The sequence below is a fragment of the Dasypus novemcinctus genome, chromosome 15, assembly GCF_030445035.2.
Source record: "Dasypus novemcinctus isolate mDasNov1 chromosome 15, mDasNov1.1.hap2, whole genome shotgun sequence".
In the NCBI taxonomy this organism is placed as follows: domain Eukaryota; kingdom Metazoa; phylum Chordata; class Mammalia; order Cingulata; family Dasypodidae; genus Dasypus; species Dasypus novemcinctus.
Window position 1 is genome coordinate 52,311,081 of NC_080687.1, and position 72,089 is coordinate 52,383,169.

Sequence of the window (72,089 nt, forward strand, 5' to 3'; positions counted from 1 at the left end):
TTCTTTGTTGCTGTTTTATTTCTTTTTTGTTGTTTCCCCTTTCTTTGTTTCTTTTTTCTTTTACTTATTCTTTCAACCTAATTTATTTCTCTTCTATCCTTCATTTCTCTGTCTTCTGACTTCTGTTGCTTTTCTTCCATTTCACCACTTTTAGATTGGTCTTCATTTTTTTCTTTTTCTCTCTCTCCTTTTTAACTTTTTCTTTCTATTCTCATCTGTCTGGCCTTTTAATTCATTTTATTATTTTCTCTCTATTTTGTTTCTTGTTTTATTTTTTTCTACTCATCCGTCCACCCTTTTCATTCATTCTATATTTTTCCTTTTTATTTTGTTTCTTGTTTTATTTTTTCTTTTCCATCTCTTTATTCTTATTCTTTCATGTATTTTATGATTTTTTATAAGTATTTCTTAGTTTCCTAGCGATTGCATGATTTTCTTCTACCTTTTCTGCATTATTATTACTATTATCCTTTTTCTTTCCTTATATCTTTCCTTTTCTCTGGTCCTAATATTTTTTCAAGAGAACACAGACAACTGCAAAGATATAGATAACAGAACAAAGTATCACAAATTAACCTTACCACACACAAAGAAAAAACAAAATAAAACCCTTGAGTAGAAAGAGAAGCTAACCAACAGAATAAGCCCATCAAGATATGCAAATGCTCAGATACCAACAAAAAATTACATGGCATACCATGAAAACAAATTGAAAGAAAAGGAGGACTTGAAGAATGTAGAACAACTTATCAATGATGTCCAAACAAATATCATGAATCAACTTAATGCAATGAGGAAGAGATAAAGGATATTAAGGAGACACTGGGGGAACACACTAAAGAAATTGTAAGCATACATAAAAAGATAACAGAACTAATGGTAATGATTGGTACAATGCAAGGAATCAAAAGTACACTAGAAGCACATAGCAGCACATTTGAAAAAACAGAGGAAAAAATCAGTGATGTGGAACACTGTACAGCTGAAATCAGATAGAATAGATACATAAAATGAAAGAAAAAATCCTGCAGGGAATTAAGAATTTGAATGGCAACATGAAATGCACCAACATATGCATTATACATATCCCAGAAAGAGAAGAGAAAGGAAGGGGGACAGAAGGAGTGTTGAAGACTTGTACAAGGATGTACATGTCCAGGATGTGTAGCACACCAAAAACAGTATAAATCCTAACAGGCCTACTCCAATACATATGCTTGTAACATTGCCCAATGCTCAAGACAAAGAGAGAATACTAAAGCATCAAGAGAAAAGAGACTGATCACATACAAGGGAAACTTGATAATATTAAATGCTGATTTCTCATCTGATACCATGGAGGCAAGAGGACAGAGGTATGACATACTTAAGGTGCAAAGAGGAAAAAAATGCAGCCAAGAATTCTGTATCCAGCAAAGTTGGCATTCAAAAATGAGGGAGAGTTCACAATATTCACATATACACAGAAATTAAAAGAGTGTGTCAGTAAGAAGCCCAACTTTCAAGAAATACTAAAGGGAGTTCTGCATGTTGAAAGGAAAAAAAAAAAAAAACGAGAGAGAGAGAGGGAGGGAGAGAGTTGGAGGAGAGTGTAAGAATAGCTAAAAAGATAAAGAGAAATAAAAACAATATATGGCACACATAAACCTAAAGAAACTATTGCTAATGTAAGTAATTCCTAAACAGTAATAACATTGAATGTTAATGGATTAAACTCACCAATTGAGAGACACAGATTAGAAGAATGGATAAGGAAGTATGACCTAGCCATATGCTGTCTACAAGAAACTGACCTTAGACCCAGGTATGCAAGGATGCTGAAAATGAATGGTTGGAAAACAATTTTATAAGCAAACAGTAATCAGAAAAGGGCATAAGTGGCTATAGTAATATTAGACAAAATAGATTTTAAGTGCAAAACTATTTTAAGAGACAAAGAAGGGCACTATATATAAATAAAAGTGGAAATATATCAAAAAGAAAGAATAATCATAAACATAAATGTACATATTCAGGGTGCCCCAAAATACATAAGGCAAACATTGGAAAAAGTAAGTGGATGCCTCTAAAATTATAATGATGGACTCCAAATACCATTATCATCATTAGACCAAATATCTCAACAGAGGATCACTAAAGAAACAGAAATTTTGAATTATGCATTAGAAGATCTGGACCTAATAACCACATAAAGAACAATACACACAAATAGTGCAGGGTATACATTCTTCTCAAGCACACATGGATCATTCTCCAGGATAGACCACAATGCTAGGCCACACTCAATAAATTAAAAAAGATGGAATTCATACGAAGTAATTTCTCTGACCACAGTGGAATGAAGCTGGAAATCAGTAAGGGCTAAAGAAGTAGATTAGGCACAAAAATATGGAAGTTAAACAACACACAGACAATGGGTGGATCAAGGAGGAAATAGAAAAAAAAAAGTGACTACCTTGAAATGACCAAAAATGACAACACAATTTATCAAAATCTGTGGAATATGACAAAAGCAGTGATGAGAGGGAAATTCAAAGCCATAAATTCCTACATTAAAAAGAAAGAGCTAAAATCAAATACCTAACTGCACGCCTGGAGGAATTACAAAAAGAACAGCAAACTAACCCCAAAACAAGTAGAAAGAAGGAAATAACAAAAATTAGAGCAGAATTAAATGAAATTGAAACTAAGAAAGCATTAGAAAAAAATAAAACAAAAGCTAGTTCTTTGAGAAGATTAATAAAATTTACAAACCATTAGCTAGTATAAGAAAGAGAGTAACAGAGAAGATACAAATACATAAAGTAAGAAACAAGAAAAGGGGATATCACCACTGACCCAACAGAAATAAAGTGTATCATAAGAAGATACTTTGAAAAATTGTATGCCAACAAGATGGATAATTTAGAGGAAATGGACAAATTCCTAGAAACACACAAGCAGCCTACATTGACAAAGGAAATTGATGAGCTCAACAGATGAATCACAAATAATGAGATAGACTTTGTCATCAAAAGCCTCCCAACTTAGAAAAGCCTAAGACCAGATGGCTTAACAGATGAATTCTACCATACATTCTGGAAAGAACTAACACCAATTCTGCTTAAACTCCCAAAAAAATAGAAGTGGAGGGAGCATTACCTAGCTCATTCTATGATCCCCAAATCACCTTAAGACCAAAGCCAAGCAAAGATGCCACAAGAATGAAAAGCTCTAGACAAACCCCTCTAATGAAACTAAATTCTAAAATCCTCAACAAGATACTTGCTAATAATATTCAATACATAAAATGAATCATACACCATGACCAAGTGGGTTTCATTCCTGTTATGTAAGGATGGTTCAAAATAAGAAAATAAGTCAATGTAATACACCACATAGATCAAAAGAAAAAAAAATGATCATTTCTATAGATGCAGAAAAAGCATTCAACAAAATACAGCACACTTTCCTAAAAACACTTCAAAAAATAGGAATAGAAGGAAACTTCCTCAACATGATAAAGGGTATATATGAAAAACCCACAAATAATTTCATATTAAATGGTGAAATCCTAAAAACTTTCCCTCTAAGATTTGGAACAAGACTAGGATGCCCACTTTCACTGCTCTTATTTAGCATTGTGTTAGAAGTACTTTCTTGAGCACTTAGACAAGAAAAAGATACAAAAAGCATCCAAATTAGAAAGGAAGAAGTAAAATTTCATTATTTGCAGATGACATTGTCCTACACTTAGAAAGACCAATATCTACATCAAAGCTTCTGGAGTTCATAAATGAGTTCAGGTATGTGGAAGGTTTTAAGATAAATATATATAAATCAGTAACATTTCTGTACACCAATAATAAGCAATCTGAGGAATAAATCAAGAAAAAAAAAATCCCGTTTATAATAGTGACCAAAAGAATCAAATACCTAAGAATAAGTTTTATCTAAAGATGTGTATTAGTCAACCAAAGTGGTGCTGATAAAAATACAAGAAGTCAGTATGTTTTTATAAAGGGTATTTATTTGGGATAGAAGCTTAAAATTACCAGGACATAAAGCATAAGCTACTTCCCTCACCAATGTCTATTGCCTCGTGCTGGGGCAAGAAGGCCGCTGTCATCTGCCAAGAGTAAGACTTCTTGGGTTCCTTTCTTCCCAGGGCTCTGTTTCTCTCCAGGCTAAGCTGCTGTGCTCTTCTCCACAAGGCCAGCTATAGACTATCAGGCAAATGGCTCTGTCACTCTCCCCATAGCCTCTGTCATGTCTAAAGACCTGTCTTAATTCCTCTGTGCTCTTCTGTGTGTTCAATTCCCAGACTCCAACTCAAAGCTCCAGCATCAAAATACTAATATCAAAACTACAACTCTGTCCTTTGCCATGTTTTGTATCTGTGAGTTCCCACCCAGCAGGGGGTGGGGACTAAACACCTTACTGAGGTGGCCCAATCAAAGCACTAATCATAATTTAATCACACCAAGTACAGATCGGTTTACAAACATAATCCAATATTATTTTTGGAATTCATTAACCATATCAAACAGCTGCACTCTGCCCTCTGAATTCCAAAAAGATATTTGGAATTTAAATTTAAAACAATATTTAAAAACAAAAACAAAAACAAAAAACCCAAATCAGTAGCAATGATAAGTATTGAATCACCTCACAATCAGTTTAAAAAAATACAGTTTGTCTTGGGGCAAAATCCCTTCTTCTATAGACCTCTGAAACTTACAAAATAATATATCTGTTCCAATACACAAATGGACAGACAAAGGATAAACATTTTTATTACAATAAGGAGAAATTGGTAAGGAAATATGAGTTATGGGTCCAGAACAGTTCAATAAACCAGCAGGACCTACTCCATTCGATTTCAAAGTCTGAGAGCATTTCTTAAGATGATAGTTTCTTAACTACATGGGGATGCACACTTAGCTACATGGGGATGCACACTTTCCACAGGCTTGCCCAATGGCCATTTTCTTGGTTCCACACTCATCAAGCATCTGAGTGGTGTCCAACTCTAGACCTCACCCTCCAAGAGCATTGAGCTGATTGCCACAAATTACACAGTCTTTGGGTTAGGGTCTTAACCCCCCCTAGTACATTGAAGTGAAGAAAACATCCTCCCTAACATTGGCATACAGGGTCAACCCTCTCAGTACAATGAGTTGACTGCCTGGCCTTCCCTAATCCATGGGGTACAGGTCCACCCCTCTCAGAACTATGGGGTCCTGGCCTTAACTGTCCTAATCCTTGAGGAATGTGCTTCACCCTCTCTGTTCCCTGGGGCAGCAAAACTCTCCCCAAACATTAGGTGGAAACACCCACCCTCTTCAACTGCTGGGACAAACTCACCCTCTCCATACACATGGGTGGGGCTCCTCTCTTGGCTCAAGGTGATGTCTTAATTCCAGATCTCAGCCTGCATGGTTTTCCTCTTAAAGTTGTTTCTAGTTCATTATCTCCTTACCATATCCCTTTAGTTCAAGCAGACAGTGGTTCTGTTCATACAACTCTTTCAAAAAACATGTTGGTTTAGCATGCAAGAAGCAGGGGTCCAAGCCAACAGGCAGTAAAACTTTCCATAAGTTTTTCTGAGAAAACTGCATCTTTAATCCTGATTTAAAGTTCCAAGTTTAATTAAGTACTGAAATGGGACACTATCATCTGGGAGCTTGAATTCTAGAGGCCTGGAATTTCCAGATTCAGTTTCTGTTTTATTGTGCCCAATAGTTCAGTCCACAGATTATCTCTCTCATCTATCATTTTGCTGTAACAGAGTTTGAGCCATCTCTATTCCTCTGTGTTCTCCTGTGTGTTCAATTCCTGGGCTCCAGCTCCTAACCCCAGCATCAAATCCAAACTCTGTCGTTTGCCATGTCTTTTATCTGTGAGTTCCCACCCACCCAAAGGGTGGGGACTCAACAACCTAATTATATAGTGCAATCAAAGTCCTAATCATAATTTAATCATACCAGGTACAGACCAGTTTACAAAGATAATCCAATATCTATTTTTGGAATTCATTAACCATATCAATTTGCCACAAGATATAAACAACTTTTATTCAGAAAACTATACAACACTTGTAAAGGAAATCAAAGAAGACCTAAATAAATAGAATAATATTCCCTATTCATGGATAGGAAGACTAAGCATCATTAAGATGTCTAACCTATCTGAACTAATTTACAGATTTAATGCAATTGCAATGAGAATTACCACAACATTTTCTTATTGAACTGGAAAAACTAAATATGAAATTTATTTGGAATGGAAAGAGGCCCCAAATAGCCAAAGACATATTGAAAAAGGAAAACAAAATCAGAGAAATCACACTACTTAACTTTAAAATATACTACAAAGTTACAATTGTCAAAAGTGTATGGTATTGGCACAAGGATATAGATACTAGCCAAAGGAACTGAATTGAGATTTCTGATATGGATCTTTGCATATGCAGTTAACTAATATTCTACAAGGCCACTAAACCCATTCAACTGGGAAAGAATGGTCTCTTCAAAAAATGATGGCTGCTGAACTGGATAGACATATCCAAAAAAATGATAGAGAAACATCATTTCACACATTAAACATGAATTAACTCAAGATGGTTCAAAGATATTAATATAAGACCCAAGACCATAAAGATCTTGGGACATAATGCAGGGAAGCTTCTATAGGATCTTGTATTAGGAAATGGTTTCATGAACTTTACATCCAAAGAAAACATGAGAAACAAAAGAAAAAAATGTAGATAAACAGAACCTCCTTAAAATTAAAAGCTTTTGCACCTCAGAGCAGTTTGTCATGAAAGTAAAAAGGCATTCAATGCAATGGGAGAAAATATTTGGTAACCATATAGCCAATAGGGGCCTAATACATAAAGAAATCCTACACATTGAAAATAAAAAGACATTTGAAAAATGGGCAAGTGATTTGAATACAAACTTCCCCAACAAAGAAATACAAATGGCTAAATAAAGCACATGAAAAGATGCTCAACATCGCTAGCTATTAGGGAAATGCAAATCAAAACTTATGAGACATCATCTTATACTCATTAGACTGGTGCTTATTTAAAAAACAGAGGAGTCTAAGTATCGGAGCGGATGTGGAGAAATGGGAACACTTATCCACTGCTGGTGGGAATGTAAAATGTTGCAGCCTTTGTGGAAGACAGTTTGGCTGTTCCTCAGGAAGCTAATTATAGAATTGATATATGATCCAGCAATCCCACTGCTGGGTATATACTCAGAAAGATTGAAAGCAGGACACAAACAGATACATGTACACAATGTTCATAGTTGCATTATTCATTATTGCCAAAAGTTAGAAACCCAAATGTCCATCAATAAATGAATGGATACGTAAATTGTGGTACATATATACAATGGAATATTTCTTAGTTATAAGAAGGATTGCAGTATTAATACACAGATCACATGGATGAATCTTGAAGACCTTTTGTTGACTGAAACAAGTCAGGCACTGAAGGACAAATATTACATAACATCACTGATATGAATTAAGAAAACTGAGCAGATTCACAGAGCTAGAGTCTGAAAGATAGATTTATAGGACATAGAAATGGAGAAGGTTGTGAGCCAATGCCCATATGGGCAAAATCTATGATAAAGTGAAAATTTATAGTTGTGCAGTGGATGGGTATGACAGTGGTGCAGTTATACTCTTGGGTTGGGCAGTGCTGGTTTGTGAGGGGGGTAGGGTAGGGAGGGTATGTTTGGCTGCCCATGGAAATGGGGAAAGGGTTCATGAAGGGGGCAGGTGAATTCTGGGGGTTTGTGGGTATGTGGTTGAAACTACAACGTTGGTAATGTTCTTTTGTTAAATATGGCAGGGGAGAGTTACTGATTTACTGTGTTGGATGTGGTGGCATGCGGGACAGGGTGTACCTGGGCCAGGTCTTTAGGGAGTGTGTGAGTGTTCATCTTGTCATAGTGAGTTGTATGTATTGGAGACCCACATATGAAGTGGGAAGGTGTTGAAATCCCATCCTGGGGAGTCCTGCTATGTTTTCAAATAGAGGGGCAGTAGTCTTTCTACAGCATAGGCCATGCCTAAAGGGGAGGGAAAGTATGTCAAGCCCTCAGTGCTGTTGCAAATAACTATTTTATTCTCCAAGGAGTGAAGCTTAGTGGTTGCTGAGGGTCCTGAGGGAAGGGGTATGGATGAATAGAAGAGATGGAACATGAGGCACTTTGGAGGCAATGGAATTGTTCTACATGGTATTGCAATGATGGGTACAGACCATGTTAAACTTTATCAAAATCTGTGAAAAGTGTGTATGGTCCAAAATGTAAACCATAATGTAAATCATTGACTATGGTTAGTAGCAATGTCTCAATATTTGTACATCAATTGTAACAAATGTACCTTCCACACATAAAATATTTTTAATAGGGGAGAGGGGAAAAGGGGAGGAAGTTGGGTATATGGGAATCCCTTATATTCTATATGTCACTTTTCTGTAAACTAAAGCTTCTTTGAAGAAAAATTGGAAAAAAAAAATAAGACTCTGGGGGAATAAACAGAAGAAAATGGCACTGTATGTACAAGACAATAGATATTACAGTGATGGAAGACATGAAGTCAAGATTTTTAAAAAATATTTTTCTCATTTTTTATTATTCCAAATGTTTTTTAACTTTTTATATTGTATTTCTTATTTTTAAAACTATCATTATTATTTCATTTTCTTATTAATTGTACTTGGCTATTTTGTTGGCTTCATTTCGGATTACACAAGGGTTACAACTGTGACAGGGAGGATCGGTGGTATGAAATGTCAGTGATGGGGCATGCATGGGAGGAGGTTCACCTGGGGCATATGTGTAAGGCATATAAACATGTTCAAGCGTTCATGGGGCATTGACACAGTGGGTGGAGAGTCGCATAATAATTGAATGAATATTGAATTCCCATCCTGGGAAGCTCTGTCACATTCTCTAATTGAATAACAAGAATCTCCCAAGTACAGGGACAGTTTCTAGTGAAGGATGGTTCATTAATGGGACTTTGATATCAATGACTGTGCTTATGAATCTTTACTTTTGAAATTGAAACTTATCCTACTATTGTAGGATGCCTAAGAGTTAGTTACTTCTTGAGAGCATCCATGTTGCTCAAATGCGACCTCTTTCTAAGCCAAACTCAGCATATAAATGCATTATCTTCTCCCAGCATGAGACATGATTCCCAGGGATGAGCCTCACTGGCACTGATGGATTACTACCAACCAACAACTATCAATGCAACTGTGAAGAGACCTTGACCAAAAGGGAGAAAAAGTAAAGACAAATGTGTTTATATGACTACGAGACTTCAAAATGAGGTTACAATTATGCACATCTCAGCAAGATCTCATTGACTGCCAAAGTAAACATTGCCTCAAATAGAGAGCCTCCTGAGGGCTCTGAGACATCTAGACACTATAGGCAGGGCAGACAGCTCAGGATTTTGATGCCTTGTCAGTAGGCCCTACTTGGGAATTTATGCTCCTCAGGGTGTTATAGTTGGACTTAGTTGTGGTTTCCCTACACGTCTCTTCTGCCGTTTCTATTTGAACATATAGTTAGTGCTAGAGTTGATATATGTCCAAGAAACTTAAATCTGTGGGCTGTTCATGTTCTAGCTGCACCCTGAATCTGACTTGAGTTGCAACACCTACCCTGCAGTTCACTGGACTCACCCAGGACAACTAACAAGGAGATGATGCTGTACAATGACTATCCGGAGGAACAGAGAGAGGCTGCAACTACAAACAAGAGAGTCTCTTCCAACTGTCCAATGGGATCTAAACCCCCTCTCAATCCTCAGGAATGCGGAATGAAGAAAGAACTAGAGTAGACTTACTGGTATTCTACAATAGACTTTTGGGAAGTGGACTTGGCCCAGTGGTTAGGGCGTCCATCTAGGGGATGCATAGGGGAGCACCACGCACAAAGATTGCACCCCATAAGGAGAGCCACCTACCATGAAAGAAAGTGCAGCCTGCCCAGGAATGGTGCCACACACACGGAGAGCTGACACAACAAGATGACGCAACCAAAAGAAACACAGATTCCCGTGCCGCTGACAACAACAGAAGCGGACAAAGATGCAGCAAATAGACACAGAGACCAGACAACTGGGGTGGGGGGGAGGGGAGAAAAATAAATAAATAAATCTTTAAACAAAAAAAAAGAAAGAAAGACAGATTCCCATGCCGCTGACAAAAACAGGAGCGGACATAGAAGACGCAGCAAATAGACACAGAGAACAGACAACCGGGGTGGAGGGGAAGGGGAGAGAAATCAATCAATCAATCAATAAATCTTTTTTAAAAAATAGACTTTTTATTGTGATTCTAGCAATGGAAGAACTTTTACCATTGATGTGGAAGCAGTCGCCACTGGAGGCTCTGAACGGAGGCATAGGAAAAAACAGGTGTATTAATGGGGCATTTTTGGAACTTGGAATTTGTCCTGAATAACATTGCAATGACAGATACTGGTCATTATATGTGTGGGAAAGAGTGTAAACTGCAATGTACACTATAATCCGTGCTTAGTGGCAATGCTCCAAAATGTGTTCATCAATTGTAACAAATGTACCACACTAAGGAAGGATATTGTTAACGTGGGAAAATGGGAGGGGTAGGGAGCAGGCATATGGGAATCCCCTGTATTTTTTTATGCAATATTTATGTAATCTAAGTATCTTTTTAAAAATTAAAAAATACATATATAAATATATAAAAGAGATGAAGGCCATTTTATATTAATAAAAGGGGCAATTCACCAAGAAGAAATAACTATAATAAATATTTATGCATCTAACCTGGGTGGCCAAGATACATGAGGCACACATTGTCAAAACTGAAGGAAGAAATAGAGGTCTCTACAATAGTTGGAGAATTTAATACAGCACTCTTAGCATTGAATAAAACATTTGGATAGAGGATAAATAGGAAATAGACAGCTTGAGTAATATGACAAAAGAACTAGACATAAAAAACATTTATAGAACATTAAACCCTAAAACATCAGGATATACATTATTTTAAAGTACTCAAAGAACCTTCTCCAGGATAGAGCGTATGTTGTGTCAAAAAATAGGTCTCAATAAATTAAAAAAAAAAATTGAAACTGTACAAAGCACTTCCTCTGAACTTAAAGGAATAAAGCTGGAAATAAATAATGGATGGGAAAAGAGAAAGTTCACAAATTATGGAGATTAAACAACAACCTCTTAAATAATCAGTGGGTCAAAACAGAAATTGCAAGAAAAATCAGTAAATATCTCAAGACAAATGAAAAGGAGAACACAATATATCAATACCTATTGGATACAGCAAAGGCAGTGCTGAGAAGGAAATTTATGGCCCTCAATGTTTACATTAAAAAAAAGAAGTGTGCTAAAATCCATTACTAACTGCACACCTGGAAGATCTAAAAAAGAATATTAAACTAATCCCAAACCAAGCAAAAGGAAAGTAATGATAAAGATCAGTGGAGAAATAAATGAAATTGAAAACAAAAAATAGAATCAATAGAACCAAATGCTGGTTCTTTGAGAAGATCAACAAAATCAACAAACCCTTAGTAGAATGACAAAGAAAAAAGAGAGAAGATGCAAATAAATTTAAATGAGAGGTGGAACATTACCACAGACCCCACACAAATAAAAGAGATCATAAAAGGATACTATGAACAACTAAGCCAACCAACTGGAAAATGTAGATGAAATGAACAAATTCCTAGAAACACACAAACAATACACACTGACCCTAGAAGAAACAGAAGACCTCAACAAAGCAAATCACAGGTAAAGAAATTGAAACAATCATCAAAACCTCCCCAAAATGAAAAGGATTGCCTGATCAGGTCAGGCTCACCCAGCATTTTTCCCTTTTTTGCCATATACTGGAACATGATCATGGCAAAAATATTTGCACAGATTAAACATGCTTAATAAAGGAGATTATCTTTGTGGGGCCAGCTTAAAATTCTTCCAAAATGGTGCTAGAGAGATCTTAGAATTGGGATTTTCTATAGCATGAAGCCAAGGGTAAGGAAGCTCTAAGAGAATGGAGTGAAGGGGGATTTTAAGGAAGGGGGATATGACCAATAAGAAGGGTAAATCAACTAAAGATATATGTATTTGTTGCAAATATTGAAATTTCAGGTATGTAGTCAGGAATCAGAAATCCAAAAAATTTACAGTGAGAATGAAGAATAAGCAGGTAACTTAGAAATCTATAGCAAATGCTTGAGAGATTGAATTTACTTTTGAATTTTGGGGAGAAATAATATGCTTAACCAAATTGCACATGCTCTTTTGTTGCTTGTTCTTGCAATATGTCAATGCTTAAACAAACAACTAAGCTTGTTACCTAATAGTAAAGATAACACACTTATTCATGCCTAGGACTCATAAGGCTAAAATTTTTAACTTAGTTCATTACTGTGGGGATCTTGGATGGCATATTTTAGGGTCATGCCTTGGTGAACCCTGGTGTTTCTTATCTCATGGGTAACATATATAATACCCCACTTTACAGGTATGTAGATGGGTACCTATTAGATTTTTATGTATAATTTCAAAATATTATGTTCAGGGTGTTTAAGTTGCCAATCAATAGTAAGCAGGAAATTTGAGGTGGGAAGGAGGATGATTTTTAATTGATTATTTAAGGCAAGAAAGTATCCCAATATTCTGCATGTGAAGTACTAAATAAATACTGATTTATAATACATACAGAAAAATAGAGAAAAGTACTATTATAAAGAAATAATCAACAAATACTTAACATTATCACTGTGGGATAAAATAAGGAAAGGAGGAGGTAGAAGAGTAAGGGGGCAGAAAAGAGAGGAGACACTGGTTAATAATGGAGTCATGATATCATCATTTGGTCACTGGTCTGGATTGCATTTTTCCTAATTCTTTTCTGCCAGTCTTCCCCTTTTCTTCCTTCTCATTAGTGTGGAGATTTCTCATTCTAAACTGTTACAATACTCAGAAAGTATTTGAGAGGGTGTTAAGGCATGTTCTCAAAGTTCCATTGGGTACAGTTTTTATCAGGGCATTAGAGCAAAGTGTGCCCATTCTAATATTTTTGGGAAAATGCTATTCACCTATTTTTGTAACTCCTGAAATGACTCTTGTTTGTTTTCTTGGGAATTTAACTTTCTGCCTTATTCAAGTGCTCTCTTTTCTGTGCCTAATTATTTTTATGTATGTTTTTGGAGTTATTTGGCATAAAAATAAAATTTAACTTATATTGTAATGAGAACAGTCAGTTTTTGATTTTCATCTAAGTTGAAAAATGATACCTCGTCAGAAAGCACCACATCATCTTTCTATATCACCACTAAGCATCTATTCCCCTTTGAGTTTAGGAGCCCAGACACTGTAACTGTATAGTCATTTCATGCTCAGATTCATGTTATTTTGCACCTTAACAGATAAAATTTAAAATAATGAAAATGGTATATTTTTGGCAGTTATGTAAACTAGAAACAAATATTTTTTCTCTGCCATTTACTAACTTGATAACCTTCGAAAATTAGTTTGAATGTTCTATATCTAATGTTCCTAATTATTAAATAGGTTTAATGCCTTGGAGTGATGTTCATTTGATTAATGAGATGATTACATACACACACACACATACATACACACGATGTCAACCATAGAGAAGGCATTATATAAATATTATACTTTCTTCTATAAAATAACCAATGTATGATGTCTATGGAAAGGCAAAATAAAAAAAAATTCTCTTACCACAGATTGTTAAGTATACTTTATTAAAGGTTAAAAACATTTTTTTAAGCAACTGATTCAGCTCTCTTAAGAGTATATTAACAAAGAAAAGAACATCCTATGGGTTATCAGTTGTTTTTCCAAAGTCAATGGTTTGATGAGAAAATACCACATGGTCACAAGGGAAGCATAGAAATTTGGCTTGGTAACATCTGAAATATATCAAGGGTTACATCAGTTTATGACTGCAAAACAATATCAAGTTAAAGGGCGATAGCTTCAAAATCTAAGAGTTTAGCAAGCTTCAACTGAACTTGACATAACATTCAGAAAAAGAACTATGAAGAGAAATGTGTCTTAGAAATCTGTTGTCAGGTGCAGGAAAACAACTTACTGAAAGTGGGAGACTATGTCCTTGGGCAAATGAACTTGACATAGAAAATTTCAAAAGCATTACACACAACATGAACATTTTTCATTTCCTTTAGTTGCTTCAAATCAACCTGAGCTCACCAAGGAGGACTGAAAAAAAAAAAAACAAAAAAACAATTGACCACCATGTCTAAAGTCATAGATTAGCAACCTATAAAAACAAAAGCCAAATGAACAGTAGCAACAAAAAGGGAAAATCTTGAGGGAAAAATATAATAGTTTTTCTTTCTCTTTTTATGTAGTGATATCTAAAGAAGAGGGAAATTGTGAAAATATTATTCTCACTGGGGTTCTACTGAAAATTTTTATGTGAAAAATATATATTTTCCTATAATTCTTTATGTGAGTTAATAACAAGACTTCATTATAATACATTACAAAATGTTCTTTAAATATTGTCAAATTATTTCACTTATCATGAACAAATATCCAGAATATTTAAGAAATCTTGAAATATAAAGTAGAACATCTTAAATATATAAGGAATTGGTATTATCAAAATCAAGTGATAATAATAAATCATAACCTTATTGGTAATAAATGAAAATCATATTTAATTATTTGTGGGAATGAAAAAATTTGCAACTGAAAATTTGCAGTTGTAGACTTGACAATGCTAGAGTTAGTAAATTGGAAATATTAAAGTTCCTTTAAATGATACCCAATTTCTTCAAATTTCATTCACCTCTTTAAAAAATGTTGCAATGGAAATTGAAGATAAATGACTTGATTTATTAAGTCAATACAAACACTGGCTACTGTATTTTGTACGGTTTGGTTAAGAAAAGAAATAGTGGGAAAAGGAAAGGAGTTTTGGACAATTCCACATCCCAGCATAAAGCAAAGCAAGTACAGCAAAGTCTGTGGATGACTTTATTTTATTTTATTTTTCAAATCAAAAGCAGTGAATTTCAAAAGTAACAAAATGTGAACTAGTTTAAGTACTTACTTTGGAGAAGACATTAAACAACCAAAATAAGCAGCAATGATTCCATTTAAAGCTCAAATTAGAGTTATTTCCTAGCTTTTTAGGCAGCATGGGAATATTACCTCCAGCCCTTGTTCAACCTTTTAAAAACCATCTGCAAAATGAAGTTTCATAAAAGTATTTCCAGTTCTCTCTTTTGAAGCTTTACCTTTTCCAGAAGTTATGGTGGACCCCACTGCTTTTATATCAATTAGTCTGTGGCCACAGAAAAATAGAAACTACCAAAAAAACCACTGACCTAAGTTGTTTTTTTTTAATTTATTTAAAGTTGTCTTGTAACTTACTTCAACATTCTGTATGCACATCGGGTTTTCTATCTCACTGTCTTGGGTATTTTTTTTTCCAGGTCTTTAATTAGGGGATTATTCGTTATACTCTCCCTTCCTCATTCTATAATATTTTTTCACCCACATGGTATAGAAAGCATTTTGGAGCTAAACAGGGACTTGAGTGAAATTGAAATGACTTCTGTACTCAGTACTGCTTTCGAAGTCAGCCGAATAATTCACGTTGTAAATTTTCTCCATTTGTGCCTCTTGGGTTCTTGCAATCTTGTCAAGTATGTCAGGCTAAGTGCTTGTTTTAAAACAAAAGCTCTGTGTTTCTCCTCAATTCCCTTCTGAACCATAGATATTTGGAAAAGGAGCTTTTCAGGGGAAGAAATTCACAGAAACTAGAAGTCTGGTCTGTTTCTCTCTGATCCTGTAAAGAGGCAGTTTCCAGAAAGATGTGACTGACTCAAGGCTGTAGTTTCTGCTTGAGCTTGGGTGTGTCTCTCCTAGTAACACTATTTTTTTTAAAGTAATTTTAAATTAATGTATTCCCTAGACTAGTAGGAAGTTGCTCTTACTTTTTTTTTTGCTTTTCTAAAAAGCAAAAGATGCAGGATTTTTTGAGAAAAAAAGTGAAACTTACTGTCTTTGCCAGGTCTGTTGTGACAAATACCACAGATAGCTTAAACAGTAGGAATTTATTTTCTCAACATCAAGGTGTTGCTGGGTCATGTTTCTCCTGGAGTCTCTGGTGTTCTGACGCTGGTTTGCTGGCAAATCTTGGGGTTCCTTGGCTTGTACATACCCCTCTGCCTCCATCACTTGGTTATCTTTCTTCCTCTCTGGCTCCTTCTAAATGATTGCATCTGAATTTCCTCTTCTTATAAGGACTTCAACCAAACTGATTAAGGCCCATCCTCCTCTCATCCAAATAGAATCGTTAAAGGTCATATTTACAAGTGAGTTCACATCCACCAGACCTGGAATTAGGGTTAGAGCATGTCTTCGTGGGGCATGATTCAATCTATCGCACTCACCACTGGATTGAAGTCATTTAAAATCAAGATGTTCAAAGGGTTTCATGATTTAAAATGCTTGATATGTTGCAGATTATAATTGCTATAAGCTAAAATTTCAAACTGCTAAGCATGTAAATGTGGATGTTTAGGAGGCTAGGAAAATATTCCAGGCTTGAAAAGAGTATCTTCACCCTTTGTAAACCTCCAAGAATTAGAGTGTGTCAACATCAAAATATGTAATGAGGGCTGTTTAGTGAAAATACTGGACTATTCAGTTATAAAAACAATGATTATTTCTATGTAAATTTAGCCATGTTCTTCCATATGTAACCTTAGGATAAAGGTTCATTTTTATGGGCCCAAGTTTATCCTTTTGTAAAATAGGACACATTTTAATTATTCTGCCAATAATAAGTCTTGTGGGAAAGACAAAATAAAGTGATTTCATATCCACACATTTTGGAACGGACTGTCCTAAATTAAAAATATGAAATAGGAACTATCCTCCCACCTTCCCTTCCTTCCTTCCTTTAATTTATTTGTTCCTATTAATGTCGATGCAGCATAGAGCTACATATTGTGGACTATTATATAAGAAAATGCAAACTGGCACTTAGGCGTTAAGGAAGTAAAAGAACGGAATTTTTCCTGATGATCCATTTGAAAACAGAGTTCTTATAATAGGTAGCAATATTCAAATTTTGTTTATAATAAAAACCCTGCACTGTTATCTAAGGAGCCTAAATTTAAAAGTGGTTCCAGTCCATAAAGAAAATAATTCAGTAACTTAGATTAAACAGAGAGCATTTGGCACCAAATTAAAACTTTGAATTCTGCCTGATCATTAATGCACTAATGGGATAGATTCCCAAAGTTATAGCAAATCTCCAAAAAAGAATATCATGTAAGGTTACCTATAACAAAGTTTCCTATAAAGTAAGCTTAGATTTCAGTCTCTGGGCAGGGAGTCATTTGAAAATCCATATCAAAGATCCAAGTTTGCTGTTCGGGGAAACTAAAAATGATTCTTTAGGATTCTTTTGTGAACTGCAGTTTTGGTTTTTCATATTATTTTATGAAAATAAATTTGCCATAAATTTATCACAGCAACCGAAAAAGAAACCAGGGACATTTATTCAATTATGAGTAGTATGTATGAATATGTAACTTTCATTACTTAAGCTCAGATTTTAAACTACATCTTTCAACTAACCTAACCTTTTTTAGGACCATCGCCTAATTTGGGGTTGGGTTATGGAGAGAAGAAGCATTTTTCTCCTGATTATGAAAATGATAAAATCATTGGTTAAATATGGCAGATAAGTACATTATTTTGCTCTGCTCCCTCCTGAAATCCCAATAAAGTAACAGAAGAAAAGATTATTGAAAAGACAAATTTTCCTAGGGTCAGAGACAAGAGAAAAAGCAACATCAACAAAAATTTAGAAGCCATTATAAATGCACAAGTGATGACTGATTTATCTGATAGACAAAAGCTGAGAAGTAAGCTGACCATGAGAAGGCCCAGAAACAAATACATATGCATGGCAATATTTCAGAAATACAGAGGAATGTATGGTACTAACAGTCTCTGAATGTGTGGACATATGGAAGGCTTACACTTCCACATTTGATTCATCTGGGCTGGAGTTTTACCATCTGGAGAGTTTGAACAATGGACATCATGGATTTGGAGACACTAAACATAACTGATACCAATAACACATACTGAAAATTGAAAGTTGAGAGAGAACACTATCTTTTTCCTTGCTCCTCCTAAGAGCTTTCAGCAGTCAAGCTTGAATACTCCATCACCACCCACAAGAGGAATACTAGAGTATGTCCTTTTAGGAAATTGATTAGAGGGAAGGAATTACATATCCTTTCAGTTAGGAGACACCTAGTGAATCCACCCATCCTGGTCAGTCTATAGAAATGCCCCATCTGCACACCCTGACACAGAGCTTCCATCTTGTTTTTTAGTTCATCACTCTCAAACATGAACATAGAAATAGGAATCACCTATTCCTGAGGAAAACACTAAGGAACACATGATGGGACCCTGTGGAAAGAGATAATATAAGAAATGTAAGGGGAAAGAGCAGAAACAGCAGAAAACAATGCTTGACAAAATATGTTTAATACCCTCAAATAAAAGAGGGATAGTAGTGCATTATTACAAAGCCTATACAGAAAAACACTTAGAGACAGTTTTAAGAATAGAAAGTGGATAAAGTAATAAAAAAATATATTCAAGAGAACCGTCGGGACAAAAATTTGAGAAAATATTCCAGATTAACATTAATACAAAAAAATTGAGAATCTATGTTTCTTTTTGTTGCGTCGTCTTGTTGTGTCAGCTCTCCGTGTATGCGGCGCCATTCTTGGGCAGGCTGCACTTGCTTTCACGCTGGGTGGATAAGGATAGAAGCGGTCACAGAAGAACACACAGTGAATGGACACAGAAAGCAGACAACTGGGGAGGGAGGGGAGAGAAATAAATAAAAAAATAAATCTTAAATAAAAAAAGAAATCAATAATAAGAAAGAAAAAACCAACTGCATGAGTTTTAACACATCCCTAATAAGATGTCCAGTAAAGAGAAATAGAAGAAATGACAGAGAAGATATTTTCGATTTTAATTTTTTGTTTTAATTGAAGACATCTGTTTCTTGATTTAAATTGCAAACTACTAAGCTTCAAGCAAACAGATACAGAAATACCCACACACACCAATGCAAAATATTAGAACAAATAGAAAGACCTAAATTCCTCAGAAAATAGGTAAAAACAGCTTACTTCTTCACATCAATACATGTTAGATAACAAAGCAGTTTCCTCAAACTTTTGAAGGACATGTATATATAGAAATCCAAATTTGTATATACAATCATAATTCCACCATTAAAAAGGATTCATTAGTTACATTTGAACAATTTTAAAATTTTCTCCACTTAATACTTTCGTAAGTATTTGAATATCTGCAGTTGCTTTTGACTTTTATGAATATATTATTCATTCCTGAAGTAAATTTATTCCTATGATAATTTTTGGTTACTCAAACTGAGCAGGCTGTGACTACCTTACCCATCTTTCTAATCCTGTTCCTAATCTAATACTATATACACATAAGGTATCTTGTACTATTTCTCTTAGTAAAATGTTTTCTTTTTTTCTGTCTTTTCAAGAGGATTTTCCTAGTTTGTTGAGATCATATTATATTTAGAGACATGTACTTTTAAGATCTGTAGTAATGGATAAAAAGGAAAAAAAACTACTCTAATCCATGAATTAAGGATATTTCCTAATTATTTGGTGATTTTATCAATGTGGCAGGAAAAAAAAAAGAAGGCACTGTAATAACACCACTGTACACAACACAGGGAAAGTACATTATTGAGCTGCCATGTTTTAAAATATGTTCCAGATAATAAAATTTAAAAGTTTATTGAAGCATACATGTATACACTCATTAGCTCTTCACCTAGACATTTTCCAGTATGCTTACCATAATGTTTGTGTATGTTTTTTTGGAGACTGTTATATAACTAAAATCTATTACATATTTATTTTGTATATATTTTCACTTAAATTTATGTTATATGTAATTTCCTGTCCATTAAGTGTTAATCAATACTCATGCATGCTTAATGAAACATGATAGTATTATCTTATCATAAGGAAGAATTATGAATTTGTTAAAGATTCACTTTGCTATAAATGTTTAGTTAGAATTTTTGATATTATGAATAATATTATAAAGAAAACACATAAGTTTTTAACTGTGTCAACATACGTGGTCTTCTAGAATTCTAAATAAAATGGTTAAATTTATTTTTAAAAGATTGTAGTTATTTATACTACCTCATGAAATGTATGGGAACACTGACTTCATAGTATCCTGGCTATCCTGGAATGTTTTCGTTATAAAAGAGGCCAATTTGATGATTTTAATGTTTTCATTTTTCTTTTAATATAGCGCCTGCGTCCAGTTAATATTATCTTTGAGCATTGTCCATATACTTGACATGTGGTTTCTTCTGTTTGTATTTTTCTTGAAGGATTAGAGTTTCTTTCATAAATTTGTGTAACATCTTCATTAGCAGGGTATTAATGCTTAATTTAAAATATCTATTGCCCACATTTTCCCCTGTTTATTGTTTAGCGAATTTAAGTTAGAATAGGAGAAAAACCTATCTAATGGGCACAGCCTAAATAGAATATGGATTTATGAATCATCCATGAGGATTGTGATCAGTTTAAAAACATTAGGTTCCTGGTTAAAATATGTTAAAATTAGCATATTAACATGATTTGCTAAATGGCACTTCTATATTTGCAATATCTGAAGGCAATGCCAGGAAAAATAAATGTACACCCACAAACACATTCAGACAGATGATGGCTATAGAGATAGGTAGGTAGGTAGATGAATAGATAGATAGACAGATAGGCATAGCATACACACACAAATGACATGACATCTTCTACTGAAGTTTAAGTAATTTTACAAAGATAATTTGAAGAATTGTTCAACCACTTCCAAATTCACGTAGATGTTTTGTCTTAGTTTGTCAAATCTATTATAACAAATACCACACATTTGTTGGCTTAACAACAGAAAATGATTGTTTTATGGTTTTGGAGGTTAGAAGTGCAACATCAAGTTATTAGCCGGGCTTACTTTCTCTAAAGTATAGCATCCTAGTATAGGCAGTCCTCCTTCATAAGGAGATGTCCTCCATCTCCTGTGATTTTCTCTGACTTCTGGCTCCTACTAAATGGCTGTTTCTGAATTTCCTCTTTCTTATAACAATTCTAGTTTTATGGTCTAAGCCACCTGCTTCCATTTGGCCACATCTTAAATAACAATAACACATTCTTAAGTTCCTACAGATGGATTCACATTTAAATATCATATTTATATAAATGTATATACACAGGCATGCACATGTGTGTGTGTGTATATACATATACACACAAAAACATATATCTATACACCTAAACATATGTTTATATACCTGATAGACAGACACACATATACACATATAATGCATACTTATATATGTACATGCACATATGTGTGGTGCATATTGTGGGGAGCCACCCGGAGCTACGTGCATTTGCGGTCTCCAGCAACATGGCAGTTTTCATAACTACGCCTACTCCACCCCTGTGCTTCCGCCTTCTTCTTCCCCTTTCCCCAGTTTCCCGGGCAAAAAGTGTTGCGCCTGCGCAACAAGATGTTGAACCCATGACCAGCATTAAAGGGTGTAACAGCATTTTATTACCTTATATGGAAGAGCCACTTCTTCAGCCTATCACCCCCTGCTAATACCCTCCCCTTAGTATATAGTCTGATCCTCTACCCTCAATAAATGGAGACTTGATCAGAATCCTGTCTTGTCTCCGTTTCTCTCGCCTCTTGTCCCCCAATTCCCACTCCCTCTTTCAGGTACCTGTTTGTTTGACCTGCGGGCCAGGTCACATATAACTGGAAAATGTGAGATTTTGGAAGTAGTGGAGCAATTATTCTATATATTTTCATAAATTAGTAAAACTTCGGTAGAAGATAACATTGCAAGCTATAAAATTTTGCAATGAAAAAAATACATAATATTTTAAACAAAATTCAGTGCAAAAAATTCCATGAATCTACAATAGATCCTTAAATAATATATTTTATGGTAGCACTAATAATTTAAGTTGAAAAGGTTGAAACCATACTACTTCAGACATAACAAAAGTTCACTTCTTGTTTTGGCTTAAAAAAGCATATATACCTTGATTTAAAAAAAAAATTACATTTAAAATATAATTGAATTAATTGTTTTAATCTTAATGTATCTCAAAATACCAAACACAAAGTAAAAATATGTAAATTTAGGAATCTTCTCTTTATTATTATTCAGATATTGTTGTGCATTTTTGGTAGCATTTCTCCATTTTTGAAAACTATCTTGTTATCACCGTTAGTCATGGAAAATTCTAACTTCTAATTTAAATGCCCAAAGTTAGTAATCTGTTAGAAACAGGTGGTTCAGCAGACAGCTACAGAAGAGCAACTTCCTTATCTCAGTCAATGTTAGTAATACTCTCACTGAAAAAAAAAAAAAAAAAACTACCCAAATTTATTTGTTAAATGTCCTTTAAGACCTCTCCTCTGCTACTGGACAGAGGCAAACAGTTAGCAAGAATTTGCAGCCACAACTTCACAATTTGTGGCTACCAACCCCTGAAGACCTGGAAGCTAGATTTCCCATAGCTCAACCTGGGTGACAGGAGCAAATCCTAGTAGTATGGACAACCATGTGGTCCATCTGACCTGCAGCCAAGAGCTCCATAGGGGCATACTCTAAGTGAGAGACAAGAACTTTAACAATTTCTGCAGAATAGTGAAAAAAAGACTTCAATGTTTGGATTTGGACTATCTAAGAAGCAGAACTTATAAAACATGTATTCAAGAGAATTTGACAAGCACAAGACTTAATTCAATTTAAAAAGTTAGTCATAGTTTTCTGGGAAACACAAAGAGGAGCAGAGAGGAGGTAGAACAGTACACTTTTATAAAACACATCTCACATGGTTTTAAATCCAATGTTAAAAGGAAATTAATATTAACCATTAAAAATTACTAAATGCTTGAGGAAAAATAATCCATCTTAATGACAACCCTCTCAGGAAAAATTAAAAGCAAAAAATAACAAAAAGCCCTGCAAAATCAGACTTAACATATTAGAAAATATCAGATAAATAATATAAAATATGTTTATGCTCTATCTATTAATATGTAAAGAAGGGTCAGATAAAGAACAAATCTGGACTTAAAGAGAGTCTTTATCAGAAAAAACTTTTGTAATAGAGGAATGGGAATTATTGCAATAAGGAGAGGCCAAGGCCTAAGCCAAAGACAGCTCAGATATAGAGTGGGTGAGCAAAGCTTTTATATGCAAGGACTATGGAATGGATGGACATGGAGGAAGGAAAGATGTTTTTAAAAACTACTAGGAGAAACCTTGAAACTTAATGAACTATGGCAAAAGTTGCAAAATCAGGAAAGTCGAAGCAGAGAATGTTCAATTGTGGTTAGGCATATAAGTGGTAGGGTTTGGCCCTGAGATGAACAAACAAGCTACAGTGCAAAAAATTCACATAGAGTTGAAGGCCTAGATATCCTAGTGGAACCAGTCTAAAGTAAAATCAAACATAAAGCTTAATCATACTTTTCAAAGGAGTTTAAAATTTGCTAAGATAATAAGAAATTATCAAACTTGATCTTTTAAAATTTTTAAAACACAAAAGTACTTCTAGAAATGAAAATACATATAATTTGAAATGTCCAAAGACGTTTAAAGACTAGAAAAAATTGCTGAAAAGAGTAAATAAACTATAAAATAAATAGAAATGCAAAAAAAAAAAAAAAAGTAAAAATATTCTAAAAAGGAAAGGCCATTGGGAATTGAGTGAGAAATTTCAACCTATATTAAACTTGTGTTCCAAGAATGGGTAAGACACAAGATTTGAAGAGATAATATCTAAGGTTTTTCTTCAAGGGGCAAATAAGACCAATGCACATGTTTAGAGAGTACAGCAAATACTAAGCAGAATCAATAAAAAGAAATCCACACCTTGGAACATCTATTTGAATCTGCAGAACACTGAAGTCAATTAGGAGATCATATAAGCACTCAGAAACCAAGAACAGATGTCTAAAAGGAATGCCAATTAGACACAATACATGACTTCATAAGAACAGTGGAAATCCGAAGACACTGAAGCAAAATTGGTAGAGAGAACTTAACTTTCAATCTGTACTTTTATATGGGAACAAATGTAAAATTAAGATATTTCCAGATTAATGAAAATAGACTTTGTTACTGAGAAATACTCATTAATGGAAAGTCCAAAGATATGAAACACAAAGAAGAAAAATAATATGAAAAGAATATCTAGAATGTAATATGGAAACCAAATAAAAACTAATAGGTATATCTATATACTTACTGAATATGTAAAAATGACAACAATAAAAGTGTTTAAAACAATTAAAAATAGCTTAATATACTAGATAGTAATAACATATCATTTGAAAAACTTGGAGGCTTAAGAAGGTTTCAAATTTAGGGTTTTTAATAAATGCATATTCAAATTTATGAAATAATCACAAGAAATGCATGAATTCCAAATAAATTAAAGGGAAAATATAGAAAAGGATAAAACTTTTTAACCCATGTAAAAGATAAGAAAATTAAAATTAGTAATAAAATATTTCATCAGTCAAACTAAGCTGAAAAGTAGCCACAGAAGAAGGTGCTTATCTATAATTAATGATTTGGTGAGCACAAAGTGCTAAAGACAGAAAGGTGTAGGAACAAGAAGGGCATTTTGCCAAATACTTTAAAGTCCTAAAAGGACAAGAAATTTGAAATTAGTGTATCTTGTATCTGGAGTTGTTCTTTTCAATTCTACATGTGCTCAGACATTATGAGAGGTGTTTTGTTTTTTTTCTGATCTCCATGGTCACAGAGTGTTCTTATATAATGTTCTCTGAAATTATATTCAACAGGAGAATACAATGGCTTCTTTATTAGAGTAGTGTCATTTCCAAGTTGAAACCAACCAGAGGTCGATTTTTTTTTTCCTTAAGTTTCCAGCCTTTTCAGTTTAAGCCTAAATTTCATTCCTTTTGGGGTTTACCATTACTGTCTCCAATAATAAAGATGCATAGAAACATATTATAGACAAATAGAAAACACAAAGTAAAATGATAGAAGGATAAATCAATATGTAATAAACTCAGGATAAAAAATGAATCTGTCAGCCTGAATTCAAAAATACTAGTTACATGCTTATATTGCAAATCCATTTAAATTATAAAGACTAATGAAATTTAACAACAAAAGTTTGAAAAAGTATCATAATAAATACTGATACTAATCAAGGGAAAGCTGGCTTATTAATAATAGATAAAATAAGTTTTAAAATAAAAATATTACTAGAGATAAAGTGAATCACAAATTGATAAAACTTTCAACTCAGCAGGAAGTTTCAGAAATTACAAACTTGTAAATTTTAATTATAATTTTGAAATATATACAGTAAAAACCCCAGAAATATATACTCCTAAGATATCATTCCGTCTAATTTTCATAGTCCTTCTCTATTTAAATATATTACAATTTGTTGATATTATTTTTAGCTTATGAATTAATAGCAACTAAAAATGGTTTGCTGTTTTATTAAAAACCCAAAATAGGTGGAATTGTCTAAGGGCTGTAAAATACTTGGTAAACTGTCACCCGCAGTTAACTGGGGATGCATACCCCATGTCTGTTTATTCAGATGCTCTAGGGGAAGTGGTTAGCAAACTAAAAAATAGTTGCATGTTGGCTATTTTGATTGCATTTGGCCAGTTACATAAAGGAGATGAACAAAGAATATAATTGGCCTGTTTTCAAGGAGAGATTAAAAGGAATAAAAAGAGACCTAAATTTCAGGGACTTACAAGTTTTAGTAAAACTGTTTCTATAATGAAAACAGTCTGAAATAGGATTTAAAAGATTCTTCATGTGAAAATTCCCATAAAACTTCTAAATTGACCAAAGTAAACAGGTGAACTAACAGATTAAGACTTTGGCCTTTAAACTATTGTTCCTGTTGTTCTGAAATGTCCCAAGGTAGCCACCATTAAGGAGACATAGGGAGAAGCATGAGATTAGAGAGGAAATATGAATCAGTCTAAATGATTACACTGAAGAGCTTTCTCCATAAAGTCACATCAATGCTGGAACACTTCAAAAATGCCCATAACTGAGAGGTTTTTTTCCCTTCAGGAAAGGAACAGAAGGAAAGGAAACAAACAGCAGCCTCTAAACTCCTTAGCAAAGCAATGTTTCTTTTATATAAAGTTAAAGAGAAATTTGTTGGTTACCGTTATATATGCGCTTTGAAGTTATGTTCTAAAAACTATTAACCAAAATACAATGTACTGCTAATATTGGCTAGAAATTCTTACTTATTTAATTTGGAATAATTGGTCTATTACATAATGGAATTGCTTAGGTTTACTATCTTGGTTTTACCACTTGAATATTGAATTAGTTTTTGAATAATATATAAAGGAAAAAGAAGGACCTATATTCCATCCCACTGCCATCTGGCTTGAGAGGATAAATGTCACATGCAATTGGCATACTCTTACTTAAAATAAATCTCTACCCTTTTTATAAATTCTAAACTATGTTGTCTTCATAAGGACAGGGAGAAGAATGATCTTCAAAATATATTTTTAGAACACAAAATGCCAGACCAAATAAATCACTAGTGTTACACCAAATGACATAGTCTACATTCTCAAATTACAAGGTGAAGTTCTGGTGTTCTCACTAAAGGAAATGAGAAGCAGCTAAATATCCATCTAAAAGGTATATTATTCTGAAGGATAAATCAACATATTAATGGAGCAAAATTTTCACTAAGATAATTTTATGTTTTTTAATAAATACTTCTACAACCGTGTTTTGTTTTATTTGTGTCTCTTAAAACATTTTCTACTTCATTTCAGCAAACGGTGTTAAAATATTCATGTATATTTTAAATTAAATTTTATTCAACAGTACTACAGGATATTTGTAGCACTATAACCTTGAGTACATAAATATAATGAAAATATCAAATTACTAAAAATCTAATTTGTATTTGTATTTGTAATTGCACATATATAACAATAGTGTTCTCTAGCCTTTTCAAAATATTGTAGGAGATTGCTCTACTCTTTCAAAAATTACTAAAAACTAGGTTTTTAAAAATCACTTTTTGAATTAAAAAATATAACCCATTCAAAGTAAAATAACTATAGGTGATCTTATTACCTAAAGGTATCCACTGCTTAAAAATGATAATATGATTCTACACAAAAAAAGTGCTATAGGTGATATTTATAAACTTACAACATATTTTTTCTCTTTGAAAAATATTTATTTTTCTTGTCAGTTTCTATAGAACTTTCTCATTATTTTTATTAGTCACATAGAAAACCATTATATGTTGTGCTATAATTTATTAAATATGAGAATACATATAATTAATAGTATTTCCCTGACATGGATGTAAGATAAAAGATAGACAAAATATAGTGAAAAGTGGCACAAAGTAACAGGACAGACAGATACAGAGTGCTGAGTTATTACTCAATCTGTAGAGTACAAAGCCTTCAAAGAGAGAAAAAAGTGAGACTGAAGCCATTATTATATTGCTTTTTTATTGGCTAAAATATAGCTGTCAGACATAAAGCTTTCCACAAGGGACACTTTGGGTTTAGGTGGTTTAAAACTCTATATTTTCAATAAACAAAAGTACTTCTTTGGACAAGAGAAAAAATACAGAGAAGAGGAGATGATGGATAAAGGTGTAAGAAAGAAGCTAAATAGTTTGTTTTACCTCAGGGATTCAACTTTAAAAGTCCTAAGGACTCAGAATACATCACATCGATATTTTTTATAGTTTTCTCAGAATCTTCTACCACACATTTCTTCTGTTATCCCCAAAAAAGTCATCCTTTCTTTCTAATTCAGTTCTATTGTGAGCATCCCCATCAATTTACTTCCTCCATTTGTCCTTTGATTCCACAAAGAATATTGAAAGTCCCTTTTAGACCATCAGGAACAATTCAGAGTGCTTAATAACTTCCTAATGTTTTTTGTTTGCTTGCTTGTTTGTAAGAGAAAGTGGAACATGGCAACATCAAATAAAGAGTTGCAATTTTCTTACTAAATTCTTCATTGGAAATGCACTCAGTTATATCTTTACTTGTACATTTTATCAATAGATATACTGGATTAAGGGAAAGATTATTGGAATTTTAAGTCAATTTATCCACCAACATTTCTGTCCATCTCTTCTTCAATGGAAATTACCCACCTTGTTCACTGGGTAGCTTCCTAGCAACCAAATTGCAGTGAAATGAAATGAAAAATAAAGCAAAACAGAGTAAGAAACAACAAAACCCAGAACATCCTGACACCTCATTTAAGGCAAGATCCACTAAACACCCTCCCACACCTCAATTCATAAATTCAGAACAGAAATTTGTGACTTTCTAGTAATACATGCTAGGACACCACAGTGCAACATTGTTCTGAAAACATCCACAAGAAGAGCACAATGTACATTGGGTGGTTTCTTGTCTAATAATTCAATAACTCCATAATTAATAACTGTGCATGTTGTATATATCAAAACTATACACTGCAAAGTGCTAGGGTTTCAGAAATGAATGCAGCACATTTTGTGCCTTTAATCTGTATTTCTGGAGGTTTTATGAAGATACTTCAGAGAAAGCCACAGGGTCATCAAGGACATTGTCATGTGATGGGGGGCAGAGATGCAAGCCAGGGAACCCAAGGATTGCAACAAGTCAGTACCAGTATGCTACAGACTCCAGGAGGAAAGCACAAACTTGCATCGCTTTGATTTTGAACTTTAAGCTTTCAAAACCATGAGAAAAATGCTTGTTGTTTAAGCCAGCCCACTATACGGTATTTATCATAGCAGCACGATGAACTGCAACTGTGGGCAAGTGATGCCCAGCCAGAGACCGCATTTCGTGAAACCAACTTTGGCCAGTGGAATGTGTAAATTAAACTTATATAGGTCATGGTGTGCTTTCCTTACATTCTTTCACCTTCACTTGAGATCTTGGATCTAATATATTAATGATAGGTGATATCAATAGTTGGAAGGAACCCAGATTCCTGAATAACTTCTTGGAGATGAGCCATCAAATAGAGCTTCCTAACCAAGAAAATCTGAAACAAATTTATCCTGAGTGAGAAATAAACTTGTTTTATTAAACCACTAAGATTTTGGACTTATTTGTTATGAAACCAGTATTAACTGATTTAACTAACACAGGGGTCAAGAACATATGACTTTAGTAAACTGACAGGCAGGAACTGGAATTGATCAGAGTCTCACTCTTTCTTGTCTTACATTTAAACTCATTCTACATTTTGCCTCATTTCCCCTTCTAGGAACTGGTGCTCAGGAAAGACTGATGAGATTGGAGTAGAGATCAAGATGAGTATAAGGGGACAAAAGAGGGAAACAAACCAGGACATTCTCTTCTTTTCATCTTTTCTCAAGTTTCAAAAATTACAGGAACAAGAGGGGCTGAGTGGGAAAGAGTATGCATTTCTGAAGAAATAGTAATAACATGGGTTTTTCATTTCTTCCTCCCTCCATATTTGGCTACACATTTACTGATCAGAATTAAAGCTGCAATTCTGAATAGATCCAAAGAAGAGTCAGTCAATGTAAGGATGCACCTCTGACTATCACCCTTGGTATGTAAGCACAACAACATAAAATTCAAGAACTGAAGGTGTGAATGAAATATTAGATCAAGTCATAACAATGTCCCCAAATTTGCAAAAACACAAACATACGATTTCCATGAGTATGTATATGTATGCACACATATACACAAAGAAAAAAGATACACAAAATGGAAAGAAAATTCTCAGTTATTAGATTTGTCCACCAAAATGTTTTTAATGGTGTCTATAATGTTTGTAGAAAATGTATTATCTGATATCATTCATTCAGAATTATTTGTTTTAAAATCTGCTATGTGTCCAATACTGTTCTAGGTACTTATGATTCTTAAGAGACAATATCCTTGTCTTGATGGAGCTTATATTAAGTAATGACCAAAAATAATAAATACAGACATATAGACTAATGGAATTGAATTGAGAGCTCAGAAATTAATTCTCACTTTTATGGTGAACTGATTTTTGACAACGAAACAAAGACCTCATAATCGGGAAGGAATAGTCTTAAAAAAATAATGCAGGTAAAACTGGGTCTTCATTTGCAAAAAATAGGAGGGGCCCTATGTCACACCCCACACAAAAATCAGCTCAAAATGTACTAAAGACCTCAATTAGAATCCAGAACTATCAAACTCCTAGAATAAAATCTAGGGATGCCTCTTCAGGATCTTGTGTCTAGGTTTCTTAGCCTGTACATCCAAAGCACAAACAAAAAAGAACAAAATAAATAAATGGGACCTCATCAAATTTCAAAACATGTATGCATCAAAGGAATTTATCATGAAATTAAAATGACTACCTACAAAAAGGGAGATAATATTTGGAAACCACATATCCAATAAATGTTCAATATATGAAGGTATAAAGAAATCCTTCAACTGAACAACAAAAAGACAAACCATGCAATTGAAAAATGGGCCAAATATTTGACTAAACATCTCTCCAAAGAAGATATGCAAACGGCCAGAAAGCATACTACTAGTCATACGGGAAATGAAAATCAAAACCTATTTCATACCCATCAGAATGATATATAAAAAATGGAAAATAAAGTGTTGGAAGGAGGTGGGCTTGACCCAGTGGTTAGGGCATCTGCCTACCACATGGGAGGTCCGCAGTTCAAACCCTGGGCCTCCTTGACCCGTGTGGAGCTGGCCCATGCATAGTGATGATGCGTGCAAGGAGTGCCCTGCCACGCAGGGGTGTCCCCCGTGTAGGGGAGCTCCACGCACAAGGAGTGCACCCCGTAAGGAGAGCTGCCCATCATGAAAGAAAGTTCGGCCTGCCCAGGAATGGCATTGCCCACATGGAGAACTGACACAACAAGATGACGCAACAGAAAGAAACACAGATTCCCATGCCGCTGACAACAGAAAGCAGACAAAGAAGAACACATAGCGAATAGACACAGAGAACAGACAAAGGGGGGGGGGGCGTGCAGTAGGAGGGGAGAGAAATAAAGAAATAAAGAAATCTTTAAAAAATAAAAATAAAGTGTTGGAAAGGATGCAGTGAAACAGGAACACTCGTTCATTCATTGCTGGTGGCAATGTTAAATGTAAATGGTACAGCCACCGTCCATTATGAAAGCCAGTTTGCTGGTTTCTTAGAAAATGAAGGATAGAATTAGCAGTGACCTGGCAATCCTACCACTATGTATATACCCAAAAGAATTGAAAGTAGGTACTCAAACAAATATTTGTACCCTGAATTAGTAGCAACCAATGCAAGGTGATAATAATAGAGTGGTTCATGTAAATCCTGTATTTTTGCATGATTGTTCTGTAAATCCATAAGTTTCCTAATAAAGAAAAAAATAGAGTGTAACTTTAGTGAAAAAATGAACACACATTACTAAATAACAAAAAAAAAAACATTTGACTGTACAACACAGTGAACCATAATTTGAACTACAGACTAGAATTAATAGTATAATTACAATTGTATTGTTTCATTCATCTTATAAGAAGTACCACACTAAAGCAAAATATTAATAATATGGAGAAACTATGCATGGGATTTGGGAACTCTACTGTTTGCATGAATTTTCTCTAAACCTACAACTTTAAAAATAGATCAGAATCTTAATAATGAAAATCACAAGTCAAAGAGGATGGTCAGTATGATGCATTTGAAAAGTGACATTTGGGCAAAAGCTGAAGGAGACTAGGAAGTTAATCATGCATCTACCTGAGAGAAGAGCAATCTAGGGACTGGATATGTGAGGCCAAAGCACCTAAGGACAGGATGTTTAAAACAGCAATGGGGTCAGTGTGACTAGGACAGGAGAGTAAGGGTAAAGAATTGGAAATAAAATTAGAAACCAGATTGCATAGAGCAAAATAGGCATTTAGTGGTAAATTCTTTGGCTAACACTTCAAATGAAAATGGAATAGAAGAATGTTATAATCAGGTTTAAGTTTTGAGAGGATTAATGTTGCCACTGTGTTGAAAATTGATAAGGTTTATTGGCAAGAGCAGAAGCAGAAACCAGCTAGGTAGCTATTAAAATAATTCAGGCAGGGAGTGACTGTGTTTTTCACTAAGGTTGTAGCACTAAAAGCGGTGGTAAGTATTTGGGTTGAGGATACATTTGGAGGTAATTTTCAAAAAAACATTCCCTGATGGTTTCTATGCAGGTGATTTAGCACAAAAGTACATAGTTGATCAGAATTTATTACATTTTCATCAGACTTAGGTTGCAAAGAGCAGCTTAAGTATGATTTTTAGCAGGTATCAGACCTAATTCTAAAACCAATATTCTGAAAAGTAAAAATATTCCAATGAAAGTAGACTGTGGGAAGGTTCAACAGAGAGGAGCTTACCACATATAGTACAATAGAAGAAGGTGAAATATTTGGTGTTCTAGTGAAAAACTAAATTTAGTAACAAGAGTATCTCTCATAGAGTAAATACTTTATATATGGACCTCTTTTTCTTTAGCTGTGACATAATATATTAAAATAAAGTTTTAAGTAGATTGTTACATTTAAGGATGTTATCAATGGCCATTTGCTGATGCACACAAGGAGTGCCATGTCACACAGGGGTGTCCCGCATGTAGGGGAACCCCACGTGCAAGGAGTGCGCCCCGTAAGGAGAGCCGTCCAGCGCGAAGGAAAGTTCAACCTGGCCAGGAGTGGCAACGCACACAAGGAGAGCTGACACAGCAAGATGACGCAACAAAAAGAGACACAGATTCCGGGTCCCACTCACAAGAATACAAGCTGACAAAGAAGAACACACAGCAAACTGACAGGAAGCAAACAACTGGGGGTGGGGCAGGGAAGGGGAGAGAAATAAAAAAGAAAAAGAAAAAGAGTCACTCTGAGGCATCCCTGGAGGATCTTAGCTATAGATTTAATTCCACTTTTGGCTGCATTTTGTTTTAAGGGTGGCACTACAGCAGATGCAATAGTCTGACAAGAATTTAATCTCTGCACACCAGTGATTTCTAATTCACTTCTACTCTCAAATTAGAGGCCCACTACTGGTCAAGTAGGTGTGATTTACCTTTACTTCCAGAGGAAAGTCTGTATACCCCCTAGTTTAGAGTTAGGAGTCACTAAAGCCCACTACATTTGCCTTTCAGAAACCGTCAAGAGGTTAATTTCCAGCTCTGATTTTTGGTTTCCCTCAAAGGTACACAAACCTGGAGGGCACAGCCTCAGAACTCTGGCCCACATTAGAATGCAGGATTCTAGACCTTCTTTCTGATTTATCATTGTTTATCTGTACCGACTGCAATATAATATCCTTGGTACCCCAAAATAAAAGGATACCTCTCATGCTAATATTCTTTTTTCAAATGTAAAAGTGTAGGAGTTTTGGTGAATATTTTCTTGTAAAAGTAAAATATAAATAACAAAGTGATGCTTCTGTTAGTGAATGTTTAAGAAAAGTCTTCACACTACTCTGAAGAGCTATTTTCATATTTGTTGGTCTCTGGAAGCTCTTTCCTATGAGAGAAATAAAAAATCTTCCCAGCCATGGAGACATGTTGGGTTCCAGTTTTCTGATTCTGAAAATTTAATCCACAAGGGGGAAAAAATGGGCTAAGGAGTCTGCTTCATTGAGACAGCACTTGGCTGTGAGCATCACTGATATAGATTAACTTCTTTCTAATTGGCTTGAGAAGTAGTTGGCATGAACTTACTGATACAGTCTGTGAAATTCCCCTTATATATAACTTGCTCAAGAACGTGTTGTTTTAGCTATGAAGATTGTTGGAAAACAGACAAGTTCTCCAATGTATTAACTGTTTTTTGTTTTTTTTTAATGGAAAATCCAAACATATATATCTAAATGTGCTTCTAAAACAAGTCCAAATTAAATATAAAAAAACGTACAAAGGAGAGCCAATATAGATTCCCAAACATTTGTAATGGGGAAAGGTGATTCTGTCTGCTAACAGGGATTTTAAATAAATCAGGTGTCTTTTTAAAAATACCAATATTGAGATTTGGTCCAAATCAATGGGAAAATTTAGTTCAGTGGAATTAAATAATCAGGGTACAAAAGGTCACCTAATGGTTTGAAAGGTGATGAAATTTAAACTGTGGGCTAAGATAGTCTTACAATCATTAATTCATCTTTCAGTCCATCAGGTTTGTATGCATTTTTATTCCTTGATATAAAGATAATAAAAGTTTTAATAAAATGGAAATTAAATTAGTGAGTGAAAGGACAGAGTATTATTTTTGCTAGATATTATAACTAGAGTTTAATTTAAATATTATCACCAGGATTGGCAATTATTTTAAAAGTGCAATATGAATTCCATTGCAAACTGCTAAACATAGATCATGTATCTAAAGAATATTTAAAAGAATTAGAAGTTTGTTTATAGAGATGTAAAATAATAAATTGATCTAGAAAGATATAAGAATAAAACAAGTTATATGCTAAATGAGGACTTTACCTGTGAAATGGGAAAAATGACTCAGGATCTCTTTCTTTTTAACATCAGATTAGAAAACAAAAGCTCTTTTGTGATTTTTAATTCCATTTCCTTTAACTTTAATTGATCTTCTAAATGCTGAACTGTCAATAATAACACAGCTGACATTAGCCAAGAAAACATTTGGCACAAGATACAAATCATTTGGAATTTATATTTTGTTAATAATTTTGGCTCTTGAAAGCAGTCATGACAACTTCCATTTTCATTTTACAAACATATTCTTTGATAATCACTCCCTCCCTATTGATAAAATTAGGTCTATTAAGAGAAGGGAAAAAAACTAAGATTTTGATAGGCTTTAAATGTAGCAGTGAGTTTGCTCTTTAGCTTACTGGAAACTGTTTATATTTTATTTGGATTAATCTAAACTCTGACCAAAATAATTGCACATGCTGTGTATATTCTAAATAAGTATATATTTGTGATTATATAACTTTCCTAAGGTTAACTTTTAGTCATGTAATATATGACATCAAATCTCCTAAAATACTCCATTAAAAGACAAATAGTATTATTATATACTTTTATGACATGTTTTGCAGTTTTCAAAGCACTCTAATGACAATGCCATTCCTATATTGAAAAATATACTTAAATGTTATGTTTCCCTGTCAGGTTCAATGTATTTAGGAGCTACACAGATATTTACAATGAGTAGGTATTCTGGCAAAAAGATATCACATGGCTGGAAATATACCTCAGAATACAGTGAGGCCAGGCAGATATAATATCCTGGACAAGGAACAGGTGTAAATAAAAATATTAGAAAGTTATGAGTTCATAGAAAAAAAAACAATAATTAAAAGCAGGATTTATTAAGAAGAAAAAAGGAGAAACTAAAGAAGTATATGATCTTAAAGGCTGGGGACAGAGGTAGTTAACAATGTTGAGATAAGTAAGGAATATTTTAAAAGAAGACATAAAAACATTGAAGAAATATATATCTACTTTGCCTTTTATATGAGTGAATAATATTCTAGTCTGAACTATAAAAGTTCATTGAAAAGCATCCAGTGCACAGCTAGGCTCTTATTTGATGAGAAACACTTGTTCAGATATGTAATTCGCCAAAACCTCATGATTTTCATTTTTTCTAGTATAAATTCACGTTAATTGCATTCTGCTTAAATGTGGTTTTACATATTTACTCTCAGCAGCTTGCTTTTTGATCTACATTTATTTTACCACAAATGAGTCTTTCAACTCTTCAATAAATGTTCTCTGAATATTTGATATGGTGGTATATATGCAGTTGCTGTCTTATCCTAAATTAAATGTTTATTTGAGACACTTTATTTAAAGTGTTTTCATTTTCTACTCATTTTAGTTGGAAAAGCAATCATGCAGACTCATTCAAGCTATCTTTCCTCTGGCGTTATTTTTCTTGTTACTAGCGAAGTAACCTGAAAAAAGGGGGGCTGAGGGAATCAAAGTGAAAAAGCAATGCAAACAAATTGTTACTTCCAATCATCACAATAGATGTACTACAAACCCACACACACAAACTTTAGCAGTAATCTCTGTGTGAATTCAATTCACAAAGACTTATTTGTTCCTTCACAGCAAACAAAAAAGCAAAATTAATATCACTGTGGGGGAAATCCTTTACCTAATAGCTACATTGAAGGCATGTGCATTTTCATTTTCATGTATTATGACATGAGGCCAATACTATTTCATTATACATAAATAACTTGTGGTTCTCTTGTGAGAAAATATCGAGGTAGTAGAAAGTATGTTTCCTATTGACTAAGATTGTAGACAAGATGTTATAGGGACTTTGTTCAAAACCATTTTGCTTCATTTATCTATCTACTGATAATTTTCACTATATTAGCATATACTGCTCTCTCCATTTTTTTTTAGTATATTACCCCCATCATTCTTAATACCCAAACCAAAATCATAATTTCACTCCATTTTTCCTTGTAAAGATAAAGCCTCTCATCCTTCTCCTCCTCATTTCTACCTTAATATTTAGGAACAGTGGAAGATTCATCTGTGAGAACATATTCATAAATTCTGAGCAAGTATATTTATATTATTTCAAACTGATGTAGAAAGAAAAGCATGCATTTAAAACATAAGACCCCTGAGACTACAGAATTGAAGTTGCCAGTTTTAGCAAACAAAAATACTGGGGAGGGAGTGGAGAGGGGAGAGGGAGAGGGAGGCGAGGGGGAGGGGAAGGAAAATTTAAAAAGTCTGTGAAATAACATGGGGAAGGAAGAGAGAAAATGAGAAAGAGAAGTGATGCAAGCTTCATTTAATATGGGCTGTGTGTATTGGCCTGTTCATGTATTCAAAATTATCGAATTCTGTATCCAAGTTTGCCTAGTTTCTGGAAAGCCAATTAAGTGATATAAACTCAATAGGCTTTGTGTATTCAGGAAGGATGTAGACTGAATGTGTATTTGACCTTACATCCAGATGGAATGTGGGCGGTATGTTAATTCAAGCTTAACTGGTATGCAAACAAACCCTAAGAAACCTAACAAAGAAAATCCTTTTCATACCAACAGCACTCCTTGACCCCCTCTCCTATATCCTTTGTAGAAAAAAGACTTGGAAATCTTGATCAGGGCTTGGTTTTTTGGACAGAATTCTGCTGGGTCCAGCCAGTCATAATAAATCCTCCTTCTGAGAGAAGTCTTACATCCTGGCCTTCAATACAGCAATCACCAACTTCTCTCTGCTGCCACAACATTGCTCAGAACTCTTTCAGGATCTCTGTGAAGGCCAGAGATGGCAACCTTTTGTTGCCCCTCTTGGATGCCTCCAAGGAAGCCAGGAGGGCTCAGGCAAACCATAGCCCAAGGTGCCCCTGCACCCCTTTTGTCCAGAAAGAGGTTGTGGACTCTGCCAGAGCCCTCCCAGAAGAAACTAGAGGCACTGAGGTTTTAAAAGGACCCTGACTCTTTTTTGAAGACTCTTAGCCATATAAACTCATTTATCTTTACCATTAACTCCTTTTATTCAAGGTCTCTTTCTAGTTGCATCACCAGTTAGTGACTGGTAGTAATAATCCCTTGGTGCCAGGGAGGCTTATCCATCAGAGTCATCACACTGGGGGGAAGGTAATGCATTTACATGATGAGTTTGGCTTAGAGAGTAGCCACATTTGAGCAACATGGAGGCTCTCAGGAGGTAACTCTTAGGCACCCTGCAGCTCTAGGCCTAGTTCAAATTTCAGGCACACAGATTCATAAGCATAGCCATCAGTATTAAGGGTTCAGAGGGGTTGCACTTATGCACATCTCAGCAGGATCCCAGAGACAGCCAGAATAGATAAAATCCCAGGTACTGCTGCTCCTGAGGGCTACAGAGACACACAGGTTCTACAACCATGGCAGTTGACTCTGGAGTTCAGTGCTTTGTCAGTGAATCCTACCTGGGAAGTTGTGTTCCTCAGTGTGATGGAGTTGGACTCAGATGTGAACTTTCTATACATGCCTGTTTTATAACTTTTACTGAACCTGTGGTTGGTGCTGGGATTGGTCTATACCCAGGAGACTTCAATCCCTGCATTAGTCATGACCAACTGGGCCGTGAGCCTCAGCAGAGTTGCAGTTCCTACTCTCCAGTTTGTTGGTCTTGCACAGCTCAGCTAACAGGGAGGTGAAGATGGTCAACTACCACAATAGGGAACTGAGAGTGCCTACATCTCAGGAGAATTGCTTCCATCCACCATGGATCTAAGCCCCCTCTCGATATAGAGGTGGAGCAGACATCACCAACCTAGGTTCCACAGGATGGAGGAATAAAATGTGGATTAGAGTGAATTTACTAGTATTCTACTATAGAAACTGGTCACTTGGAATAGAAGAAACTGCAGTATTGATCTGGAGAAAGTGGCCAAGGTAGTTGCTGAGGGCAGAGAGAGGGAAGTATAGGTGAGATGTGAGAGCATTTTCAGAACTTGGATTTGTACTGAATGATATTGCAGGGACAGATGCTGGACTTTATATATCCTGCCATAACACACTGAATGGACTGGGGGAGAGTGTAAACTACAATGTAAACTATAATCCATGTGGTTCAGCTGTGCTCCAAATGCAATGAATGTGCCACAATGATGAGAGAGGTTGTTGACATGGGAGAATTGGGGGGGTGCAAATGGGATTGTGGGAACCCTTTATATTTTTTAATGTAACATTTTTTGTGATATATGTATCTTTAAAAAAAAGACAATTTAATAAAAAATATTTAAAATAAAAAGAAACCCTGAAAACAAATAGAAGAGCTCTGCACACCAGACAGTTAAATCCCCTGGGGGCATACTGTAGGAAACACCTAACTGTAAATGTTAGAAGGGGAGCCTGATCAACCCCCAAGAGGACCCTAGTACCTCCAGGAAGTTTAGGGGCAAGCCATCTTCTCTAGGTCTGAAAAGAAAAGAGAAGCAGGTGACTGTGTGCATGTAACTGTGGAAACCAAGTGAGATGTAGAAACACTTCTGCAGGGCAAGAGGAGAGTCCTAATCCACAGTTCTGTGGTGATCTCATCTGGTCAAAGGCTGTGAAGGCATCCTCCAGGGCTCTTCATCTGAGTCAGGCGTTTAGTCAAACCTGCTGTTTGGTTTTGGCTAACTGCAAATTAACTTTTGGTTTACCTTTGCTAAAGTAGTAAAATTTTGGTTTTAGTGAGAGAGATTTCATGGGTTTAAGGCCCATTTCCTCATTGGTATCCCAGTGCTTCCCACTGGAATGCATCCTGAGGAATCAGTCTTAATTTGGAAGATCTTTGTCACAGAAAAATGGATTGACTTTTGTGATAAAGCTTGGTCTGAATAGGAAATGAGTGACAGAAAAGTTTGGCCAAAGTAGGGCTTTAAATTTTAATGCTGGATTGCAATTGAGCTCGTTTTGTAGACAGCAAGGGTAGACAAAGAGTTCTGTTAGAGGTCCCCCCTCATTAAATTTGCAATAAGTAACAAGCTATAACTCAGTTCCCCCCTGATATGCATTTTTAAAAAAATAAGCCCCCTCCCATAGCTTATATGTCTGAAAACATGACACTTCCCCAAAGGTTGTGAATTAATGATGTGTGAGTCCCATTAGCTCCAGTCAAAAATTTTAAAAGCAATAAAAATAAAAAATGTGAAATGATGGAAAGCTTGGAAACAACCATACAAAAGGATTAATAATTACAAGTCAAATTAATGAACTTTATGTTTCTGTCTGTATGCTATAACTCTATTTGTGTTTCAGTTTGTTCAGTGTCAGTATATATTTTCATACCTCTGGGTGGTGATATTAAATTATGATAAATTTTGGCCAGGCTGTGACTCTGGGATGCCAGGTCAGTTGACTGAAAAAATGCTTTTTCATTCTTCCTAAAATAATAAACATGGCTTCTGGCATACCAGGAAACTCCCCATAAGAGTTTCTTTTCAGAAATCAGGAAATTCTGCCTACTGATGGTCCACATGGCCACAGAGAAACTTTTGTATAAAACTCTGAATTCCAGTTAAACCAGTGTCAAAAAAGAAAAGAACAGATATTTCTCAGGCCCAGAAACCTCATATCATGTCTCCTTAAAGAAATTAGAAAATGAACCTTGAACTTCCACTAGTGTAAACTCAGTTGTGCCTATAAAAAGTGTGAATAATGATCAAGATAAAAAGAGCTCATATGCCATCAATTAAAATCAAAGAGTTCTTAGAAATGCTAAAGGTGTAGAATTTTCTCTTCTCTTTTAATCTGTGCTTAACTCTGTTTTCAACCTTAAAATCTGCATTTAACTTTGTGAGTTTGCTGATGCCTAGGAAATCAGATTTGAAGTTCACCTGTTAAAAATTGAGTAATGATCAAAGGTAACCTAAAAATAAAACTTTAAATGTCAATACTGTCTTGCTAGTGAAATTAATGCATAAAGCACAAGTGAAATTTATTCAATTGCTGAAAAAAACAGAGAGACTTCATGAAGTTGTTACTAATAAAATTGTTTTAATTGCTTAGTTAATAAATAAAGGCGCCTAAATTTATTTTAAGTGAAAAATTTCTGGAAACTAAGAGTTAAGACCATTGTATAAATACAGCAGAAGAATAATAACTGAAATTGTTATAACTGAGTAAATGTAGCCTAGATTTCAGCTATTGTAATGATAATCTTAAACTAATTTACTTTTGTTTATAGCCACTTCAAGTCTATCTTGTTCTTGCTATAGTAATGTTAATTATAATTTAAATTTACCTTTAATTATGGTTATTTTATAACTAGCTTCACCTCAAACTTCAGCTATTCTGATGGTAATTATAAACTTAATTTGCCTTTGTTTATAATTACTGCAAGTCTGGCCTCACCCCTTTCCTCTGCATATGGCTATGGTTATTTCTTGACAACCTCTGCCCCTATGGCTCAGGAAAAGCAAATGTGAGACATCCCTATCTCTATTGGTATTAGTAACCCTGCTTTCTCTCATGGTTCCAATTGTGGATTAAATTGCTCCCAGGTGGAATTCTTAACCCTTGGGGTTGGATGTCCACTCTTCCAGTCCAGCAGCCATTGGAGTCCTGTTATCTCTGAGGACTGGATAGTAAAAGAAACCTCCTGCTTTGACTGGCAGGGTTTCTAAAAGTAGCATTTCATGAGAGAAACAAGTTCCCTGGTGGCTTTAATAGTCTCAGTGAACATAAATATAATTAGTCTTGCTCATCAAAAGTCTGCTGAAAGACAAAGTAAAATATAAAGTTCTGAAACAAAAGAAAATTGCATTGAAGTATTGGAGATGTTTTGGTTATAAGCCATTAATTTAAAAATAAAATTCTTTGTGTAAAACTGCATGGTCATAATGCAAATTAGAAAAAACCTTCTGGGGAGACCTTTCAAAAGTTGTTTTACTACTAAACTTGTTTTGTAAAAGAATGAAAGTTTTAAGTAACTAAGTTGTGTTTCCATGGCCAACTAGTCATGTCTGCCTATTTTCTCAGTGTTTATCTTCATACATTAGGATGATAATATCAAATTAACAAATAATTCTTAAAAAATGTCTATTCAAATTGCTAAAAATTAAACATGTAGTCATATATGTGATGAATATTCCTAGAGCCCAAACTAAGACAAAAAAAGTCATATAGAAATCTAAATATAGCAACTAGTGAAAAAGGGAAAAGGATTGTCCTGAGCTCTTTAACCTATCCAGCCCCCAAGGCCATCTCTTTGCCAGAGCCCTGAGGGAGGGACTAGGTAAAACAGATTAAAACTCTTCCAAGCATAAGGAATTAAAAATCAGTCTTATGAAAAAGGGGTTTAGCCCCCTGCAAATAAATGGGAAAAAAAATTCTTTGTATAAAATATAACAGCTTCAATTTATTTAGTTTGGGTATTATCTCTTTGGTTTATAAAATACCAAGTTAATATATTAACATTATATGTATTAAATCTTTAGAATGATAAAATTCTAAATTCATATCTAATGAAATTATATTATAGGAATATAAATCTGACCTTTCTTAAATGCATAAAGTAAAATCCATCAATTTCTAATTGTAATCTAAGGTAAATTAACCAGTCTATGTGGTTGTGACTAATTATAAAGAGTTTGTATAAACATCTCCTAAACTAAAGCATTTAAATGGCTAGTTCTAAGAAGTCATTATTAACTAAAAAACCTAAATCGATGTTCACAGCAAAAAGTAACTTCATAGCAATAAAACCTGTCTGAAAGTCACCTCAATGTGCATATTCAAGTGGTGATAATAAAAAGTTACCTTAATCCTATCGGAAATCTTCATTTTCATTTAGAAGATAGAAAAATTAGTTTTTCCTCTACTGCTAAAGTAAAATACCTGCTAATTAAAGTCTTCATGGTAAATGCTTAAAAGTAAAAAGCAAAGTACTAAAAAGTTCATTTAATATGTAACACATTGCATTGGAAATATTTAAAAGATGTATAAAAATCAACAGATAAACTTCAGCACTGTCAAACTCTGTTGTGCATTCAAACCAGGCCTTCAATACACTGCAGGTTGCCTCTCCATATGAGTTATTGACTAAGTTGGTCAATCAATGAAAATATCTACTACATCTCTGGTTGTGCTCCTAAAGTGGATGAAAACTACATTGGAGTTATAAACTCCTGCGGCAGCCAACAATGGCTTGGTACAGCCAAATGTACAATGGATATTGCCTCCAGACTGGCACTGTTTCATAGTGCCAAAGAGCAATATGCAACAGGCTGGTGGAATACTAGAAACTACATTCCTAGTCTCTCTCCCTAGGATCAATGGTACCACAGCTTGCTCACTGTGTAAGAAACATACCAAGTGGAGCAATGATCTACAGAGTACTGTAAATAGAACTTAAACACAATTGGCATTATGGTCTGCTCCCATGGAGAGACAGCATGTAGAATATTGCAAACCTGGAACTTAAATCTACTAATTACAACTTAAAGATAAATCTATGTACTGAGTAGTACATTAATTGGTATTAAGTACTATACCTATATTTTCTTCTAGATTTATGTCTGATGATTATGGTGATATTTCTATTAGATCATATGCAGAAAGATACTGAACATGTTAACAGTCCTGGTAAACTTCATTTTCTGAGTAGTTAATGAACATGTCTATAAAATAAAGGAATGGCCACCTTGCCTGAGATTAGTAGAGTCAACAGTCCTTTTAATTGAAAAGGCTATCAAATTAGCTTGGGGGCAACCTCTCACAGTCTTCACCCCACAGCAGGTGAAGGATGTGCTTGAGGCCTGGGGCCACCCATGGCTTACAGGTAGCCAGTTAATTAATACCAGGTTCAATTATTAGAGATCTCTGAGGTGCAGATAAGGGTGTGTCAGAATCTCAACCCAGCCACCCTAGTACTGGTAGAAGGCCCAAAGTCAGATCCTGAGGGCCCCTTCTCCATTCCTGCCTTGCAACTCTTAATCAGCTTAGTGAAAAGGGTTTTCAAAAAACAGAGCCTAGTAAAGACAGTCAAAGAAATTACTGGGAATTACTCAATTAAAGTCAGAAATTTAAATTAAAAAAAACCTTTACTCTGTAGTTCTGATCACTCTCATAGGTATTAAAGGTAAAAGAATGTCCAGCTTGGAGCACTAATACTGAGTAAAGCCAGCAGCTGCCCAAGAATGTGCCAGTTCACCAAAAGCACCTAACAAAATATATGACTGCCAGTCACTGGATGGTCCGAAATACCTCTTCAGGAAAAAAAAAAAAAAAAAAAGGCTAAGTAGTGTTTATGTCAAAGTCAATTGTTCCCTCTAACTCTAGCCTAAATAAATGCCTATTTCTAAAGGGAAAACAAACCAACATCCCTTTTAAAAAAAGAATTCCTCTGCTTTCATCTGTAGTTTAACTGAAAAGAGAAATGCTTGGCAATGTATACCCAACTCCATTATTTATTACAATTTCTAGAGTTAACCAACAGCATGAAATAACTCAAGGGAAAATACTGTTTCCTATCAACTTTGAAAAAATGTATCCTTTGTAAGCACCTACCCTTTTCTATTTCTGTAGTCCAGTGTCCTCTTAATGACACCATATAGTATCAAAACTCTGATTAACTTTCATTTCTTCCAGAATCAACATCTTATTAGCCATATAGAAATTGCATACAGCTTCACCCAAGATGCCAGATCCATCTTCCCCCAACCAAGATAAAATAACAAGAGAAGTTTTACACCTTCTCAGGTAAAGCCTACTGCCCCTAACCAGCAGGAAGTAGCTACGGAAGAGAAAGATCATCTCCCTTCAACACCCCTTTGAAATTAAAGGTGAAAACTCTCTGAAAAAGGAAATAAAGCAGGCTAGTAAGATTAAAAAAAATCAGTAGATAGATCTGAAGCCTGGCAAGGAATTCACACAGACATTGATGGCCCCCAGGATGGGTGCTGGAAGACCCTCCCCAAGATTCTGACATCAGGAAAGACCTTCCTCCTGAGGACATGAGGGGACCGGAATATTCCCCAAGAACTTTACTATTGAACCTTTCTGAAAAATTGGTGGAAAAAAATGGGCAGTAAAAGCAGTGAGTAGTTGAAACTCCTCCCTCATCATACTTCCCTGCTTCCTCCACTTAATAACAGCTAAGGTACATGCTTTAATAAATAATGTGGTAAAAACACAGACAGCCACCCACCTCATGACTCCAAAAACAGTGATGCCAAAGCTTAACAAACTTAAGCAGGCATCAAAGGGGGGAATAATATGGTCTGTGCATGTATTGGCCTGTGTGTATTCAAACTTATCTAATTCTGTATCTAAGTTTGCCTAGTTTCCGGAAAGCCAATGAAGTAGTATAAACTCTGTAGGCTTTGTGTATTCAGGAAGTTTGTAGAATGAATGTATATTTGACCTTACATCCAGATGGAATGTGGGTGGTATATTAGTTCAAGCTTATCTGGTATCCAAACAAACCCTAAAAAACTAACAAAGAAAGTCCTTTTCACACCAAAAGTGCTGCTTGACCCTGCTCCTAAATCCTCTGCATAGAAAGGACCTGAAAATTATGCTTAGGGCTCGGTTTTTAGACAAAAGTCTTCTGGGCTCAACCGGTCATAATGAATCTTCCTTCTCAGAAAATTCTCACATTGTGGCCTTCAATATGCTAGTCACCAACTTCTCTCTGCTGCCATAACACTTCCTGAGCAACTTTTTATTGAAACTTTCTTTTTAAAAGAAGCACTTTCAGAATATTCAGACATTGATTCTGAACATCCTCTCCATTTGCATAAATTTCAAGTAGAAGTCTGTACCAACAAATACCTCTTACCTTTCTTGCACATAAATTCCCTTTAGTTATGACAGTCAGAATGGTACAGAACAAATGCAAAAGACTTTGAGTTATGGCAACTGACATCATCTATGGTACCCTAAAAGTAACACATGAATTTAGGGCTTAAGTGCTGTATTTTCATTAAAAGAGAGCAAAAAGTATACTGTTTGTTGTGGGCTTTTACGTAAAATATTTCCTACCCAATCTCAACTCTCCTTAGTATCTTTAAACTGTATTAATGACAAATAGTTTTGAAATGTAAAAGAAAATATCAAAGCACTAGTGTTTTATGTTACTATTTCTTCCATTAAGATAAACAAAGTCTATATTTTTCCTTTATTTTCTATCAATTAGAAACAGGTCAATCTCTGTAAGTAGTTTTATTAGTATTATTTTTTCTCCCACTCCCTACCCCCAGCAGCCACCATGGCCACTTTCTCCACACTAGTGCCACACTTTCTTTGATTACGAGTCACAATAGTTCATGAATAGAATATCAGTAGTTTTAAATGCTGCCTGGGAGCATGAAGAATTTTTTATCCCACAAATTAGTTTCTTCTGGAGGTCGACCATAGGTACTAAACTGTATATCATCTTGGTTTAATTGGCTCCTTTTAGTGCTACTTGCATTTTCTCTCTAAATTAAAGCAACTCTATAGTAGTTTGGCTTCTTCAATTCTGAAGGTGGCAGAACATTCTGTATGGCTGTTGCAAATGTTTAAGAATCCCTTTTCATTACAAATTACCTTGTGTACAAAGTCTCTGGAAATTACTGGCTTCTTACCTATTCGGATTTCAGAAATCTTAGAGATTTACAAAGAGGAATATCACATATCATAAATCATATTAATTATAATAGAAAAAATATGACAAATTGAACTGCATTTGATCATCTCACTTTATATACACACAGAATTTAATTGAGAGAAGGGTTTCTTGGGTAGAGCTAAATTTGTAGTTTTTAAGATTTGTTACTGAGACATGCTTCTGTGAAAAAAGCTCTGATGAGGGCAAAGAAGACCTGTTGTACTGTATCTCTGTGGCTTGTGGCATCAAGCCGGTTCATATGAATATGCAAAAATAATCTGGTAGATGAATGAACCCCTCTTAAAATATGTTAAGTTATTAGGAGTTCATTGTATTCTCCAAAAAACCACAGCATATTACACCATTCTCTTAGCAGGGGAATTAGAGATGTATTTATTTTCTAATGACTAAATATTTAAAAGACTTTCTGAGGCTTTTGGCCTGATGCTGCAAAATTTAACTTGATCTTAGTAAATGAATGTGTTATTTTTAGAAATATTCAACATTAAGCCTTTTTAATCAGCTCTTTATTCATGAGGTATAAATTTTCTTCACAATAAAAATACTTCAAATGGAGTCTGAGAAATGGTGATTTATATCATGATTTATTATGTTTATCTCAACAACTTCAAATAATTTATGTGACCATGTTTGTGTGTTGCAACATCCATCATATGTCAGTATTACTGTAACTATGAAGAGTCTTTTGCATATTTCCCTTTACATCTTAGCCTTGTGATTGCTTTCACAGATTTAAAATTTAATATTCAAAAAATTGGAGTACATATATACTTTTAAAAAATCACACTTAAGTACTAAGAATCATTTACTGGTCTAAGCAAGTTCATTTAAACAAATAAAAATCTCAAGAACAATCATCTGCAGTAGAAGAATGTGCATGAATCTTCCTCAAAGCGAAGTGTTTTAAATTTCATTAATTCATAATAGTGTGACCAAACAGTGCTCTTTTCATTGTTTCAGTAAATGCTTTTTGTATCCAACTTTTAAAAATACTCTGCACTCTGCGAATTTGTTTGTCCAGACTGAGATTGATTAAGTCTGCCAAAAGAAATTCTGGATATAACATATCAATATGTGAATTCTCGACCTAAAGTATTTGTACCTGATGACCCATTCCGAGGGAAATGCAAAAAAATTTGTCTCTCCAGTTGACAAAATGAAGTTCGTGTTGTGAAAACAAAATAGCACAGTAAATAGTAAACATGGACTCTGATAATATCTGAATAGATGATTTTGGAAAATTCTACATGTACTTTTTGCATTTTTGACTTTAAAATATTTTATATGTGTTCATCATTCTAAAAAATATAATAAAAGAACTATTTTTAAAATACCCACCATTCCAATAAAGTTTTGGATAAGAGCCAGAAGAACAGATCTAGGATTCTAGCCCCAGTTTACATAGCAAGTTGCAGATTAATCTTGAACAAGATATTTAATGTGGCCAGTCTTCAATTTCCTTCTCTATGAATAAAGGAATTATAATAAAAGTTTATAAAATATTTAAGGTTCTAAAAATCTATAATTGTACAACTCACAGAGATCTTCCAGTGCTTTTTTCTTCTTGAAAAAACAAAAATACTAAATAATCTTCAAAATTTTTAGTATGCTCAAAATATAATTCTAAAAATGTTTTAAGGTTAATATTCAGTGATTAACTTGTATATCAAGAACTTACTTGATGATGTAAAACTGCTATAATACTCATTTTTAGTCTGGTAAGCCATCATTAATAAGCATTAGTCACAAGATTATATTTATTAATGTTTTTATGTAAATGTCATATATGTCTTAAACTTTGAAATCTAAACTTTATTTTACTATGATATAATCAGTCAACAACTTGGCCAACCCTGAGAGTCTTCAGTGAAAGGGTCTAGAAGGAATGGTGAGACAAAGATAAAGTAGAGGAGGAAACAAAAAGAATGACAAAATGACAAAAAAGCATTCAAATGTATGTAAGTAGTGCCAGTTTGTACAAAATCCAGTTGCAGAAAAATACATAAAATGGTTTATTTTCTAACCCAATATAAACACTGTGATGAGATTAAAATCCTAATAGGTTTTTAAAAATGTTTTAAGATGTGTTTTTATCAAAGAAGCTGTAGATTTATAGAGAAATCATGTAGCAGATGCAGAGTTCCCAAATACCATCCTGATTATTCACAATTTGTACTACTGTGATACCACTGTTACAAATGATAAAAAATTATTAAGATTAGGAAGCAGATTTGGCCCAATGGATAGGGTGTCTGTCTACCACATGGGAGGTCCAAGGTTCAAACACAGGGCCTCCTGACCCGTGTGATGAGCTGGCCCATGCACAGTGCTGATGCACACAAGGATTGCCCGCCACTCAGGGGTGTTGCCCACATAGGGAGCCCCATGCCCAAGGAGTGCGCCCCATAAGGAGAGCCACCCAGCACAAAAAAAAGTGCAGCCTACCCCAGCAGTGGCGCCACACAGACGGAGAGATGATGCAGCAAGAAAGATGACACAACAAAAATGAGACAGATTCCCAATGCCGTTGACAAGAACCAAGTGGACACAGAAGAACACATAGTGAATGGACACAGAGAAGAGACAACTGGGGGGGGGGGGGGGAGAGAAATAAATAAAAAATAAATCTTTAAATAAAAAAGATTGTATTGTTACTTATAGTACATACTTTAAATTAGGGCTCACTGTGCTGTTGAGTCTTATGTTTCTGTTTTTAGTTTTAATTTGGTAATTAAATACAACTTAAAATTTCTCCTTTAATTACATTCAAATATACAGTTTAGTGATGTCAGTCACATTCACAATTTTGTGCTACTTTCACCACTATCCCTTATCAAAACATTTTCAATATTTCAATTATATGTACTGAATGTTTTGACCTAACATAATTATGTGATTTGCCCAGCATGATGGCTAACACATAAGTGAAATTCAAGTACTTTTATTTTTTTTAAGATTCCAAATCCACAATCCTTATGAGTAACATAAAATTTTCATTATTTCCATTTTATTGTCATCAATAATATCAATATCATTTTGTCATGTTTTCTCTATTCACAGATCATTAAACCTAACCAACTTATAATACTTTCTATAAAGGTTTTGGGTGTATGGGAAGTAGAAAAAAGGAGTGAGCAGACCTTCTGCAAACTCATTATAGAGCACAGGAAGTTGGGGAACAGCTCAATATATTACAGGTTAAATTTCTTAAGAATACATAATGAAAAGACGAAAAAATATATAGGATAAAGTAGGAAAAGGTATTATTAACAAATAATGAAGTAGGAAATGCTACATGAATGAAGACATATTTAATCTGGCTCTTGAAAAACAGATTTTAACCCAGATTTCAGGTATTGATAAAGTTACCACAGAAAGGAAAGTTGACAGTGTTGCATAGCATTAGTCTTGATTCACCACAATAAAAAAGTTCACTGAAATAGATGGCAAACTTGGGCATGGTTTGCGGCTAACCTGATTTACCTATATTTGTATTGCCATGGAATTTTGTTGTTGTTGTTGTTCTAAAAATATTTTGATTGACTTTTCCTGAATTTGCAGCTAACAGATTTCTGCTTTTGCCTTTTATAGACAAGGAATCTGGGTTAAAGGTGCTTTGGGAAAGAGCTTCCTGATTGCCAACAAGTAAGATGCAGGCAAGCATACTGAGGGAGTCATTCTTCCACAATTTATGCTCTAAATGTGTATAGAGATGGCTGTTTGTAAAAATTTAACATACCCACAGATCCCTCTAAAATATATAAAATATTAATATTATATTGAAAATTTATAGTTTAAACATAAAATCCAGGCAGGAAAGTGCACTAGCTATTCATTTCCATGTGCAGATCATTATACTTGCATCATAATAGGACAATGAAACAGATGCTACAACAGATTTCCTTTTCACATAAATACGCAGTAATATTGATTCGTTCAGCAACAATTTGTTAAATATTCCAGACATGATACTTCTGTGTGCTGGGTGAAACATAATGGACAAGGTCCTTATCATCGCGGCACTTTAGAAAGTTGTATGAGATGGATACGTGATGAAGTTATAATGAGTCAAGTTCATGAACTAACGAATTCTTAGAGAGTTAATTTGGAATTATGTTCAGTAACTTTTCCTTTAAGGAGCTCAGGAATATATTATCTTATATAGCATGGAGAAGGCACTTTATGCCTCTGATTTTTTGGTAGTCTTTCAGAGAGAGCTCAAGAAAAGGAAACCATTAAAAATAAGAGGTAGGCTCAGCTAGCAGCCAAACATTCCAACCCATTGTTACAGGAGTAAGGAAAACTTTATCTGTGACAACGTGTCTATCTTTTACCAATGTATTAAGTGGCAGCCAGATCACAGACTCCCCATCTTAGTAATTGTGGGGCCCTTTGTCCTTAGCACATTCCTTAGCTATTGAACTTCTTAGACTTCTCATACATTTGGCTAAGATCACTTAAAAATGAACTCTAATAATTTTCATCACAGGAACAGTGAAAGAATAAGTCCTGCTCTTCGAATTGATACTTGTGCTCACTCAACAAAATTATTATAACATCTCACCCCCATCTACTTCCCATTGGGTCAGAGTCTTACCCTTTTATACCTAGAATAGAAAAATGGGAAAGACAGTCTTACTGCAGGCAGTCTCATTACACAGAGAGGAAAAGACAGAGAAGGACTATGTCAGTACATGCATGACCTCTTCTAAATTAATAAATGAGGGGAAATAACCATCTTTCCTCCCCTGTGGTCCAGTAGGCACAGAACAGAGAGAGGAGTAGGAAGCCTAGAGTGTCCTCCACAGGCAAGGAGACATCTGGAGTGGAAAAAAAGCTGTCCTTCCACATAGAGCACACATTTTGTACCTGGATTACCTGGCCCACCTGGTCTATTCTGATTTATTCTGCCCTTTCAGACACACTGTACTCCTGGCTTTTGCTCCAAAAATCTAAATATGTTACTACTTCAGGGAACGCTACTCTCACAGCTTAGAATATCTTTTTTAAGTCTCCATGTCATTTGTGATTTTTCCTCTTTTGGTCTCTTTTCAAATGTCACCTTTTCAGAGAGGCTTGTTACGACCACACTTTTCAAGACAGACATCAACGTCAATCGCATGCTTTATTTGGTTCATCATTATTATGACTACCTGACATTTCATTTTGCATGTAGGTCCTATTTTTCATCATTTTCTGTTATCAGCGGAAACTAACATTTCTTTAGGATTTTGTTCAGTGCTCTTCAAACAGTGCCTAGTTCAGTGCCTAATAAACTGTATGTGTTCAATGTATATTTAATAAATAAAGGGAGTAAGTAGATTCAAGATGTCAGTATAATACTAGATTCTCCTTTGGTGTGGAATCTGGGTTAAAAAATTACCAAAATAAATAATTTTTACAAAGGCAGTATTAGCATTGAGGTTTGGGTTCTTTAAATTATATCAAGGAATTAGCCATTTAGAATCACCAAAAGATCTGCAATTTGACTTTCTAGTTACTTATAATATTCCAAAAATCCTAAGTTAAATCATATGTAAGTAAGAGAGATCAATTAGTGAGCTATGGGTTTTGGAGTGAGATTGATTAGGGATAAAATTTGTTCTCAACTATATCTTCTATACCCCCAGAAAAATAACTGAATTAAACCTCAGTTTCTAAAACTATGATTCAGACAGTTGAGATTGACCAACAATAAATTGCTTGCACATATTAAAATCATTCACTGTCTATGAAAAACAGTACATGGCATAAAACAAATGCATAATAAACGGGTGTTATACGGTAATAACATAAAATAATAATGCATAAGCAATTAAAACTATGATATTAGGTGTAATTTTGTAAACATCAAAGTTTTGATTGATTTTAATAACTGATTCATAAAAAAATTATTGAAATTATTTGTATTTGTATGGAAAATCTTTCAAAATAGAAATGGTTAAAAAATAAACAATTGTTACATAAAAACATTATTAGAAGCAATTTCTATTTTGAGGGAAAATCTTTGAAAATGCAATGTAAATGGTACCAAAAATAATAAAACCTTTATAATAGAAATGATGGAGATCACAGTGTCATGTTTTTACTTGCATAACCTGAAGTCATAACCATCCATGAAGTTCTAGAAGTACCAGATAACAATGGATGTGACTAAAGCTTTAGATGGGAGGAAGATGGCAAACTGGAGACATTACTTAAAGGAGCTGAAGCTCATCTCTGGCCAATTGTTATCAAGAAAAAAATCTGACTCCTTTTAGTAATTCCACTGTTTTGTTTTCTGAAAACAAACATCCGAACATTTTTAAGAAATGTCTTTATCTTGAAATAATGACAACTCCAAGTACCAAATAACAAATATCTTCAGTCCGGGGATATCCTATTTGTTGACTTTGTAAGTAGATCTCACATTTACATTTATGGCGACTGGAGCGGAGGTGGTAATGGCTGCAAAATGTGCATAAAGGCTAACGAGTTTTAAACTTACCATTAACTGCTTTGTTGCACTTATCACAATGATGTCATTACTGGTTCATATCTCTGCTGTTGCTACTATACTGTGAGCACCTCTTGGACAGACAATGTCTTAATTGTGTTTATATTCTAGTTCCTGGTATAGTACTAAGTACATAGGAGCCACTCTTCCCAAAATGTTAACACTGAATAAATCCAGAGTAAAAGGCTAAACTTTTATTAACATATGGTTGTACCTAAAGAGACTAGGAGGAATTGAAGTCCATAGGAAAGTTAGTGACGGCCTGGGATCAGTACATTTGTGAACCCACCAAGAGTAGTCTAGGAGATTTTATTATGGGAGACAAAGGGTAGGAGCCCAAAATTAGAATGGAGAACATCTTTTTTGTTTTATAGTTCTATTGGGGTTTTGGAGTGGACCAATACTTTGTTGCGGAAGATGTCTCGTCCCTTAGAAAATATTTAAAATCTCTGGGCCCTGTCCACTGTATGACAATAGAGCACCAGGATAACTGTGACAACAAATAATAGAGTTTGCACTCTCTGTTGAAAACTTTTATGGAAGCCAGTAGAGTCACTAACAGATATAAATATGGAAACAGAGCAAAACTTCCCTTTGTTATTTGCTTTTTCAATTGAACCAAAGACTTAAGTTTTCTAACATCCCCTCACGGTAAGTAGAGAAATCAGGGCACAGATCTGGTTCAATCATGGTCTATTAAGGCAAATTGAAGTCTTTTGAAGAAATCAATTTTAAACATCAAAAATATCAGCTAAAATGCCTTATTCAAATGGCAAAAGCAAGATCAATTTCATAGCAGCCCAAACTGCAGAGTAATGAGAAAATTCATTGGAACAAGAGTCGGTAAGGAATAAATACTTGAGTAAAATGTCTAGGGATAACCTCACCCTGCCTTTATCTCTACAGGCCATTTAAGTTTGATTGAGTTAAAGGGCTACAGGCAGTGGCTGAATGGCATAGTCAAATGAATTTTTCTCTATTAGGATCAATCTCATACACCTAACACCTGATTTCACATTACTTAAATGACTGAAGATTCTTAAACTTAACAAGATCAAGAAGGAACTTCTAAAAACCTCTGAAAACTTCTTTAACAGTTCTTTCTCATGGCTGGCTAAAGTGAATTTTTGTCTGTTTTATCCACTCCAATGTCCTTCATATCTACAACAGCACCTGGCACATAGTAAGAGCTACTAAATATACTACTTTGCATAAATGAGTGAATGACAAAGTGGTAAGTGTTTAAATAAAAAAAGGAGATATTCCTCTCTGAATTGCTCCTTCTCCCTCACTACAGCCACTCTCTGATGCCATTCTTCCCATCTAAATTCTATATGAGGAAGGATATGATAATTCAGTTTGTTTTACTATTCTGATACAAGGGTTTCTTTTTTATTTCCCTTTCTTTCCTATGTTTCTTTTCTATTAAAAAGAAAATGTGATACAGGTTTGCAGAACAGGGAAAGGCTAAAACTAACAACTTTCTCTCCTTTCCAATTGTCTTTAAAGACTGCTAAGGGAAGCATATTGAATTTTTCAATTGTTAGAGCCATAAGCCAGCTTTCTGTTTTTGTTTTTAGATGCAATGGATCGTTAATTTGTTCATTTTCTATAGAGCTACCAAAGGCTATCATGATAGAATAAGGGACACTTGATGAGGAAAAATACATGGGAGGAAGACAGAACCCAGGAGGCCCTATGGTAATGATGGAAAGTGGATAGAGCTGGGAGAGAACAACCTAGAAGCGACAGGCAAATGGGATCAAAGAGGAACCATTGAGAAAAACATGGTTTAAATATTTGTAATGTAGTAGGATCAGACTTCTAACATATATTGCGTATTGAACTCTCTCTCTATATATAACATATATTGCATATTGAACTCTAGTTGATCTAATTGATCTGCTTTCTCTAAGGTACAGTTCCACTTTAGAAAACTGCCAACCTTGTACATACCTAAACAGTCCACACAGGCAAAGGCTTGCACCACAGCTCCATTGAGTTTTGACAGAAGACCTTGGCAGCCTCATATTCCAGGAGAAACAAGAGAATTGAAGGCTTGTAAGGAGATACTACTAGGACTTTGTCAATCACCTCTCTATTCCCCAGGAGACAGTCATGAGATAGTTTTCTTTGCCTCCAAGGTTCTGAGGAGGTATGAGACTCTCTGATCCACATCTCTCACATCAGAGCTACAAAATATAAAACGACTTAGATGCATTCTAGAATCAGTTCCACAGCAACAGGCTATCCTATGATTCATGTTGCAGTCATCTGCCCCTGTTGTTTCAATGTCATCTTTTTTGTTACATGGACTAAGAAGCTGACTGGTATCCTTAGCATATAGTTCTTTTTGCTGTAAACATACATGTAATAAAATGCTTAAATCTAAAACTATCTTGTGTGTATCTTTACCTTGCTTTATCTTTTATGTATGAGATTGACGCTGTCCAATGTGCAAGCAAGGAAATAACTTTGTACCATCAGCACTGAGAATTCTCAGCAGCAAAGCACTCAATAGGATCCATGTTTGTGTCTATATGTGGCATGGTCTTTTGTTCCCCTCACATCAGAAAACCATCTAAAGTCTGGTCTTTGCAACACTTCTAAGAAAACTATGAGATCTGGAAACGGGCTGGTTAAGAGGAATGATACAGCCTTTTCTTGAGCATGCTCTCCAACTGACAGCAGGAATAGGTCAATGAAGTGTGGCCTCTAATGTTACTGGTAGATTCTATTTCTCTAAATCTTGATTTTATTCTCATCTTAATGTACCCACTGTCACCAAATTGAACAGAAAGTAGAAATGTTATTTAGCAAACAGATAAAAAAACAAGTATAATAACTGAAAAACAAAGTTTTGGATGATAGGATAAGCAAACCTACTCATAAGATTTTGTAGATTATCTGCCTCAATTGTTAATTGGACATATAGAACTGGAAGAAATTCTATGGCAAAGAGAGTGTATTGGGCCACCAGGAAGTACGATTAATAAGGAAGTGCACTAGTGATTGCTGTTGAATACCTGAATTAAACTATATATGAATCTGAAAGTATATGGCACTGATGACAAAATGAGACATGATTGAATAAATGAAAAAGAGCAAGTGAATTGGACTAAGAAATACCAATCATAAATTCCTGATACTTAATTTCTTTTTTTAAGAAACAGTAAATAAAATGCTTATTCTCCCTGAAAAAATCCTTAAAATACAAAGTTACCTATAGTATATGTTCCTTTAACAAAAGAAAAAAATTAATGATCTCTAAGAAGTGTACATGCAAATTTTCACCTTTTCCTCCTTGCAATCCTAAATCAAAAAAGTCTCTAAGAAGACTTGCCCATTCCCACAATGTTAACCTCTGTCTCAACATCTTCTATTTTTAATTAAGGCATTTCAACAATATTTAATGATATACTTATGTGTTGATTTACATGTTTTTAATTTGTTTCTCCATCCTAGATACCAATATCAAGCATCAAAAGGGAACAAATTGTGTCTATCCTAAATACCAAGATCAAACATGGAAAGGGAGCAAACTATGCCTATTTCATTCAACAAAGTAAACCTATTGGTTAGCATCATACCTGACAAATGGTAAGCATTTGGCTGCTTCTCTTGACCAAACCAATTTATGCCATTTTATACTTTTCTGTGTCATCAGAAAGTATTTGTCTCTGTTGACAGTTGGGTTGTACAGACAGCTTTATACTGTAGTAAAGAGCACCATGAATATGTATGATTAGAAATCTTGATAGAAATTTATTATACATTTAGGTTTATTTTCAAATATGAGACAAATGTATAAGCCACTTCAAATCACATGCACATACTAGAAGAAAGAAATCTTAACATTACAGAATTTTAAAAAAAACAACAACAACACAAAAAACAGCCTAAAAAAGACAGAACTACTTCAATGCTGGGGCATTATTCTTGTAAGAAAAGTATGGTTTTTATAGAGTAGAACTTTGCTTTTTTAATGATAGAAATATATTCTAGTAAGTTATCAGAAAATATGAAGACTAAAGAAATACAGAGCTAAAAAATAGCTGAAAATAAGAGATTAAACATAAAGTACATAGAGAACAAAATTCCTCTCATTGTAGAAACAGTGAAGTTTTATCACGTCTAGAAAAAGTACTTCATTTTTCTTTGTTTCTAAGTTCAAGGTTAGGAATGTGAAATCCAATAGATTACAAATTATAGTCTACACAGACCACATAACAAGCACAAAATATTATCTCAATAACGTTTCTTTTTACTATTGCATCCTGACTTTAAAAAATATGTCTAATAACCAAATTGCAAAAGTTATTTAAAGCCTTCATTGTGATCTCATTTATAGTGCTCTTGATATTTGTTGAATATTAGAAAAGAGAAACAAATATATCTTAGCCCAATTACGATTTTCTTTATAATAATAATTCTCTAATCTTCTTAATTTTATATACAAATCTATGTAATTACAGAAATCATATAGAGTTTCATGCTTTAGCTTTAACATAAACTAACAACCTTCTTCCTAATTTAATTGGTATAAAGAAAAGAGCAGGCTTTGAAATTCATGTGTGCAAGTACCGTCAGCAGAGGGCAGAAGAGATGACAACTATCATGTGAAACAAGAAAATGTTTTTAATTAAATAAAATCACGCACACTTTTTAGCCTTGAAATTTTTCAGCAATCTACATTCTAATACACATATAAAAAAAGCATTTCTACCAAGGCAAAAAACTCACCAAAAATTCATAGTGACAGAAGCTACTCTCATATACACAGTACATATTTCCCATTTCGTGGAGACTAAAATCTAGATAACTATTTTATGCAGTATAAGTTTGAGGATGTTTGAATGATTCTTTCAACTTCATAGACAAGCAGCCTTTATTGACCTCTGCAAACAGATACTGATCCAGCAGAGAGTCTCTCTTGGAATGGTTATTCTTATAGTTGTCCTTTGTGGCTTCTTTCCTAAACTTACCAGTGGAAATAACAATGTGGATTTTAGAAAAAGACTAAAGTATTCTTAGTATTGCTCACATCTTTTCTGTTTGGCCCAAATAACCTTGCTATTTTACTCATTCTCCGGTAACTTTTTTATCTGCCTTTCATAATTTAAAGAGGAATTTCAAAGATTGCACATTATTTTTCCATTGGTAAATAAATTAACGAATGAGATAGTTGTATCTCTGTTGGACTATGTGACTTATAATCATATAGAGTTATAATTATGTGATGGGATCAACATCTCTCTCAAACTATTGCTCTATTTTTCTGCTCCCATTAACAATTAAAATTCCACAGATGTTTTTATCATTATTCAATTTTCTCTCCCTTCCTCCTTTCTTATATATAATTTTTTGCATAAAGATTATTACTGAAACTTATCAAGTCAGAAGGTGAACATAACTGATAGATATGGTATATTTTCTCCTCATTTTCTTACATCAGTTGAGTAAGACTATTTTACCACTAGTCTTCTACTCTTCCAGTCGCAGAAATCAATAGAAACTCTCTATTCTCAGAATAAATACTGGGTTCACTTCTATGGTCTTCCACTTTTGACCCGCAAGGGGTCAAAGTGAAAGTCTAGGTTCAAGAGCCCTTGGAAAGTCCCCCCACATCTCCTAATTCCCCTACATTCATTTTGCCAACAGGTTTCTCTTGGAGACCAGTATTCACCACATTTATTCTTTTATCCAGGATTGCTTCAATCACCACCAAAATGCATTCAAGCTCACACAAAGCTCTGCATTCTCCTTTTTTTTTTTTTTTAAGATTTATTTATTTATTTAATTCCCGCCCCTCTCCCCCGGTTGTCTGTTCTCTGTGTCTATTTGCTGCGTCTTGTTTCTTTGTCCGCTTCTGTTGTCGTCAGCTGCACGGGAAGTGTGGGCGGCTCCATTCCTGGGCAGGCTGCACTTTCTTTCGCGCTGGGTGGCTCTCCTTATGGGGTGCACTCCTTTGCGTGGGGCTCCTCTACGCGGGGGACACCCCTGCGTGGGGTGGCACTCCTTGCGCGCATCAGCACTGCACATGGGCCAGCTCCACACGGGTCAAGGAGGCCCAGGGTTTGAACCGCGGACCTCCCATGTGGTAGACGGAAGCCCTAACCACTGGGCCAAGTCCGTTTCCTTGCATTCTCCTTTTTATGAGCTCCCTCCCCTCCCAATCCCTGAAATATTTCCAGTGTGCTTATTTGAACTGATAATAAGCTGTCTTAAATTGTGCTCTGAATGTCCCTTTTGCCTTCATGATATGACAAACCTGGCTCTCCTTTGGGTTCATTGCTCCTCCTTCAGTCCTCAAAACTCTTGGCTCCCACACTTTCCATGTGATTGTGTCAAAATATGTGAGGGTCCTCTATGCAGTTTTCAAGTCATTTTTCTCTCCCCATTATATACTTCCAATTTTGAGTCATGCCAATTTTGAGTCATATTCAGCAGAGCATACTACCCATAAGTCTGGGTGAATTTCATATCTGTTTATATTATCCTTCCAATTCACTTGTCTCCGTTCTATGACCTCATCCATTTCAATGATCTTGCCTTATACCCTACTTTAGCTACTCATCCCCATGGTTGTAGTATAGAATTACAAATTACTATAACCCCTCTATTACCTCAGACTCAATGTGTCCTATCTTTCCTCCTTGCTCCCCAGAGTAATTCAGTTACAGCAATATTTCTCCCCTCAGCAAGAACCTTATCTTATTGCATCATAATTAACTGTAACCATTTTCATGTCTACATTTTCATCTTCATCTAGCTTAAATCTCCTTTATAAAATTGCATTTTGTTTGCATGTATCTTCAAATCTCTTGCCTTCTATTTCCTCCCAATCCCTTGGGCAAACACCAGTCTTGATTAAATACCTGTTTTCTGCCAACTTTGATTCTATCCATGAACTGGGATAAAGGACAAGAAGGCTAACTGGTTTCATTTCAAATTCAAGGTACTAGCCTTGAATGGGTTATAACTGCTGCCCAATAATCTTATCAACCATCCATATTCTATTCATCATCCTATTTTTTCCAGAAGAATTACTTGTATTTTCTCTCTCTTAAATTTTCAAATTAGTTCCTATGTTCTTCATCACTTTGGGTGACTATGTCTTCTTTTTTGCTGACATGCATTCTCTTTTATTTGAAAAACAATCACCCATCTATCAACATCATTACCCATTTTCTCTGCTTTCCCCCAGTCTTTAGAGATGAATTATCCTTGCTCCCACTAGGGCCATCCTATCTTCTTTTCCACACAATCCATCCTCTCTTTCTTATTCGTGATCTCTCTGACACCTCTCTCTCCCTCTCTCCCTCAGCTTCTCTCAAATTTTCCTTCTCTCCTTCCCTCAACATTTTCCCCCATTTTTCAAGTTATTTCTTTCATGTTAAGTAAAAGAACACTGTTGACAATAATCTGCACATTGATAAACTGAAAAACCAAGTCTCAATCTTCTTTATTTTACTTCTATTCTTAATATGAAATAATACAGTTTTCATGATTATATATATATATATATATATATATATATATACACACACACACACACACACACACACACACACACACTATGATCAGTCAATGTTGGCAGAATAAACCAGTATTCCTTTGGGAAAATCTATTCAGGAAAATGAAACTGAGAAAATCTGGTAGGGTTGATACGAGAGGTGGTATGACTTTCTGATCCCAACATATGGAGAAAAAGTAATAAAAGGGAAGGCAGGAAGGGATGGAGGAAGGAAAAGAGGAAGGAAAGAAGGGAAGGAAGGAAGAAAGAAGGAGGGATGGAAGGAAAGAGGTTGGGAAGCAGGAAATGAGGGTAGAAAGGAGAAAAATGAAGAAAGATGATTGCTAATGATTAGGGTATCTCCTGATGTTCTAGTTCATTTAACAACATAAATCAGGAATCTACTCTATGCATGATTCAGAGGGTTTAGTGATAACGAAATGGACTTCCATCCCACATATTTAAAGTATGTAACTCAGAGTTTTAAAATATCAGTATATTTTATATGACAACAACAATATATGGAAGTATTAATAAGCCCTGGTCAGGCAACCGAAAGTAGCTACAGCTTTTCCTTGAAATGACTTTTCAACTACCAAGTGCACACAGACTTGAATAGGTTGTTCAGTATTCAGCAAGAATGGAGTAGGTATATCTAGATGAATCAGAATGAATCAGAAAATAATTAGACCAGTCCAGGGAGAGAAATAGCCAATTAATAAGCTAAGGTAAGTATTAACATATATTGCACTTTCAATAAACTTCTTTTTGGTCAAATTATATTAAACTAGTTCAGTTCTTGTTTTTTTCTCATTACATTCATTCTCTTCCTTGGCAATAATTAGTTCTGTGAAAAAATTTTGGTAGGCATTGGCTCACTTTTTAAAAATATATAGAATTCTCTTATTTAAGTTATAATAATAGCTCATTTTCTAATATAACAAATATCTGTTTTCATACAATGCATTTTTTGATCCTGTTTTCCATTTCCCTTAGTTGAATAAAGTAAGAACATTTTTTTAAAATGCGGTGGTTAAATTGCATTATGTATTCCACATTCAGGTATAGACTTTCAAAATAATCAATGTCAAAAATTTTAATGCTAAAACTAATTTATATAAATAGAATTCTAATAAATTGTATGTGCCTCATGTTTATGGAATATTGAGGATGCATAAAGTTTTTAATACAGAGAAATACATTCTGAACACTCCAAGCAATTGTTCCTGTCTTTAAGAATAAACAACAATGCATAATATTTCACTGGGAATTAAAGGAAGGATAGAAGTTATAAATTAATGAAATTAATAGAACAGACAAAAAACCTTCATTGTTATTTTCTCAGCTTCCACTCATACATATCATATTAGAAACCATTTAGATATTAATGCTGTTTAGATTAATGTTAGTGGAATCATGTCTAAAAATTGCTAGAAAAAGTTTCTTTGAAATTTAATAACTTCCTACAATACACTCAGCTAGAATATTCCTACAATATACTGTGAAAATTGTGGCATACCATTTTTTAGATCTTGTTAACTCTGATTCATAAAATGTGACATTTCTTATGCCATTTGCAAGACAGTTAATTTATCCAGAAAATCTCATGATACTCTCTACACTTGAAAAGCTTTACTATTTAGTAATAAAAACTGTTTTTGAAGAGATAGGAGCAATGTGGATGTACAAGGTGGTAAATATTAAATTGTGTTATAAATTGTAAAGTAATCCATTCCAGAATGCTGAAATATCAGTTTCCAGATCAACAAGGTGCAAAACAACAGCAATAAAATGCTAACTATCAATTTGGTGCAGTATTTTTATATAGCTGGAACAAAGCTGTAGAGGTGAAATCCAACCTATTAATTGTATATGCCTCTCTAAACAGTGTCTCTGCAGAAAATTTTGACATTGGTAATAATACTATTATATAAACAAGCTACATATGATATATTTGGCTGCAGTTCTTACTTTTAGAGATAAATGATCAAAATACACTGTCTCTTCTGGGGAAACATCAAGTGTTATTTTCTAAAAATTTAACATTATACCTTCAGTAATTGCAAACAGTACGGGAACACAATGGTTTTACATTTTTCATTGTATTTTTAAAGTAAAGTTTAAGGTAGATTCTATATGAATGCTATATGTAATGCACATTTGGTAAATACTGAATAAAATACTATATGACTCAGTAGGTAGTCAAGAAATGTAAAAAGAACAGAAAAATTTCTGCCATTTTTTAAATATGATCTAACTTCTTTTATTTATTTATTTATTTATTTATTTTAGATTTATTTCTCTCCCCCACCCCCCACCCCCATTGTCTGCTCTCTGTGTACAATCACTGTGTGTTCTTCTGTGTCCACCTGCCAGGTGGCACCGAGAATTTGTGTCTCTTTTTGCTGCGTCATCTTGCTGCATCAGCTCTCCATGTGTATGGCACCACTTCTGGGTAGGCTGTGTTTTTCATGCTGGGCAGATCTCCTTGTGGTGTGCACTCCTTGTGCATGTAGCACTCCTACACAGGGGACAACCCTGCATGGCATGGCACTCCTTGCATGTGGCAGCACTGTGCATGGGCCAGCTCATCACACCGGCCAGGAGGCACTGGGTACCGAACCCTGGATCTCCTATATGGTAGGCAGACACTCTATCAGTTGAGCCATGTCTGCTTTTAATAAAACTATGTGCTATTACATTACATAATTTCTTGGCTACACATTCAGAATTTGACTATTACCGAAGAAAAATCATAACTTTTTAAAATTTTTCTTTAAAAATAAATATATTAATCTAATGAATAAAACCATAATAGTAATAAGTATAATATTATTTTAAATGATTCCAACTCCTCCAGAAAATGGTTCATTTATACATTTTAGCAGTGGCTTTCAAGTGCCTGAAGGGTAGTAACATTATACAGGCTGACTGTTTAAAAATTATATAAATAAAATACACATTCCCATAAATATTCATTGATGTCAACCACAGGATAAATAGGATATCTCACATCATGGATACAATTTGCCTATCAACCATTAAAATCACCATAAAGCATATAAATGTAGGTTCTCTATAATTCATATCATTTTTACATTTTATAAAACATCTGCTAATATTTACTGGGAACTTTCTTGATGTTCAGTATTTCTTAAATAATGAGAAGGTATTTGTTTCACTTGGTTTATGGAGCAAAGAATTTTTGCAGCAAGCATGAGATTATACTCCTGGCAACTTAAAAATATTTAAAAACTCCAGTTTTATTTATACAACAGGATGAATGACATAATCACTAAAATTTCAATAGGACCCATCTCACAAGGGAAAACAAAGTTAGAAAGGAAAAAGAGAATGGCTTGCAAGAGGCTACTTTCAGTAAGAATTTTCCATGGTTAGGAGTGTTAGTTTTTGGAAAACAAGAGTGCCTTAGCAATTATGAACAGTAGAAGGAGAGAATGAAGGCAGTCCAAGAAAAGAAGAGGACGTGAGGGAGGGAGAGAATAAGCAGTGGAGAACTACAGAAAATTAGGGCCTGAAGAGGCACATTTTAGCAGCACCATAGTATGGTAGCACAGTGAGCACGTGTTTCAAGAAGTTTTTTTTTTCAAATTTCTTCATTACAGATTTCCTTAAACAAAACAAAGCACTAATCTCTGTGTTATTTTTCAAAGATTTCAAATTTTAAAGATTTCCAAGATTCCAAGATATGTATTTTTTATTAAAATGCTGCCTCATTTTTAAGGAATACATATTTGGGCATTTTGCATTTTTGGATTTCAGATGTTATATTTAGTGCACCTCAGATTAAATAGCCCTAACATGGGGAGACCATCTTTACCCTGAATATATGATTTTCATTAGAATTCTGTCTTAAAGATATGTTATTGGACAGACCTGTGCTCTTATATCATGGGAAAACAGTGAAGTGTAATTGTGAATTGGGGAACATATTTAAAACTACATGTGTTGGAGAGAGAATCAAATTTTGGTATTGCTAGCACTGGAGAAATACAATTTAAAAACAAAATCTTCTCCCACCCCTCCTTCCCCACCCCACCCTATCCCCACAAATAACAACAAACTTCCCACAAAGGTAGAAGAGAAAGCAAAATAATATATTATTGAATAAGCCTTAGGCCAGAATGTGATGCATCACAGACAATCCACTAAAGAGATTGCAAAGAAAGAAGGGAACCTCTCACTTATATATAGTGAAGCAGATACCACCTATTACATAGATTTTCTCAAAAGATAACTCATTTCAAGTGAGTAGGCTTGACAGTACCATTTGTCACCCACAGTTCATTTTAAACTTACCTAGTAATTGGGGAGTGTTTGTATATGCTAATTTTCTCAATCCAAAGGGATAATAAAAGTTCTCATCTCTTTATGACAGGGAGATGGTTATAACTTGGTGCCAGACATCTAAATTAAACTCCGATAAACTTGGGAGATAAGGGTGCTAACTTCCTTGATGTTCAGATTTAAGAGATAACTAAGAGACCAATCAGAAAAACATTCCTAGGTTGTAAACCTGACAAAAGTCTTATTTATCTTTATAAAAATTTACGTACATCTCAAAGGTGCAGAAAAAGGATTTATAATTACAAGTTTTTAAAAAACATTTTTCATAAAAAGAAAGGTGAAGGATCTCTCCCTTTTTTTCACCAGAGAAATGTAATATACATTTTTTAAAAAATTTGCATTTACCCTTTCACTAGGAAAGTCTACTAAACTGATAAAGTAAAATAAAAAGTCACCATAAGGTTGGCATCTAGGAATTTATTTTTATCCAGCTTCCATAAAATCTACTGTATTAAGAAATGTTATTACTTTCTGGATAAAATATTCTAGGCTTAAACTGTATTCTACAATGGAATTTTACTTTTCTGAGGAATTAAATTCTGCTGTAAGACTGATGTCTAACATGGCTTAGTAATACTGATATTGGCTGTTTGCCATTAGAAACCGGAAAAAAAATGAGATGCCTAGAACACTGTGCCAAGGACAAGGAGACAAATAATCCATGTAGGGATGCCTGAACAGTTCTAACAAGAATGTCTAATCCGTGGAGAACACACTACGGCAAAATTGCTAGAAAAGACATGCCATACCTGACATGTTAATTTTCCTTAGAGTTTGCTGGATTTTTATTCCATTCCTGTAATATAAAGTAAAAAAGAAATGAAAAGAAAAAAAGATTTAAATTTTGCCAGAAGTCTGACTCTGGATGCTTGCCTGCAAGAGAGAAAGTAGTAGACCATGACCTGGCCTCAGTCACTATCAGTTACTGAGACACTCCAGTGGAGAATAATGGGGAACAAGCAAAGCCATTCCTGGAGATCAGCTAATAGCCGGAAAAATAAAAGACTGTTTCTTCCTGTCCTTCTTCAGTAGGCAGCTAAGACAGGGTTGGCAGAATATTTTCTGTAAAGGCCCCGATAGGAAATATTTTAGGGAACACAAGTCATCTGGTCTTTATTTCAACAACTCAACTTCACCACTGTAGCATGAAAGCAGCCATAAAGAATACATAAACTGTTAAGTATGTGAGTATTCTTATACCACTTCATTTACAAAAATAGGTTGTGGGCTTGGTTTGGCTCATGGGCCATAGTTTGCTGATCCTAATCTAGACTACAGACAGCAAATCCATGTCTATCTGTATGGCAGGAATGTATCATGAAATGCCCAATTTGTTGTTTTCTGTATATCCTTTCTTTCTTATCCACAACGTATACAAATGGAACTATTTTTCTCTTCCCAGTCCAAAAAAAATTGAGACAGAATAAAGATTCAAAGAACACTCACATTCAAGTTTTGCATGAATGCTGCAAGCCTGCTCTCAGGGACCTTTTTCCCTTTCAAGAGAACATAAGAGATTTGTCCTAAGAGATGGTATAACCGGGTAACTGCTACTGTTGCCAGTTAGCCCATTTCCCTTGGGAAAAGTCTGTTTCCCTGTAGATCATAACTGCTGACCACAAGGTATTATTAATTGTAAATTTTATTACACTTTGCTTCCATTCCTTTACTGTTATATTATTGAGGCAGGTTAATTTAGGAAACGGGAAGGCGGCTGGTCAGAATAAAGCTGTAACCACCACAGCTGAGACCCCACAAAGAACACGGCTGGGGGACCTAGCCCAGAAACCCCGAGGGGAGACAGCGGCTCAGAAACAAAGCTGCAAAATTTACAGCCAGAAAGCCTGCCAAGACCCAGGTCGTGAGGTGCCATTTGAAACTCCCAGGCTCAAAGAAAGCCCCAGATAATTCCAAACAGAAAGTCTTCCCCATTGGTTCCTTGATAGCCTAGGCATGAAGATAGAAAGGCAGCCAATCAGAAAAGCATATAGCTGGGGTCCTCTCTAACATGGGGAAGTGGGAGGAGGGAAAAACAGCCTTAAAGCCCTGGTGCGTCTCTCTGCCTGGAGGATGCCCACACTCATATCTTGAGTGCATATTATCTCTTTTCTCTCATTTCTTAATAAACAGTTTTCTTGCCAGATTTTGTCTAGGTTCTTAACTAAGCAGCAAGAAATGACTTTCAAGAGCAAGCCAGTAATTAATTCAGGAAGGGAGAGAAGAGAAATGGGAGAAAATAACAGATCATAGGTCATAGAGAGAGGAAGGGGCTGAAGAGTGATAACGTGGGCCAATTTAGAGATTACAGTTCCTCATTATAGATTATAAATCCCCAGGTTTACTCGCATATTCATCCATGTGGGGGCAAAGAAGGCCAGTGTATGAGTCAAAAGGCGAGAGAGAGCAAAAGGCCTTTGTACTTGCTTTTTGAAGCATTAATTATTCAGCCCCTTTGCTAGTAGCATGGGAGGAGTTTGTTGTTTTGATTGATTACTCCACCCATCAAGCCCCCAGGAGGGCCCAATAATAAGGTCCATGGAGAATATCCAGGGATTTTCTTGGCTTCCAGAAAAAATCTTGTTCCAAATGGGAGCTCTTGTGAAGCAATTCCAGTGGCCATCTTGGGGGTATTGGAGGACATGTGTTCAATTGTGGCGATTTTTCTGCCAGTTTCCAGATCCATCTATTGATTCCCTGTCTGGCCTACTTCACTTTCCCTTTCCTTATTAACCTGGTGCCTCTCTGAATTCTTTCTGGTGACATAGTCAAGAACCTACAGCCCATGTCTGACAACATCTTGTTTGACAACTCTTCTATAATCTGAAACAATATGTGTTTCCCCACCTGGTCTTACTTTTGTCAAATCAAAAACCCGTTTGTTTAGTTTAGTGTCCTTACTTCTTTTCTTATGTTTATTGAACAATTTAAGACTGCTGTAACCTGTGACTATATGTATTGCCCCAGCCAGATTTCTTCTTTCTTAATATTCTCCCCTCTTTTTTTAAGCTCATTTAAATTCCTATACATGTTAGTGTTATTTTATATTAATGACGCAATTTACAATCCTGTTGTAACATGTAACCCAAAGCTTATCCTAGCTGGCTTTTGTCAGTTTTCGAGAGCAGCTTCTTGGATCTACTCTAACATTCTTCCAATAAAATCAGTCAATATTTATCACTATCTGTCTCTCTCTCTCTCTCACTATCTCTACATCCCTTTGTTTAAGTTCCATAAAACCCTGAGCTCTTTAGATTTGGGAGGCAGATTTGAACCTGTTCTTTTAGCTCCTTGTCTCCTTACCAGCAGCCATACAATAAACCTCTTCCTCCCTTTGTAACCCTTATGTCACAGAATTAATTTTTGTGCATATCAGATACTGAGTCAAGTTTGTGAAGCACCAGTGAGGAGATAGATAACTACTCAAATGGGAACAGAAGAGGCTAAAGCTACAAGGCATTTTCAATAAGAAAAAAAAATAGCAATGGAACTTTCAATCACAGATTACAAAGAATTCTGAAAACAAAGTGTGCTTGAGCATGGACTAGTTTTATCCCATGCCAGAAGAAGTCTCTATTCAGGCAATCTGCTCAGTAGAGAATCAATGCGTGAATGAATAGGACCCAAATTTACACTACCTTCATTGCACAAGAATATCCAAACCAATAAATCAGCATCAATGTGCAGCAAAATGCAAAAGACAGTATAAGAAAAATCCTCATGAAAGGAAACATTTGTGATTGAAATCACATAAAAAATTTGAAGAAATAGTCCAAATGAGGTAGTTAGAGTAGACAAAGAGCACTGTTACCAAAATGACCTCTTGATCACGAAAGAAAAGTCCGGAAAGCCTATAAAATATTAGAAAGAAAGAAAATTAATAGAAAACTCTAAGGTAAAAAGACTGGCAGATTTGAACAAGGAATAAAAATGAAATTATGAATTAAAATGTGGCTTCTATAATTTAAGAAAATGGAAAAGCTTGCAGTGCGTTTAATGGTGGCTCCTCCAAATTTTGGACCTCATCCAAACCCACAGAATCTGTAAATTTTACAGGTCTTTGCAGATGTAGTTAAGTTAATGATCTTCAGATCAGTCTGGATCATCTGTATGATCCTAAATCCAATGTTAATTGTCCTTATAAAATTGATGCAGAGATGGATTTGGCAGTCAGCAGAGAGAAGGTGATGTGAAGAGAAAGGCAAGGATTAGACTGAAAGGTGGCCACAAATCAGCAAATGCTGGCAACCACGGAAGATAGAAGAGGCATGAAATGCATTCTCCTCTATAGCCTCTGAAAGGAACGTGGCCCTCCCAATATCTTGAACTCCAGAACTGTGAGATTATAAATTTCTGTTGTATTTAGTCCCCAAGTTTGTGATAATTTGATATGGCAGTTCCAGGAAACAAATGCATGGGTAAATGGCAGATTTGAAGAAATTTTTAATAAGCACTATAAAAAGTGAGTATAGGGGGAAAAAGTCACAGGAAGTATTTTTTAGAATTCTCAAGAATGATGAAATACAAATAAAAAAGGCCTTATTCTGAGCAGGGAAAACAAAATTTAATCCATATCTAAATTCGTGTTAAAAAAACTGGTGTTGGCCAAAAGCAAAGAAAATAACTCACCAACATTAACTACTATAATTTAACCACATACTACCAACTAGGTACAAGTCAAACAGCAATATAAAGGAACATGATAAAAATAATTTGAAATGAATTATAAAGAAACAAGACATTATAATTTGTGGGACACAGCTAAAATAAAGTTTATAGAGAAATTTAGTTCTAAAAGTTTTTATTGTAAAGGAAGAAATATCTAAAATCAATAATCTAATTTCCAAAATTGAAAGTTAAGAAGAGCAAATTAAACCCCAAGTTTTGTAGAAGAAAGAAAATAGTAAAGATGAAGACTGAGAAATAAATGATAGAGATAAAAACAATAGAGACAATTTAAAAATCCAATGTTTGGTTCTTTGAAAATCTCAACCTTGTTGATAAACTTTCAGGGAGAGTGACCAAGGAAACAGACAACACTTTGCCAATGCCAGGCCTGAAAGAGAAGATACTTCTACAGATTCTACAGAAAGAAAAGAGGAAATGTTAGGAGAATATCCTAACATTATGTATTATACCAATAAATTAGACAACATAGATGAAATGGATAAATTTTTTGAAAACTGTAACCGAACAAAACTAACATAAATCCAAATAGTTCTATATCTCTGAAGAACAATGAATTTACTAGCAAAATGTCAAGATACAGATGATTTCATAGGTAAATTCATTAGTAAATTCTAATTTAAATCAATAATAAAAGAAGTACTAACACCGATTTTATTTTCAAAACATGGAGGGAGAGGGAAACTTTCTCAATTTTTTTATGAGAGCAGCATAACTTTTACAAAGCATCTGACAAAAACTTGACAAGACCATCTCGAATAACCTATAAAAAGAAAACAGGAAAATATTATCAAATAGAATCCAGCAATATATAAAATGAATAATGTGGGATAACCAATAGGGGTATATTCTCAAAATGCAAAGGGGATTTAATATTTGAAAACCAATTGACATAATTCACAATATAAAAATAAAGGAGAAAAAAGCAATCATTTCAATAGATGGAAAAAAAAAGATAAAAAAGCACCTAATTTATGACAAAATCTAAAACAAATTACAACTCAAAGAAAATTTCCTCTATCTGAAAAAGGGCACCTCCAGAAGAGAGAGAAAGCAAGATGAAGAGGAGAAAGAGGAAGAAAAAGAAGGCGGAGGAAGAAAAGGAAGAAAAAGAAAAGGAGGGAGAGAGAGAGTAAAGAGAATTTTTGTTTTGTTTTGTAATCCTATAGGTAACATTATACTTAATGGTAAAATAATGAAAATTTTCTCCTTAGAATTGAAAACTTGCAAAGATATCTACTCTTTTATCATTTCTATTCAACACTGCACTGAACACACTAATCAGACAATTTTAAAAATGAAGAAAAATACATAAATTTTGAAAAGGAAGAAATAAAGCTGCCTCTCACCTCAGTATACATTATTGTTTACATAGAAAATCCTCAGCAATCTATAAAACAACAACTAGAAATAATAAGTGAATTTAGCAAAAGTGAATTTATAAAAGTTAATTAAATTTTTATATACCCTCAATGAACAATTGGTAAATGAAATTTAAAAGAAGAATTTAATTTAAATCTATTACAGTAACACAGAGCTCTTTGCAATGAAACTGCCTGGAAAGCCACCTGGTCCCCTTTTAAAGGGAAGGGATGCCAAAACACAGCACAGCAACACCAGTCACAAGTAAATTAAATGGTTATCACTCACTCAGGCATATGCAAAGCAAGTGAATTCCCTGGGAGAGAGGCACAGACAACCAGAAAGAGGCCAGTAGCCATCATTTTGACTCCAACCCAGTGTGAGGGGAAGCCAGGGTGACTCTCAGTGCTGGCAGGAGCCAGCTTCTTTCATGCAGATCAGCCTGCAGCCCACCTAGGCTTCAGCCCTGCCTCTGGCGGAGAGGAGGCTAAGGGACCCTGTGCCAGCCTATATAGGTCACTGCAGGTAACTTCGGCTGCCATAGACTGAAAATCAGAAGTCTACCAGGGCAACTGCGGTCATCTTAGGACCCACACTGCCCACACCTGCAGCTCCATCCCTGCCCCAGGGAGAAAGATATGTGAAGCTTCAACATTCTCTCTGTGCAACTACAGTCTAGGCTTGCACATGGATTATTCCACATAGCTGTAACTCTGTCCCTACCCCAGGCAAAAGAGAAAGTTAGAAGAAGCTTCATTGGTCCCTGGTGCAATAAGGGCAGCTTGAGACTCCACAGCTTACAGCACCAACTACTTGCTTGGCTCCTACTGCACAACCTGCAAGAGAGATACAATAGGAAGCCCTAAACTAAAGAGAAAAGCAACACCCAGAATAAATACTCTAGTAAGCCAGATGTGAAGACACCAACAAAAAATTACAATCCACATCAAAAACAGGAAGCTGTGGCCCAGTTAAAGGAACAAGATAAGCCTCCAGATGACGTAAAGGAGTTGAGACAGATAACTATAGATGTTCAAACAAATCTCCTTAATAAATTCAACAAGATGGCTAAAGAGATTAAGGATATTAAGAAGACATTGGTTGAGCACAAAGAAGAATTTGAAAGCATACATAGAAAAATAGCAGATCTTATGGGAATGAAAGGTGCAATCAATGAAATTAAAAAAACATTGGAATCATGTAATAGCAGATTTTAGGACGCAGAAGAAAGGATTGGTGAGCTTGAAGAAATGGCATCTGAAAATGAGCATAAAAAGAAGAGATGAAGAAAAGAATGGAGAAAATTGAACAAGTTTTCAGGGAAATA